The sequence below is a fragment of the Narcine bancroftii genome, chromosome 5 (assembly GCF_036971445.1).
Source record: "Narcine bancroftii isolate sNarBan1 chromosome 5, sNarBan1.hap1, whole genome shotgun sequence".
NCBI classification, from domain to species: Eukaryota; Metazoa; Chordata; class Chondrichthyes; order Torpediniformes; family Narcinidae; genus Narcine; species Narcine bancroftii.
The window spans coordinates 160,629,503-160,699,930 of record NC_091473.1 but is presented as its reverse complement, the minus strand read 5'-3'; the positions used below and the strand labels follow the sequence as shown (position 1 = coordinate 160,699,930).

General features: G+C 43.4%; 1 long non-coding RNA gene across 1 annotated transcript; it reads left to right on the top strand.

The window, feature by feature from the left end:
• Positions 1-12,528: 12,528 nt before the first annotated feature.
• On the top strand, positions 12,529-52,942 carry LOC138764098 (uncharacterized). The gene is made up of 3 exons (XR_011357985.1): positions 12,529-12,612; positions 13,454-13,503; positions 52,857-52,942. It is a non-coding gene; the product is annotated as an uncharacterized lncRNA (long non-coding RNA).
• The last annotated feature ends 17,486 nt before the right edge of the window (positions 52,943-70,428 follow it).

Genomic DNA, 70,428 nt, shown 5'->3' with positions numbered 1-70,428 from the left:
TCTCTCTCACACACCTCCCTCTCTCTCACACACCCTCTCCTCTCTCTCACACACATCTCTTACACACAGCACTCGCACATCCTCTGAGATACACCGTCACATGTACACCCTCACACTATTACACTCTCACCTCTATCTCTCATACATCAACACACACACACATCTCTCACATCGACACACTCAATCTCACACCCTCTCACGATCACACGCACACTCTCTAATACACACAGTATCAGGCACACACTCTATCCAGTGGCTCCGGGAAGGTGATGATGTCCCAGCTCCCCCATTCCCCTTTCCTCCCGACCCTCCTCACTCACCAGGGAGCTGTCGAGACCGAGGAACAGCAGGAGCAGGACTCCGACGCCGCAGCGCGACCTCACCAGCAGCCCCATCCCCGTGCACAGCCGGGCTCGGGCACTGCGCCGTCCGCCAGCCGCGCCCCGTCTCCCCGCGGCCGCTGGTCAACTCCGGCCGCTCCTCCTCTCCCTCCGCCGGCACCTGCCGCCCCCTCTTCGGCTCTGTCCACCGCAGCAGGCAGGGAGCCCGTCCGCAGCAGGATACCTCTCCGGGGAGCCGGGCGGCGGATGTGACTTCAGAAGAGCCCCGTCCCTGAGCTGAAGCCCCGGGCTCTTTATCCCGGGGACGGGGACCGATCATCCGAAATCGGCCCCTCGCCGCCGCCGCCTTCGTCTGATCTCCCCGAACCCCCCGCCCTCACTCCCTCCAGAGTTGTTACCAGGCCATGGACCGGCCAACGTGCCAGGACACCGCGCGTTGGATCACCGCACTTCCATCAACGTGTACAGCGCAGGAGAAGGCCCTTCGGCCCACCCCTTCATCTCCACCGGGCTATCATTGTGGTCAGCTCTGCTTCTCCCTCGACCCCCGACCACCCGATCCAGGCACCCAGCACCGTGCAAACACACTTGCCTCGCCCATCTCCTTTCAGCCTTCAATGCACATTGCTCGAGTGTGCACAGCCTCCGGAGGAGGTTGTCCCTCATCCTTCCCCACTCCCAAAGGAAACCCCTCAAGTTTCTCTAACTTGTTAGAGTTTATCCCCTCCAATCCTGCTCAACCTCTGCCCTTCTTTTTCCAAAGTCCCATATCCTTCGAGAACTGCAATAGGGAAGCCAGAATGGACATAATATTCCAAGTCGTGGGTGCCTGGAACAGACAGCCGGGGGAGTAGAACACAGAACATAGAACTCGACAGCACACGACAGGCCCTTCGGCCCTCGATGTTGTGCTGACCCATATATTCCTTTTAAAAAAGTACTAAACCCTCCCAACCCCGTTACCCTCTATTTTTCTTCCATCCATGTGCCTGTCTAAAGAGTCTCTTAAATGCCCCCATTTTTTCAGCCTCCACCACCATCCCCAGTCAGGCATTCCAGGCCCCCACAAAAATCTTACCCCTGATGTCTCCCCTAAACTTCCCTCCCTTCACTTTGTACACATGTCCTCTCTTGTTGCTATTCCTGCCCTGGGAAACAGGCTCACCGTACACCCTCTCTTTGTCTCTCAGAATCTTGTAGTCCTCTAGCAACTCTCCTCTCATTCTTTTACACTCTGCCATCCTGGCCTCATAAGAGTTATTCTCCAATCCAGGCAACATCCTGGTAAATCTCCTCTGCACCCTCTCCATACTTTCCTGTCATGAGGTCACTGGAACTGAACACAATACTCTGCGGGCGCTCTCACCAGAGATTTGTAGAGTTAGAACCATAGAAAACTACAGCAGTAAAAACAGGCCAATTTCCCCTCATTCTTCTTCGCTCCATGGAATAAAGTCCAAATCTTTTTAATCTTTCCCTGTCACTCAACTCCTGAAGGCCCGGCAACATCCTAGTAAATCTCTGCAATCTTTCAATCATAGATATCTTTCCCGTAGTTCAGTGACCAAAACTACACACGATACTCCAAATTTGGACTCACCAATGTCTTAGACAGCCTCACTGTAACATCCCAACTCCTATACTCAATAGTTTGATTTATGAAGGCCAATACGCCAAAAGCTCTCTTTATAACCCTATCCACCTGTGACCACACTTTCAAGGAATTAAGTACAGGTACACAATCCTTTATCCGGAACCGTTGGGGGACAGTGTGTTCCAAATTTCAGATTTTTCTGGATTTCAGAAAGCCAGAATTGTGCTTCCGTATCCACTCCCCACCCCCTTACAGCCACACTGCCACCTCCCCCCCCCCCCCCCCCACCTTCACTCGCCTGACTCGCACTGCCGTCTCTCTCCCCACTTGCTGGTTTTTGGAGCTTTCCGGATTTTAGATGTGAACCTCTATCTGAATTCCAAGATCCCTCTGTTCTCCCACACTCCTCAGTGTGCAACCATTTACCATGTATGTCCATTCTTGGTTTGTCCTTCCAAAATGCAACACCTCACACTTTTCTCCAATAAATTCCATCTGCCATTTTTCAGCCCATTTTTCCAGCTGGTCCAGATCCCTCTGCAGCTTTGAAAACCTTCGCTGCCCACAACACCCCTAATCTTACTGCAATAAATTCCAATCTGTAATTTATCGTTTCTCATCAAGTTTGGATCACTTCAGGGAGACTGTCCATATATTTGAACTGGGAAGTGTGGAGTAACTCCACCCCATGCACCAGCCGAGGATGGAATAGACCCTGGAATAACTGGAAGGCTGGGGATCAATCAGATTTCTGATTTATTGTCAGAGTACATACACAACATCACATACAACCCTGAGATTCATTTACCTCCGGGCAAGACAGAATCACCACTTATTAGTAGTCCAGAAAACCTGTACACAATGTACACATGTAAGCAAATAAAGAACTGTAAACATATAACAAATGTAAACAAACTGACTGTGCAATACAGAGAGAATTAAAATAAAATCCACAAGTAAGAGTCCTTAAATAAGTCTCTGATTGAGTTTGTTGTTGAGGAGTCTGATGGTGGAGGGGGAGCAGCTGTTCCTGAACCTGGTGGGGTGAGTCTTGTGGCACCGATACCTCTTTCCTGATGGTAGGAGTGAGAACAGAGCGTGTGCTGGGTGAGGTGGATCCTTGATGATTGCTGCAGCTCTCCGACAGCTGCGTTCCCTACGGATGTTCTCGATGGTGGAGAGAGTTTTGCCTGTGATGTCCTGGGCTGTGTCCACTACCTTTGAAGGGCTATCTACTCAGGGGTATTGGTGTCCCCATACCAGACTGTGATGCAGCTGGTCAGCACACTTTTCACCACACATCTGTAAAAGGTTACCAGAGTTTCTGATTTCATATCATACCACCACAAACTCCTGAGGAAGTAGAGGCGCTGATGTGCTTTATTCCATTAGTGTTTTGGGTCCAGGAAAAATCCTTCAAAATAGTGACTCCCAAGAACAAAGTTTCTCACCCTCTCCACCTCTGATCCCCAATGATCACTGGATCGTAAACCTCTGGTTTTCCCTTCCTGAAGTCAACAATCAGCTCCTTGGTTTTGGTGACATTGAGTGCGAGGTTGTTGTTGGAGTACCATTCAGCCAAGTTTTCAGTCTCTCTCCTGTGTGCTGACTCAGCCCCATCCTTTATACAACCCACGACCATGGTATCATCAGTAAATTTGTACATGGTGTTATTGTCATATCAAACCACACAGGCATAGGTGTACAGTGAGTAGAGCAAGCGGCTAAGAACACAGTCCTGTGGTGCTCTGGTACTGATGGAGATTGTGGAGGAGATGTTCTTACCAACCCTCATTGATTGTGGTCTGGAGGTGAGGAAATCCATGATCCAATTACACAATGGATGTTGAGTCCCAGGTCTTGGCATTTGATGAGATGATGGTGTTAAATATCAAACTGTAGTCAATAATGAACATCCTGATGAATGCTTCTTTGCTGCCCAGGTATTCCAGGGCTCAGTAGAGAGCCAGTGGGATGGCATCTGCCATAGAATGTATCCTGTCGTCACTCAGACAGGAGCTGATATGCTTCATCAAAACACTTAATCACTGTTGATATGTGTTACTGGCCGATAGACATGAAGGCTGGTTATTACCCTCTTCTTGGGTACCGGTTTTGATTGACGCCTGTTTGAAACAGGTGGGTACCATGCCAATCTGGAGTGAGATGTTGAAGTATCTGTGAATATATTTATAGGTTTGTCAGCACAGATTTGCCTGTGACCTTTAAATACGCGAACCCTAGTTTGACTGTTGACCCCATTCATCTGTGTGGTTCTGTCGTGTGGTTCTCTATGAATTTTTTAATCCAAAATAATGCTGGAGAGTGGCAACACTTCTGCAATGCCTTGCAAAACTAAGATCTTCGCTGTATCATGGTGCACGTGGCAATAAACTAAACATATCTAAATAAACCAAACTCAACTCACAAATAAGAGAGAAATAATCATAATCACTTTGATGGGATTGTATGACATGGACGGCATGGTTGGAGTAGTGGTTAGTGCAACACCTTTACAGCTCCACCAATCAGGACCAGGGTTCGAATCCCACGGTGTCTGTAAGGAGTTTGTACATTGTCTGCGTTGGTTTTCCCCAGGGGCTCCGGTTTCCTCCCACCATTCAAATTGTACTGGGGGTTGTTGGGTAATAGGGCAATGCTGGAGGGATTGGGGAGCCCTGATTGACAAAGGTTGGTGAGGCTCTGGTCAGGAAATAGAAAAATGCATAGGTCAGGTCTAGGCAGTCGGGATCAATCGAATTCCTTGAGGAGGAGTTCTCAAGGGAAATCAGGAGGGCAAAAGGAGGACATGAGATAGTAAAATAGAAGCTGAATAGAATCTACAAATATATTTAGAGGAAAAGGGTAACGAAGGAAGGAAGAGATTCCTTTAAGGATTAGTGTTTTGGTTATGCATGGAGCCACAGTTGAAGCGCCTTGAATAAATATTCTCATCTGTATTCACCCTGGAGAACACCATGGAAACTAAGGAATTGAAAAATGAAAAGTGGATCTTATCCACATTATGATAGAGGGGTTGTCTGAAAGCACATAAACAGAGATAAAGCCCCTGGGCCTCACCAAGTATATCCTAGGACATTGTGGAAAGCTGGTAGTTTGTAGATTTGGTAGGTTTAACCAAATCCAACACACTGAACTTCAACTGTTACCCTTGCGTGTCATCTCAGCATGGCGTAGACGAGGGACGAAGGAGTAAAGCTTAATTCACTTAGCAAAAACAAGTTACTGGTTGTATCGCTGACTCGGTGCAGTTAAAACATTTGACTGACTGCATCAGTTCTTGTACCAAAGCTCAGTAACTTCCATCTCTCTGTTTGCTTAGGTTGTTATGAGCCCAAAGGACCCCAAAACCCAGCAGCAATAGACATTCACCAAGACAAGTAGTTACTTAAACAAAAGTTGTTTTTAATTATCTTTAAACATGAAAACAGAATCAAACTTTAACTTATCTCTATTAACTTAACTACCCAACTTAACCCCCTTCTAATTCTAAGCGCATGTGTATGTGATGTATGTATAAATTTAAGAAAAGTTATTTGGTTCATACTTCAATCTCACTTCTCCTTCTTCCAAGTTCTCTGGGTACAGGCAATTCTTATACTGTGCACAGAATTTAACATGTATGAAGTTCACTAGGCTTAAAAGGTAAATGTTTACCACTCAGGAAGATCCTTTGTAGGTTTGCAGAGAGAGATTTGTTGTTTCAGGATTTCCACAATTGAGGTACCTCCATTAGTCACCTCAAAGTCTCGCTGATGAAACTTGCCCCATCAGGGTTCTCTCCAGATGATAACCTCTTTCTTTCAGGCCAGCAGAGTTCCTTTCTGTTCTGCTTATTCCAAGAGAAACATCAGACAGATAGCACTTCCAGCCATCCACTGCTCTGGAGCTTTTATTTCAGTTCCAACAAACTTCTCCTGCTTGTTTTCAGCTGTGACTCTCGCTCTATCTTTCTCTCTCTCTCTCTCTCTCTCTCTCTCTCTCTCATTCATTTCATGACCTCATTTCAATTAGCACCTACTTGTGAAATGTGCATAGCATTCTCCATAGTTTCTGTAAAGTCACTGAAAATGAATTCTTCAGTATTTCAAATAAGATCTGTTTATGGATGTAACCTACTCTAATTTTACCAATTTATCTCCCAAATACATCTACAAATATTACATCACATTGTGAATGAGCTCCATGTAAAGTTCTGATGTGTAGTTGACTGGAGGAGTTGATGGAACGGCAACTAAAGGGATCACAATCTGATCTGTAGGAGATTACCTGACAGGAATAGAAAGTTGGATCTTAACCATCTGATACCAGGGGTTTACGCCACGTTTTAAACAGAACCTCATCAGCTGTGTGGGAGCTGAATAGGAAATTAATTCATGCTAAACTGAGACAACATGTTGCTGAGTGGATGCTATTTAGTTCCAGGTACAGAGGATTAATGTGAGCAGGAAGGGAAGGTTTCATCACAGCTTGTATTTTCTTGATCCATTAGACAGTTATCAGTGAATATTGATCTCATGGTGCAGAAATTTCTCCCCAAGTCAGGTCAAGGTGGTTTCAATCCAGGCACAAAGTCCCAGCAAACAGTGTTATTGAAGAAGAGCTCAGCAGAGCTGAAGGGTTGCTCTGTGGAAGAACTGGTACAGATGTGATGATCAGTGGCTTCTTTCTGTGCTGTACCTATTTTTCACTCCTTCAGGCGGTAACTCGATTAGATTGGATTCAACTTTATTGTCATTGTGCTAAGTACAGATACAAAGCCCAATGAAATACAATCAGCATCCAACCAGAAGTTAAAAAATAGTGCTGTTGTAGCAGTAGCTACACGCACAGAGATACACCACAGGACTCGGTGGGGTTTCAGTTGAACTGTTTTATTTTAATTTTGCGCGCACCCCTTTAAGGTTAACAGGAGTTCCGACCCGCGTGGTGGTGATGTCATCACGTTGCATGGGGAGCTACCTGTGGCCTAAGCCACGAGGTAATCAGCAAGTCCCAACGGCTCCATCTTTCTGCAGCTGCCCCACCAGCACGGTGATACAAGCGGGGCCGGTTCGCTACAAGAGATGTGCGCCGCCACACAATTCCCCCCAGAACCTGCTTACGGATCTCGCTGCTTGGGTGGCCAACCCCTTCGATTAGGTTGGGCCGTCCTCACTGGTTGGTCCAAGTCCAAATGAGCCGGTTTCAGTAATAACTCCTCCCTACCCCCAATGTCCAGGGTAAAAGTCTTTCCTGAATGGTGTAGGACCTTGTACGAGCCCTCATACGGGTGCTGCGGGGTGGGGGGGGGGGTGCTGGTGGTAGAGTGCGGGCCTCGCCCGAAATCCGATGAGGCCAGCTCCTTGGAGATGTTCGCCAGGTGTTTGCCGTGGTGGGTTGGTGGTGGGGGTGCCAGTGAGCCAAGTCTGTTACGGAGGTCTGCGAGTAGAGTTGGGTTCTCACCTCCAGATTCTGTGCCTGGACCGAAGATCTCCCCCAGCAGTGACAGCGGTGAACCATAGATGAGTTTTGAAGATGAAACCTGGAGATCCTCCTTCGGGGCCATTTGGATGCCAAGCAGGACCAAAGGCAGTTCATTTGCCCAATTGGGTCCTTTGAGCCTTGCCATGAGAGCCGCCTTGAGGTGCCGATGGAAGCGCTCCACAAGTCCATTAGCCTGGGGATGATAAGCTGTGTTGTGGTGAAGCTTTATTCCCAGGAGGTTTGCCAGTTGCGGCCAGAGGGTGGAAGTGAACTGAGCGCCCCTATCGCTGGTCATGTGAGCTGGAACGTCAAACTGGGCAACCCAGTTAGTGAGTAGGGCTCTGGCACAGGACTCGGTGGAAGTGTCTTTCATGGGGATGGCTTCTGGCCACCTCATCGTTCGGTCGACCACCATCAGGAGGTAGGGGGCTTCCCTGGACACTGGTAGGGGGCCCATTATATCGATGTGGATATGGTCGAACCTTCTGGCTGGCAGGTCAGAATGCTGTACCGGGCTCTGACATGGCACTGCTCTTTAGAGGCTTGGCAATATGTACAATTCCTTGCCATCTGGGCCACTTGTTTCTTTAAGCTGTGCCAGATGAAACGTTCCACCACCATGCACATTGATGCCTTGATGGAGGGGTGGGCCAGGTCATAGACCACCCGGAATGCCTGTTGTCTCCATTGCGGGGGGACTACCGGGCGTGGGGAGCCGGATGAGTCATCACACAGTAGCGTGTTGTGGCTGCCCGGTAGCTTCAGGTCTTTGAGGTTCAGACCGGTGATGGCGGTTCGAAAGGCCTGCATCTTTTCATCCCCTTTCTGGGCCTGAGCTAATTGGGCGTAGTTCAGGCCGGGGGATAAATTGTGGATGGTGGGCCTTGAGAGTGCTTCAGCAATGACGTTGTCCTTACCTGCCCAGTGTCAGATGTCAGTGGTGAACTCCGTGACGTAGGAAAGGTGCCGCTGCTGGGGCGCCGATCAAGGGTCCTTTGGCATGGTGAGAGCCTGTGTAAGTGGCTTATGATCCATGAAAACAGTGAAGGACTTGCCCTCCAGAAAGTAGCGGAAGTGCCTGATGGAAAAGTACAGGGCCAGGAGCTCACTGTCGAAGGCACTGTATTTCAGTTCGAAAGGTGCCAGTTAAAAAACGCTAGCGGGTGCCACTGTCCATCGACCAACTGCTCAAGGACGCCACCAATGGCTGTGGCGGATGCATCCACTGAGAGTGCTGTGTGGGCATCAGGCCGTGGGTGGGCCAGTAGGGTGGCACTAGCGAGGGCGTCTTTGGTTTGGGCAAAAGCTGCTTCGTCCTACTTCATCCACTCGAGAGCCTTTTGTTTTGCCAAGATTAGGGTAAACAATGGGTGCATTATGCAGGAGGCCCCCGGAGTGAAATGGTGGTAAAATTAACCATCCCTGTGAACTCCTGAAAGCCCTGGAGAGCATTTGGCCTGGGGAACTGCTATATAGCCTTGACCTCGTCCGGTGATGGTGCTGCTCCATCCGCAGTGATGGTATGGCCTAGACTCCTTTCCGAACTGGCATTTGGCCATGTTGACTGTGAGGCCAAATTCCACCAGGAGGGCGAACAGAGCGCGGAGATGGGTTTTGTGCCTATTGTGATCTCGACTGGCGATGAGGATATTGTCAAGATAAATGAACACAAAATCCAGATCTCTCCCCACCACGTCCATGAGACAGTGGAACATTTGGGCTGCATTCTTCAGACCAAAACGCATCCGCAGAAATTCGAAAAGGCTGAATGGGTGATGATGGCGATTTTGCCAATATCATCTGGGTGTACGGGGATTTGGTGGTAGCTCCTCATCAAGTCAACTTTCAAAAGGATCTTGGTGCCATGCAAATTGGCCGTGAAGACCTGTATATGGGGGATGGGGTATCGGTCAGGCGTGGTTGCATCTTTGAGCCAGCGGTAGTCCCCACACGGGCGCCAACCCCCAGAGGCTTTAGGGACAATATGAAGGGGAGAAGCCCAAGGGCTGTCTGACCTGTGGACTATACCGAGTTCTTGGAGGCGGGAGAATTTCTCTTTGGTAAGCTGCAGCTTCTCCGGCGGCAGTCGTCTGGCTTTAGCGTGGAGCGGGGGCCCTGTGTGACAATATGATGGTGGATGCCATGTTGAAGCATGGTGGTGGTGAATTGTGCCACAAGATGGCGGGGAACTCATCGAGGATGCGAGAGTACTCACTTCTGGACGTACAAATGGTGGCTACTTCAGGGCCATGCACACTGGAAGACTTGAGACGGAGAGTCTGGAATATGTGGGTCTGTACGAGTCTCTTGCCTTTGAGGTCCACTAGCAAACTGTGCGCCCGAAGGAAGTCAGCTCCTAGGATTGCAGTTCATGCCATAGCCAGTAGAACCTCCATCAGTACTTGTCTCGCTCAAGGTGTACCTGGATGCTTTGCATGCCGAAAGTCTATTTCGGTGCCATTCACTGGCTGTAGGGTCAGGCCTTGTGTTCTCATGCGGGATACGAGGGTGGTCGGGGGAAGCACACTCATCTCTGCTCTGGTGTCCACCAGGAAATGCCATCTACTGGTCTTGTCCGTCACGTGCAGGAGCCAGTTCGCGTGGCCAGCTGTTGCAGCCATCGATGGCGGCTGGCCTGGTCATTTCCCTGGTATGAGCAGGGCTGGCGGCACTTGCGGGCTTGGGCTCCCCAGCGTTGGTGGTAGAAATACCAGGTGGTTTGGTGCTCCTCCAGCCTCTGCTTGGGGGCGGTTTGTGGTCGACTGGGTCCAGGCTGGGTGACCTGACTAATGGTAGCCTTGTTCTCCCGCGGGTCTTATCCATTTGTGGTCCCATATTTTATCTCCTGGTTGCCTTACAAATTAACCCTGTATCCAGGCCTCACTAATGAACTAATCAAGTTAAGATGTAACCTCAGGCAATTCTGTATCCATTTATTCATACAACCTATTATGACTTTAAACCTTATGCCATATATTCACTGACCTGTACACTTTGTCTATCTTAGTTCTTTTCTGGATCTTGGCAGGGAACCAGTTCAAACTCGGATGAGGGACCACAGTGTTCTCATAAACTGGAGTGGGAGTCAGATACAATGGATATGAAAGCGCCTCTTTATCCTTTCTCCTGCATCCCAAATGTTGTTAGCCTCTTATTTGGTCTGAAGTGATTTCTGTCCCACTGAGGTCCTGCCGACTACGCCAATGTTAAAGTCAGCATGGGCTGCAAAAAACAAACAGCGAAAGACACCACAGAACCAATTAAACATGCAACAGCTTCTTTATTAACCCTTTGTTATGCTAGTGAGAGTGAGGGGAATTCAAGAAAGAATTCAGTGACTTCTCTACTCTGAGCCCACACTCAAAATATCAGAGTGTTCGCCAAATATTTATATAGAAGTGGGCAGGGATCCATATGAGACCTTCACAAGTTTCACAACAGCTGAATTTTGAGTTTATCATTACATGTTATCTCACAATAGCAAATTCCAGAGGACTTATGTTTAAGATGTGTGGAGGAAAGTTTAGGGGAGATGACAGAGGTTTTTTTAAATCCAGAGAATGGTGGGTGACTGGACTGGACTGGACTGCATTGCTGGGGGTTTACGTAGCACAGTATGGGATGAAGGGCCCATGTTCTATAAAAGGATACATAAATACTTATTTTCAGTTGCCGTTCTAAAGGTTTGTCTTAACCCAAGGGTGGTCATGGGAACAAATACTCTTCATGGCATGCATTTCAAACAGCCTCTGACAACCCTTCGTGTGTGTGCATAGTTCTTATGCCCGGTGGAGCTGTTTTCACTGACAGGAGAAGGAGCAAAGGTGGGCCATACATAGTTCGTATGCCCGGTGGAGCTGTTTTCACTGACAGGAGAAGGAGCAAAAGTGGGCCACTGACACCTTGAAACCAATTGTTCCAGGCAGATGGGGCTCATTAACCACAGATGGTAACTCATCTAGGCGAATGAAAACTGTGATTTCAGACCTCCACTGCCTTGTGGCTATATTCACTCATGAGAAAGGCTTTGGGAGTAAATCGCGAGGAAAAATCCTGAGTTAGAGTCCCAAAGGCGGCTTTGTCTATCTTAGTTCTTTTCTGGATCTTGGCAGGGAACCAGTTCAAACTCGGATGAGGGACCACAGTGTACCAGCACTGGTACAGCAACTCCTACAATACTGCTGGCACCAAACTATCAATCTTCTTCGTTTCTTTGGACCTGTCATTAGTAATGTAAAGGTGACATTTCAATAGTAATCTTTTGGAAGAGCAAAACAAGTAAATCTGAAGGTGCTTGGTGTCTCCTGGAGTATACAAAAGGGATGGAGAAACTCACCAGGTCACGCAGCAACTAGAGGAAGTAAAAGGCAGTTGATGTGTTGGGCCTGAGTCTTTCTTCAGGAGGGCTGGAAATCAGGCAGATGCCTTAATACAACGGTGGGGAAGAGGGGAAGGGGTAGAAGAGGGATGAACAAGCTAATAGGAAAGTGGTGATAGGTGAATGGATTATGGATTAAAAATGGATTATAAATTTTGTTTGGGCAATACATGAAGCCATGGACAGACATGTCAGTGTAGCGATGGGGTATGGAATTAATATGGTTGGCTGTTGGGAGATCCTTGCTGTTTCAGCGGACAGAATTAAGGTGTTCAACAAAACGATCTCCCATTCTGATTCCAGTCTCCCTAATGTATAGGAGACTACATCCAGAGTACCGATGAGAAGGAGACAGTGGTCCGATGTTTCTTGGTGGGGTTCAAGGGGTAAATAAGAGGAGGAATCTGAGAGCAGTTGTCTGGCCTCAGCAAGGAAGAGGTCAGCGTGTCAGGCCACCTGTGCCTGCAGATTTGATAGAAAAGTTGGAATTGCACAGAGAGAGTCGAGGGCATTCATTCTGAGAAGGTGAGATTGGAATAGGTGAAGTTGAGATGGTTTAAGGCAGCACTTGATAGGTTCATGAATAGATTATGGGGAAAAGGCTGGGCAGTGGGGCTGAGTGGGGAAATGGATCAGCTCATGATTAAATGTTGGGGCAAACTCGATGGGCTGAATGGCCTAGTACTGCTCCTATGTCTTATGATCTTATTATTAATGTCTCAGCGGCAGTTGGAAATGAAATGCTCCAGAGCCGGCAGAAGTCCAGGATGAGGTGACCAAGAGGAGGAAGAAGGCTTGAAGCAGGAGAAGAGGTAATCAGTGAGGGGTGAAAAATCTGTTGAGCATGTAGGCTCTGAGACAGAGATGGCAGAAGAAGAGATCAGCATTGTGTTGGGCGTGGAACTTGTTGAGGTGTGTGTGAGGGAGGACGAAGGTAAAGTGTCTACTGAGGACAAAGTGTTCCATGAAAGGGAGGGGATGGTCGGAGGGGATAGTGCAGATCCAACAGGGGATCTTGTACTGATCCCAGAGTAGATCTGGGTTAGGATTCAGGTAGTGCAAGAAGGTTAAAGAGTTTGGCAGCTGTTGGGGATAAAACTATTCTTGAACCTAAAGGTGCTGGACTTCAGGGTTCCACACCTTCAATGTCACTGGAGGACCACTGGATTCTCTCCCCCCACCCCCCCCCCCCCATTGACGCAATCCACCGGGTGTGCAAAATCATTGAGGACCCCTTCCACCCCACACACAGCATCATTCAGCTGCTCCCATTGGGGAAGAGATACAGGAGGATCAGAACCAGTACCATCAGGCTGAGGAACAGCTTCTTCCCTTGTTGGTTGACTTTCAAAGAGTTTTTCCACTGTAGTCAACAACAGTATATTCCAGTTAAAAGCAAAGACAATCATTGTGGAGACAGCCAGCCTTGGATACCTCAGGAAATAAAGGAAGGCATCAAACTAAAGGCTCATTCATACAGTCACCCAGGGTGGTGGGAAACTGGAAGATTGGGAAAGTTTTAAAAAGCAATGAAGAAGCACTAAGCAATGAAGGAGGGGAAAGTCAACTCGCACAAAATAAGAACAAATAGTCAAAGTTTTTATGTGGAAATGGTTGAGGCTTTGAACAATTTTTTTGTGTTTGTCTTCATAGTGGAGGACACTTGTACCATGCCAAAGAAGATGTTATGGTTGCGATAGGAGGTGAGTACCTGACACAATAGCTCGGAGGGAAGAGGTCATGCTACACAAAGGAGTGAGTCTAATGGTAGTTGGCCCCTGGTCCTGATGGAAAGTATCCAGACTACTGAACGAAGTGACAAAGGTTATCATTGATCATTTATCAAAACTCTCCAGACTCTGGGCAGATTCCAGCAGATTGGATGTCTCCAAATATCATGGCACTGTTTAAAAAAAGGTGTAGACATAAGACAGGTAACTGTAGACAAGTTATCTTAACATCTGTAGTCGGGAACATACTTGAAGCTATAATTGTGAGACATCTGGATAGAAATTGTTCCATCAGGAATATACATGGATTCAGGAAAGGCAGATCATGTTTGACAAATTTATTGGAGTGGCAACAGTGGGTCGAGGGGAATCGGTGAATGTTGAATACTTGGATTTCCAGATGTTTGATCGGGGCTGCATGAAAGACTTAACTATAAGATACGGATGCTTCCAGGAGAGGATGGATTCCCAATAGAATTCTATAAAACATTTAAAGATTTATTAATTCCTCCCCTCCTGGAAGTAATCAACCAGACTGATAAAACACAAAGCTTACCAGATTCATGTAAAACAGCAATAATTACAGTAATACTAAAGCAAGGGAAAGATCCACTCGCACCAGCGTCATATAGACCAATATCATTACTTAACACAGATTATAAGATAATAGCTAAACTATTAGCAAACAGATTAGCAGAGTATGTACCGAAAATGGTAAATCTAGACAAAACTGGATTTATTAAAAAAAGATGCACAACAGACAATATTTGTAAATTTATTAACTTAATTCATGCAGTAGAAGGGAGTAAAGCACCAACAGTAGCAGTTGCTTTAGACGCAGGAATGGCCTTTGACAGAGTAGAATGGAATTATTTATTGCAAAAATTCAGTTTACCAGAGAAGTATATTCATTGGATTAAAGCATTATACAAGGGACCATTGGCAAAAGTGACAGTAAATGGATATGTATCAAAGCAATTTAACTTAAGCAGGTCAACACGGCAGGGATGCCCACTATCACCTTTATTGTTCGCGTTAGCTATAGAACCACTAGCAGAATTGATAAGAACAGAAAATAATATAAAAGGGATAAAAATAAAAGACAAGGAATCAGTTTATTTGCAGATGATGTTATAGTATACTTAACAGAACCAGAACTATCAATAAAAGAATTATATAAGAAATTGAAGGAATATGGTGAAGTGTCGGGTTACAAGATTAACATAAATAAAAGTGAAGCAATGCCAATGAATAATGCGGATTTCTCAAAATTTAAGAAGGAATCACCATTCAGATGGCAAATGCAAGCAATAAGATACCTAGGTATACAAATAAATAAAAATCTCGGCCAACTATATAAACTCAATTATTATCCACTCATGAAAAAATTACAGGACGATTTAGAGCATTGGAAAGATTTACCACTAACACTAATAGGAAGGATAAACTGTATTAAAATGAACATTTTCCCAAGGATATTATACCTATTTCAGGCATTGCCAATACACTTGACAGAGAAATTCTTCAAGGAGTTAAAGAAAACAATAAGGAAATTTTTATGGAAAGGGGGGAAAGCGAGGATAGCACTAGATAAATTAACAGAATGGTATAAACAAGGAGGCTTACAACTGCCAAACTTTAAAAATTGTTATAGGGCCGCACAATTAAGATACCTATCAGATTTTTATCAAACAAGGGAAAAGCCAGATTGGACTAGATTAGAATTAGATAAAATAGGGGAAAAGATACCTGAACACATATTATATAAATGGGATGAAAAATTGGTACAACATAGAAGTTCTCCAGTATTACATCATCTACTCAATATTTGGAAAAAGATTCATGTAGAAAGGAATAAAACAAATTATCAATTACCAAAACTAATATTGACGCAAAATAAGTTACTCCCTTTTACAATAGATAACCTTTCCTTTAGAGAATGGGAGAAAAGGGGGGAGTCACGTGATGGAGTAGTGGCCGGTAGGGGAACTCCAGCCCTCTCCAGAAAAGTTAAAAAAAGATAGAGAAAAAACAAAGGCACAAACTTAAAAACCAAAACAAAGTGAAAGTAAAAGTGTGAAGAAAATGGCAGCGAAGAAAGAAAAACCAAAAACAACGGGAAGAAAAGAAGAAGGAAAGACGTCGGAAGAAGAAGGTGAAGGCCTTACCTGTCCGAAGAGGCCCGCCGCGGAGAGAGAGGCCCGCTCCCTCAGGTCAGTGGAGGTCCCGGACTCGGGAGTCGCGCATGTGCGATGCGCATGAAAAAAAACACACTGACGGGAGGGGGGAGCAGCTGCGGAGTCGATCTCCACAGCTGAGAGAGACACCTGCAGCACAGCAGCAGGTGCAGAGCAGAGACAATAACGAGAACAAGAAAGAAGAGGGTAAAAAGAAAACAAAAAAAGATGGTCAACCCAGAGGAAGAAGAAGAAGAACAACAGAAAGAAGTGGAAGAAGAAGAGAAAGGCAAGACAATGGATGTAGCTTTTTTTAAAGAATATATGGAATCAGTGAAAGAATGGCAATTACAAGAATTTGATGAGATAAAAAGAATTAAGAATGCAGAAGAAAGAATGAATAAAATGGAAGTGGCCATATCAGAATTGGCAAAAAGAGTGGAAAATATGGAAAAATGAGAAACATTTGTAGATATGGAAGTAAAAGACTTAAAAGAGAAATTAGAAGAATCTAATAAAAAAGCTAAAGAAGCACAGGAGCTGTTAGCTCAGAAGATAGATATAATGGAAAACTATAATAGAAGAAATAATATAAAGATAGTGGGCCTTAAGGAAGATGAAGAAGGCAAGAATATGAAATAATTTATAAAAGATTATATCTCCAGGGTCCTGGGAAGACCAGAATTACAGGAAGAAATGGAAATAGAGAGGGCACATAGAACTTTAGCCCCGAAACCACAACCGCAGCAAAAACCAAAATCAATTTTAGTAAAGTTCTTAAGATATACATCAAGAGAAAATATATTGGAGAAAGCAATGAAGAAAGTAAGGGAGGACAAAAAGCCACTGGAATATAAAGGTCAAAAAATTTTTTTCTATCCAGACATAAGTTTTGAACTCCTGAAGAAGAGGAAGGAGTTCAATACAGCGAAAACGATCTTATGGAAAAAAGGATATAAATTTATGTTAAGGTACCCAACGGTACTTAAAATAATTATTCCAGGGCAACAAAACAGACTATTCTCGGATCCAGAGGAAGCAAGGAAATTTGCAGAACAACTACAAAACAAGCAGAGAGATGAAGACATGTAATAAGAGTAAAAATGACCACGATCTATATGTATGTGTGTAAAGGGGTATATGTGTGTAGATATATATAGTGTGCATACATGAATGTATCATATTTAGAGGAAAATATATAGAGTATAGACAAGAATTAATAAGGGAGGGAAATGGAATGGAGGGAATAAGGAGGGAATTAAAAGAGTGACCTTTGTTACATATGAAAATTGAAATCTTTTCTGGGGGGGGCTGGGTGGGGAGGAGTTGCGGTCACTGCAAAATCAGCTGACGTTTGCGAGTGAATTCACAAATCCAAATGGAGAGGGGAAATGTGGTTGTCCGACAAGGGATAAAGGACAACTCAGGAGGGGGAGGGGAGATTGGGGTTAAAGAAGTTTTAAATAGGAGAATAGGGAAAATGTTTGATGTTTTAGAAATGTTGTCTTATAAAGTGTTCAAAACAAGAAAGCAGAAATGGATAAGAAGGAAAGGTAATGATGGAGAAACGGAAAGAGAAGATAAACAAAGTATAAAATGGCTACTCTGAACTATATGACTTTAAATATTAATGGAATACATAACCAAATTAAAAGGAAGAAACTGCTAAATTTACTGAAAAAAGAAAAAATTGATATAGCATTTGTGCAAGAAACACATTTAACTGAATTGGAGCACAAGAAATTAAACAGAGATTGGGTAGGACACGTAACAGCAGCATCGTATAATTCAAAAGCAAGAGGAGTAGCTATATTAATTAGTAAAAATGTGCCAATTAAAATAGAAGAGGAAATAATAGATCCAGCAGGGAGATATGTAATGATAAAATGTCAGATATATTTGGAGTTTTGGAATCTACTCAATGTATATTCACCTAACGAAGAAGATCAAAAATTTATGCAAGATATTTTTTTGAAGATAGCAGATACGCAAGGGAACATATTAATAGGAGGGGATTTCAACCTGAATTTGGATTCAAATATGGACAAAACTGGGAAAAAAATGAACAGAAAGAACAAAGTAACCAAATTTATAATTAAATCGATGGAAGAAATGCAACTTTTGGATATATGGTGGAAACAACACCCAAAGGAAAAGGAATATTCCTATTACTCGGCTAGACATAAAACATACTCAAGAATAGACCTATTTTTGTTATCAGCTCGTATGCAAGATAGAGTAAGAAAAACAGAATATAAAGCTAGAATATTATTGGACCATTCACCCTTAATATTGACAATAAAGTTAGAGGACATCCCTCCAAGAATGTATAGATGGAGATTAAACTCCATGTTACTCAAAAGGCAGGATTTTAGAGAATTCATTGAAAGACAAATTAAAATGTATTTTGAAATAAACACGGAATCAGTGAAAGATAAGTTTATACTATGGGATGCAATGAAAGCGTTCATTAGAGGGCAAATAATAAGTTATGTAACCAAGATGAAGAAGGACTATAATCAGGAAACAGAGCAGTTGGAAAGGGAAATAGTAAATATATAAAAAGAATTAGCAATGATGGAAGATACAACTAAAAGAAGAGAATTGGCAGAAAAAAAAATATGAAACACTACAAACATATAAGCTGGAGAAGAATATAATGAAGACAAAACAGAAATATTATGAACTAGGGGGAAAAAACGCACAAAATTCTAGCATGGCAGCTTAAGTCAGAACAAGCTAAGAAAATGGTATTGGCATCAAGGAAAAAAGACGAACAAATCACATATAATCCAAAGGAGATCAAGGAAAACTTTAGAGAATTCTATGAACAATTATACCAAACTGAAAACGAAGGGAAAGAAGGGAAAATAGAGGAATTTCTGACTAAAATTGAACTACCAAAACTACAAATAGAGGAGCAAAATAAATTAACTGAACCATTTGGAATAGTAGAAATACAAGAGATAATAAAAAAATTACCAAATAATAAAACACCAGGAGAGGATGGATTCCCAATAGAATTCTATAAAACATTTAAAGATTTATTAATTCCTCCCCTCCTGGAAGTAATCAACCAGATTGATAAAACACAAAGCTTACCAGATTCATGTAAAACAGCAATAATTACAGTAATACTAAAGCAAGGGAAAGATCCACTTGCACCAGTATCATATAGACCAATATCTTTACTTAACACAGATTATAAGATAATAGCTAAACTATTAGCAAACAGATTAGCAGAGTATGTACTGAAAATGGTAAATCTAGACCAAACTGGATTTATTAAAAAAAGACGCGCAACAGACAATATTTGTAAATCTATTAACTTAATTCATGCAGAAGAAGGGAGTAAAGCGCCAACAGTAGCAGTTGCTTTAGACGCAGAGAAGGCCTTTGACAGAGTAGAATGGAATTATTTATTGCAAAAATTCAGTTTACCAGAGAAGTATATTAATTGGATTAAAGCATTATACAAGGGACCATTGGCAAAAGTGACAGTAAATGGATATGTATCAAAGCAATTTAACTTAAGCAGGTCAACACGGCAGGGATGCCCACTATCACCTTTATTGTTCGCGTTAGCTATAGAACCACTAGCAGAATTGATAAGAACAGAAAATAATATAAAAGGGATAAAAATAAAAGACAAGGAATATAAAATCAGTTTATTTGCGGATGATGTTATAGTATACTTAACAGAACCAGAACTATCAATAAAAGAATTATATAAGAAATTGAAGGAATATGGAGAGGTGTCGGGTTACAAGATTAACGTAAATAAAAGTGAAGCAATGCCTATGAATAATGCGGATTTCTCAAAATTTAAGAAGGAATCACCATTCAGATGGCAAATGCAAGTAATAAGATACCTTGGTATACAAATAAATAAAAATCTCGACCAACTATATAAACTCAATTATTATCCACTAATGAAAAAATTACAGGATGATTTACAGCATTGGAAAGATTTACCAGTAACACTAATAGGAAGGATAAACTGTATAAAAATGAACATTTTTCCAAGGATATTATACCTATTTCAGGCATTGCCAATACACCTTACAGAGAAATTCTTCAAGGAGTTAAAGAAAATAATAAGGAAATTTTTATGGAAAGGGGGAAAGCGAGGATAGCACTAGATAAATTAACAGAATGGTATCAACAAGGAGGCTTACAACTGCCAAACTTTAAAAATTATTATAGAGCCGCACAATTAAGATACCTATCAGATTTTTATCAAACAAGGGAAAAGCCAGATTGGACTAGATTAGAATTAGATAAAATAGGGGAAAAGATACCTGAACATATATTATATAAATGGGATGAAAAATTGGTACAACATAGAAGTTCTCCAGTATTACATCATCTACTCAATATTTGGAAGAAGATTCATGTAGAAAGGAATAAAACAAATTATCAATTACCAAAACTAATATTGACGCAAAATAAGTTACTCCCTTTTACAATAGATAACCTTTCCTTTAGAGAATGGGAGAAAAAAGGGATCAAAAGAATAGAAAATTGCTGTTCAGGAAATAAATTATTATCCTTTGAACAAATGAAGGATAAATATAATATAACTCACGATACAGAGCTGGCATATTACCAACTGAGATCCTACTTGAAGGACAAATTAGGAAGCAGTCTGAGTTTACCAGAGGGAAGTAATTTTGAATATGTGATTACAGACACAATGATAATCAAAAAATTTATAACAAATATGTATATTAAACTGCAAGAAAAGGAGAACGAGGAAACAAATGGTAAAACTAAACAAAAATCGGAACAAGATCTAAACATAAAGATAAAGAATGAAACATGGGAGAAGTTATGCTCCGGAACTATGAGAAATACAATAAATACGAGGTTACGTATGATACAATATAACTGGATACACAGGCTATATATTACACCTCAAAAGTTAAATAAATGGGACCCAACAGTATATTTCTGGCATAATTTTGACAACACGTGATTCCAACCACCATGACCTGTTTTCTCATGTTTATGCAGAACAATCAATTCAGAAATAGGAAATTCTTTAGCTAATATACTTGGATGTTTCACTTCTGGCATTATTGCTTTTTCCGATCTTCCTTCTTCTCTCAATACATCGTTTACCAGAATAGGTAAAAAACAAGACTTGTTTTTGTAACATTCAGATTCTTCTTCAATTTTGATATCTCATTATCAAACGCCTTTTTTTTTGACAAAAACGAATCATCGCCAATTCAGCATTTGTCAAATCATCAACTGTTAGGTAACAGCTATTTTGAGACTTCAGATTTTCTTTTTTGATACGATGTAAAAACATAGTTTTTAATCTAAGAATCCATGCTACTGCCTTTTTCAAACTAAACCATGAAGAATAATAGCAAATTAATTGAATAATCGGATCATTCTCATTAGATATTTGAGTAGTTTTCACATTAGTGTTTGGTTTCCAGATCCTTCATTGAAAATTCTTTTAACTCTTCTGGATTTTGAGGCCATTCTTCTTGAGATTGCAAAAGAAATTGAGGACCGGACACCCATGTGTTGACTCTTTTCAGAAAGGATTGAACTTTTGATCCTTGTGAAGCCATGTCAGCTGGATTATCCACTGTTTTAACATATCTCCATTGATTAACATGCAAAACCTTCTCGATCTCATTAATTCTGTTAGTCACAAAGGTACGAAACCTCATGGTTTTGTTATTAATGTACTATCAGTCCAAAACATAGAGTCTGCTAACTCCATCTGTAATTCTCTTCTTAACACGGTGTCCATTTTGATCGCCACTTTAGCAGCAGTCAATTCCATTCGAGGGATGATGACTGGCTTTAATGGAGCCACTCTGGTTTTTCCCATTACAAATCCACAATGTACTCACTCTTGGTTATTTTGCAGAATTAAATAACTGACAGGACCAAAACCACCTTTGCTTAAGTCAGCAAAATGTGTAACTGAGCAAATGTGGCAATTCCAAAGTCTGTTGGTTTAAAACATCTATTGACTTCAAAAATTTCTAACATTTTAAGACTCTCAATCCAATTCATCCAATTTGTGCGATGGAATCTGGTATAGTTTCATCCCATCCAAATGTTCTTCTGCACAATTCTTGCAGAATTTTCTTGCCTATTAATACTATTGATGCCAATATTCCTAAAGAACCATATATTGATCTTATGATCGAAAGAATACCTCTTCTTGTCAAAGGTCGTTCTTTCAGGACAATTTTGAATTTGAAAACATCAGATTGAACCCACCAAGGCCCCCCTAGAATTCTTTCAGCAGGTTGAACATCACAATCCAAGTCAAGATCCTTTATCTCCTTTGCTCTTTCTGCCTCAGGAATAACAGCCGACACATCTCGATTGTTGCTAATCCATTTCATAAGGAAGAAACCTCCTTTATTACAGATCTTTTTAACTCTTGATAAAGATTTGTTGCTTCTTTTTCTGAAACCACTGAAGTCAGTCAATCATCAACATAGAAATTATTTCTGAAGATGTTCACATCTTGAGAATGAAATTTCTCTTCATTTTATTCAGCACTTTTCCTGAGAGCAAAATTTGCCCAACTCAGTGATGAAGTTGTCCAAATAAATGAACTGTAATTCTATATTCAATCATATCTTTACTGAAATCACCATTAGGCCACCATAACAATTATAGAAAATCACGATCTTCTGGTAGTACTTTAATTTGATGAAACATCGCTTCAATATCTGCTCTAATTACAATGGGCTCTTCACTAGATCTTATCAAAACACCTATTAAAGTACTGGTTAAGTCTGGACCTTGTGGAAGTTGAGAATTCAATGAAACTCCTTGAAATGATGCTCCACAGTCAAATACTACATTGTAGCAGCTACTACGCTACTAAATAAAGGCAAACACACACAAAGATGGTCAACTCAAGACTTGTTTGTTGAAGATATACACAGACCTTTTATTCACTGCCTGTTAATGAACTTGTTAGTGAACAGGACCAGCAAGTTAAAGCTATGAGCCATTAGTGCCCCGCCTCTTTAGGCAGGGGCTTCATCTGATTCACTCGCTGTACTTTGGCACCCAGCACTGCTAGCTCGCGATGTGTCAGGCAAGTCTGAACTGACGGTGGCGGTTCACAATACCACGCTGTGCGCCCACTACATCACCCCCCAGAATCGTCACCGTAACTTAAGATGCCAGGTATGCTCGACTTAGGCGGACGTCCACGTTGCCTGGGTTGAGGGAACTGAACTGGTGAAGTACATTAGGGTTGGTATGGGCAGTTTTAAGTCTGTCCACGCTGAATAGCTGCAGATGGCCTCCGATGTCTAATGTATATACTACTCCATTTCCCTTAATCACACAAAATGGTCCTTCATATGGTTTTAGTAACAGTGCCCCTGGAGCCTGTCTTCGTACGAATACAAAATCAGTGTTTAATAGTGATTGGGGCATTTGTTGCCGAGGTTTGCCAGGCCAGTTGGTAGAGGATGGTTTACTGTTAGCAATACCCATGCGAAGTTGTTGCAGGACGTCCATGTCTGAATTGCTTGTGAAGTGAATATCTCCTGGAACCAAAAGGGACATACCATACATCAATTCTGCAGACAGATCTTCTTTTGGAGCTGTTCGTACTCCTAGTAGAACCCAAGGTAGTTCATCGACCCAGTTGGGGCTGATGAGTTGGGCCTTCAGTGAAGATTTAAGTTGTCGATGGAAACGTTTCACCAGGCCATTGGACTGCAGATGTTACGCAGTAGTTTGGTGCAACTGTGTACCACAAAAATGAGCCAAGGAAGCCCATAACGCCGCAGTGAACTGTGGTCCGCGGTCCGAAGTTATGTGTGTAGGCACTCCAAATCTAGCAATCCAATTTAAGATGAACGCTCTAGCACATGTCTCAGTATCACTGACTGGCAATGGAATGGCCTCTGGCCAGCATGTGAAGTGGTCTACTACCGTGAGAATATACCTCATGTCCTGTGATACTGGTAATGGTCCAACCAGATCCACGTGCACATGCTCAAATCTTCTGCGTATTGTCGGGAAAGGCGGCAGGGGTGCCTTGATGTGGTGTTGAATTTTCGCAGATTGGCAGGATATATACATTCGTGCCCATTGTGTGACGTCTTTCTTCAGCCCACTGCGCGCCGTCTTTCTTCAGCCCACTGCGCGCCGTCTTTCTTCAGCCCACTGCGCGCCGTCTTTCTTCAGCCCACTGCGCGTCGTCTTTCTTCAGCCCACTGCGCGGTGTCTTTCTTCAGCTCATTGCTGAGGATGTTTTTTTTAAGCCCATGCCACATGTACTTGTGGATGGGTGTGATAGATTGTGAATGTCATCAAAAAGACGCCGTCTCCAAGATAATGGGACCAAGAGTCAAGGATACTCCAACGATACATCACATAGAGTTCTGGACTACCTTGTTGTGGTGCCACCTGTTGAATGTCAAGTCCAGTACTAGCTGTCTTTCTTTGGCTTGGCTTCGCGGACGAAGATTTATGGAGGGGGTAAAAAGTCCACGTCAGCTGCAGGCTCGTTTGTGGCTGACCAGTCCGATGCGGGACAGGCAGACACGATTGCAGCGGTTGCAAGGGAAAATTGGTTGGTTGGGGTTGGGTGTTGGGTTTTTCCTCCTTTGCCTTTTGTCAGTGAGGTGGGCTCTGCGGTCTTCTTCAAAGGAGGCTGCTGCCCGCCAAACTGTGAGGCGCCAAGATGCACGGTTTGAGGCGTTATCAGCCCACTGGCGGTGGTCAATGTGGCAGGCACCAAGAGATTTCTTTAGGCAGTCCTTGTACCTTTTCTTTGGTGCACCTCTGTCACGGTGGCCAGTGGAGAGCTCGCCATATAATACGATCTTGGGAAGGCGATGGTCCTCCATTCTGGAGACGTGACCCATCCAGCGCAGCTGGATCTTCAGCAGCGTGGACTCGATGCTGTCGACCTCTGCCATCTCGAGTACCTCGACGTTAGGGGTGTGAGCGCTCCAATGGATGTTGAGGATGGAGCGGAGACAACGCTGTACTGTATGCCTATATATCCAGATCTGCGGATTGTGCCGCAGCCAGTTCAGTAATGTTGACTCCACCTTGAATATGGCACACACTTGATCTGGAGAGCATATCTGCAACCAAATTGTCCTTTCCCGAAATATGACGCGTCTGTAGTAAACTCCAAAATGTAGGTCAAATGTCATTGTTGTCTTGCCGACCAAGGATCTGTGACTTTGCTTAAGGCAAAAATGAACGGTTTATGGTCTGTGAATATGGTGAAATGTCGACCTTCCAAGATATAACAAAAGTTCCTTATAGCCAGATAAAGTGCTAATAGTTCTCAATCAAAGGCGCTGTACTTCATTTCCGCTGGTCTTAGATGACGACTAAAAAAGGCAAGGGGCTGATAATGGCCATTGACGTATTGTTCCAGAACTGCACTCACAGCTGTTCCCGAGGCCTCTGTGCTCAGCGTCAAAGCAGCTTCAGGATTTGGATGCGCAAGCATTGCTGGTTTGGCTAATGCCTCTTTGGTGGACATAAATGTGGCCTCTGCCTCTGTGGTCCAGGTAATGATTTTGTTTGGAGCAGAGATTATGTCAAACAGGGGTCGCAGAATGTCAGCAATCCCGGGAATAAATCAGTGATAAAAATTTATCATTCTCAAAAACTTCTGTAGCTGGTGACAGGTCTGGAGAATATACAGATGTCGTCGACCTTGCCTGATAATGGAGATATGCCGTCTGCTGTAATTTTATGCCCTAAGAATTCTATGGTTGACTTGCCAAATTGACACTTGTCAAGGTTAATTGTCAGACCAAAGTCTTGGAGCCGTTGGACAGCAAATCCAGGGAGTGATCTTGCTCATTTTGACTTGCGACAAGGATGTCGTCCAAGTAAATATACACAAAGTCTAAATCTCTGCCTAGAGTGTCCATAAGCCACTGAAAAGTTTGCGCGGCATTCTTTAAGCCAAATGGCATTCTGAGGAATTCAAAAAGACCAAACGGCGTAATAATTGCTGTCTTGGGAATATCTTTCTCATGAATCAGTATCTGATGATATCCCTTAACTAAATCAATCTTTGAAAATATGTGGCAATGATGCAGATGGGTGGTGAAATCCAGTATGTGTGGAATTGGGTATGTGTCAGGTATAGTGACATCGTTAAGCCTACGATAGTCACCACAGGGTCTGCATCCACCTGTCTTCTTGGGTACCATATGCAAGAGGTGTTTGAGCGTCGGATGATACCCAATTCTTCCATTGCTTTAAATTCTGCCTTTGCTTGCCGTAATTTATCAGGCACCAGATGACGAGCCCTTGCATGGACCAGTAGGCCTGATGTGTCTATGTAATGAGACACACCATGGGCTGTTCTTGAGGCATTGAAGTTATGGGTAAGAATATGGGGAAATTCATTGAGTAGAGCAGTATATGCATCCTTGTGTAACGTATGCACTCTGAGCTGTGAAACTTTTCCCTTGATGCACGCCAGTGGATATGTCTGAAAGGTGGTGGCATGAACTAATTTTCTGAGTTTTACGTCAACCAATAAGTCATGGGAACATAAAAAATCTGCACCCAAAATAGGTTGAGTGACAGAAGCGAGGACACAATTCCAATGGAACGTGGTTCCACCGATTCAGATTGTGACTCGTCTAGTGCCGAAACTTGGAATGGCGATTCCATTCGCCACTTGCAGGGACAAGTGGTGTTTTTATGCGTCCTATCAAAATAGGTCGGTGGGAGCAAACTAAGTTCAGCACCTGTGTCTACAAGGAATTTGCACTTACCCGCAGCGTCCTGAAGATACAATAGGCCTGTATGTACGCCAGCTGCCGAGGCCACTACTGGCAACTGGCTCTCTCATTTCCCTACTTCTTTTTGTAGTAGGTACATGGCTGGATGCACTTATGCACATTTGATCCCCAGCGGCGATGGTAAAAACACCACTCTCGATGTACATCAGCACGTTCCTCTTTCTTGGATTGGACGGCAGATTCAGGAGGTTGGTTGGATGCGGGAGATGCTTCTGCTGAAAAACTGGATGTATTCGGGCAGACTCTTGTGTAGGAGTACGATAGAGCCTGTCAGCCCCTCGAGCCATGTCATGGGGACGGCGGAAATCCACGTTACCGATGGGTATGGCAACGTGAGCTGGAAGTTTTGACAGAAATAAAGTTTTGAAAAGCAGACAATGGGAATGACCATCTGACAATGCCAGCATCTCATTCATTAGGTCTGATAGATTCTTGCCACCTAGGCCTTCCATGTTTAAAAGATGCATGCCACGCTTATGCCTAGTAAGTTCCAATCTGCCGGAGGAGGAGCAATAAATTCGCTTACTCGTGATGCAGTGGCCGTATCAAACTTACTCACGACATGCCAAAATTTTGTGTCTTCCGTCGTTATACCCCGAAGACAAATTGGGTTTCAACTTGAAGAAACCAAATTCAAGGCTGATGTGTCCAGAAAGGAGGTAAATGAAGCCCAACTCCACGGAGGCTATTTGTGTGGAACTGAGGAGTAGGAAAGGAGAGGTTACACTTGTAGGGGTGTATTATAGACCACCCGGAGGGGACCGAGACCTAGAGGAGCAAATCTGTAGGGATATAGTAGATATTTGTGATAAGCACAGGGTTGTAATTATGGGAGATTTAAATTTTCCACATATAGATTGGGAAACACATTCTGTGAAAGGACTGGATGGGTTAGAGTTTGTGAAATGTGTGCAAGATAGTTTTTTACAACAATATGTAGAGGTGCCGACCAGAGAAGGAGCAGTGTTAGATCTACTGTTGGCAAATGGGATGGGTCAAGTGACGGAGGTTAACGTTGGCGAGCACTTCGGGTCCAGTGATCATTATGCCATCAGCTTCAATGTCATTATGGAAAGAGAGAAATCAGGGCCAAGGATTGAGGTTTTTGATTGGGGAAAAGCTAGATTTGAGGAGATGCGAAAGGACTTGCAGGGTGTGCATTGGGACAATTTGTTTTATGGGCAGGATGTAGTAGAGAGATGGAAGTCTTTTAAAGATCAGATTTTGAGAGTGCAAAAGCTTTATGTTCCTGTTAGGTTAAAAGGAGGGGCAAAAGGTTTGAGAGAGCCGTGGTTTTCAAGGAATATTGGAAACTTGGTTCGAAGAAAAAGGGAGGCGTACATTAGATATAAGAAGCATGGAGTTAAGGAGATGTTTGAAAGATACATTGAATGTAAGAGGAATCTTAAGAGAGGAATTAGGAAAGCTAAAAGAAGGTACGAGAAAACTATGGCAAGCAGGGTGAAAACTAATCCAAAAGAGTTCTACAAATATGTTAATGGTAAGAGGAAAGCTAGAGACAAAATTGGTCCCTTAGAAAATCAGAGCGGAAAACTGTGTGTGGAGCCTAGAGAAATGGGGGAGATATTGAACAGTTTCTTTTCTTCGGTATTCACTAAGGAGAAGGATATTGGGAGATGTGGGATAAAAAAAGCAAATTGGGTAAATATGGGGAATATAGAGATTACAAAAGGTGTAGTTTTAAGGCTTTTGAAGAATATAAAGGTGGATAAGTCTCCGGGGCCAGACGGGATCTTCCCAAGGACATTGAGAGAAGTGAAGGAGGAAAGAACAGAGGCTCTGGCGGTAATTTTCCAAATGTCATTAGATATGGGGATAGTGCCGGAGGATTGGCGCATTGCGCATGTGGTTCCGTTATTTAAAAAGGGTTCAAGGAGGAAGCCTGGCAACTATCGGCCTGTAAGTTTGATGTCTGTGGTAGGTAAATTAATGGAGAAAATTCTTAGAGATAGTACTTATAAACATCTGGATAGACAGGGTCTGATCAGGAGCACTCAACATGGATTTGTGGGAGGAAGGTCATGTTTGACCAATCTGATTGAATTTTTTGAAGAGGTGACTAGGAATGTGGATGAGGGTAGCGCAGTGGATGTTGTCTATATGGACTTCAGTAAGGCCTTCGATAAGGTACCACATGGAAGGTTAGTTAGGAAGGAGCAGTCTTTAGGTATAAATTTTAAGATAGTCAAATGGATTGAACATTGGCTGAAAGGGAGAGGCCAGAGAGTGGTAGTGGATAATTGTCTGTCAGGTTGGAGGCCGGTGACCAGTGGTGTGCCTCAAGAATCTGTATTGGGCCCATTGTTGTTCGTTATATACATTAATGATCTAGATGATGGGGTGGTGAATTGGATTAGTAAATATGCAAACGATACTAAGATAGGTGGAATAGTGGATAATGAAGAAGGTTTTCAAGGATTGCAGAGGGATTTGGGCTGCTTAGAAAAGTGGGCTGAAAAATGGCAGATGGAATTTAATGCTGATAAGTGTGAGGTGCTTCATTTTGGTAAGAAGAATCAGAATAGGACATACGTGGTAAATGGGAGAGCATTGAGGAATACAGAAAAGCAGAAAGATTTAGGAGTAACGGTATATCGTTCCCTGAAGGTAGAAACTCACGTAAATAGGGTGGTGAAGAAGGCTTTTAGTATGCTGGCTTTTATCAATCATTGCATGGAATATAGGAGTTGGGAGGTGATGTTGAGATTGTATAAGACATTGGTGCGGCCTAATTTGGAGTTATGTGTGCAGTTCTGGTCGCCTAATTATAGAAAGGATATAAACAGAGTGGAGAGAGTGCAGAGAAGGTTTACCAGAATGTTACCTGGGTTTAAGCATCTAGAGTATAGGGAGAGATTGGACAGATTAGGTCTTTATTCTTTGGAGCGTAGAAGGTTGAGAGGGGATTTGATAGAAGTATTTAAGATTATGAAAGGGATAGACAGAGTGGATGTGGATAGACTATTTCCGTTAAGAGGAGGAAAGATTAAAACAAGAGGACATGAGTTAAGAATTAAGGGGCAGAGGTTTAGAGGTAACATGAGGGGGAACTTCTTTACTCAGAGAGTGGTAGCCGTGTGGAATGATCTTCCGGGAGAAATAGTGGCGGTGGAGTCAATTGTATTATTTAAGAAAAGGTTGGACAGGTATATGGATGAGAAGAAGATGGAGGGTTATGGGCATTGTGCAGGGAGGTGGGACTAGAAAGGGGTGTTTGGTTCGGTGCAGACTAGAAGGGCCTAATGGCCTGTTTCCGTGCTGTAATTGTTATGTTATGTTAAACTGCATTAACTGCCACGGCGACGGCAGTTATTGCTGCTGTTAAAATTTTCTCCTTTTCCACAAGGATTCAAATTTGTTGAATCTTAACTTCTGGGTCACCAATTTGTAGCAGCTACTACAGTAGATGCTACTAAATAAAAGCAAACACACACAAAGGTAGTCAACTCAAGACTGGCTTATTGCAGACATACACAGACTTTTTGTTCCCTGTCTGTTAATGGGCTCATTAATGAACAGCAGCTGATCCACAGGACCAGTAGGTTAAAGCTATGAGCCATTAACACCCCACCCCTTTAGGGAGGGGCTTCATCTGATCCGCCCACTGTACTTTGGCACCCAGCACTGGTAGCCCACGAAGTGTCAGGTAAGTCTGTGAACTGACGGTGGCAGTTCGCAATACCGTGCTGTGCGCCCACTACATGTATTTTCTCCTTTTGTGGATGTATAACTCCGTGATTAGGTAAATACCATTTTCTACTATCTTTACGTTCCAAGATATCTTCAGATACCTTTTCTACGTGGCCTTTGGTTATCATATCCAACATGACATTGGTATGTTCCAAATGAAAGGAAGGATTTCTTTTGAATTATCTCTTCAAATTCAGCATATGCTGTTCTGCAATTATTTTATTATCTGGTATACAAATTTCTCTTTTCTTCAGAGGTAATGCTATACAGTAATGACCATCAACACCTTTAACAGATTTTGAAACTAAATCCAGAAACTGCTTGTCGTCCTTTGATGGTTCTTGAATATCTGTGAAACATTCAGGGAAATCAATTTTAAACTGTTGTTCCCACAGATCATTAAGTTTGACAACTGAAACTCTGTTGACATTAACATTCAACAACTCCTGATCATTATTCATTTTTCTTCCTAATGGTCCATTAATTATCCATCCGAGCAATGTTCTCATGGCACAAGGTCTGTCATTTTGACCCCTTATTACTTCTAGAGGTTCGAGAGCTTTTGGTACATCTAATCTGATTAACATCTCAATTTTGGCATCAATCTTGGGTAAGCAAATGTCCTTCAATTGATCCCATTGTATGATACCATCCTGATAGGGAATATTCTCCTTATTCACAGGCATAATCTTCTGAGTATATAGACTTGGGAGATCACAAAATTCATTGCTATTCAATGCAGTAATTTGTAGACCTGAAACTATTTTAGTTTCAATGTTCCTTTCATCATTCATTGTCTTCAACAAGATTTGTGATCTTTTACCATGAAGGTTAAGTTGATTCATTAATTCAATAGTACAAAATAATGTGGTACTTCCTAGATCAAGAAATATGTAGGTCTTCAGTATGAAGTTTCCCCTTTTAGCTTCAACCTGTACAGGAACTATTGAGAGAGCTTTGTCACCAGCCCCAGTAAAACTGTTTGTCTGAACCGAAGCTGAGGCATCCTCTCTGACTGTGTCTTTAGTCTTGGATTCAGATTGTTTGTCATCTTTCTCAACTTTACTTTGTTGAGTATGCTGTAACTTGGGATGTTTTAAACTACATATATTACAACTGAGTCGCTTGTTACAAGTTTTGCTGATGTGTCATTTACATAAGCAACCAAAATATATTCTATTCTTCTTTAAAAAGGTTAATTTCTTGTCATATGACCTTTGCTTCAATTGTGCACATTTTTTAAAAGCATGCTTATTTTTGCAATACAAACAGCTTTCCTGAACAGTCTGATTTTCCTTTCCCATTCTTTCCTTGTTCTTTCTTGTGTTTGTATCTGACACAGCAGTAACAAAGGTCCTTCCCTTTGGTTTCTGTTGAGACAATGATTTAGACTTCTTTACATCTTTAAGAACTGTTGAAGTATCCTTAATATTTTCAAATACATGCCATTGCAAGAATTGTACAACATCCTCAAAGGTAGACTCCCTTCAGGGATGAATTTTAAGCTCTGCAATTTTGGTTCTCCATAAATCCTTCAGCTTATAAGGTAATTCAATAACAATAATTGACAAATTAGCAAAAAAAATTCAGCTTTTGCAAATGTACTCTACTTCCTATTGTGTTACAACATCCTCCCAGGAAGAGTGCATATGCTTCGAAAGCCTTTGTGTCCTCTGACTTTATCGCTGACCAAGAAAGAATCTTGTCTACGTGGTCCCTTGCGATTTTATGTTCATCCCCATAATAATGATGCAATAATTCTTTTGCCCTTTTAAAACCTTGGTCTGGATCCATATATTGGCAACTTTTGACTAACTCCTTCAGCTGCCCTCCAGTAAACCGTTCCAGGTAATACAGACCATCTTTTGACTAACTCCTTCACCTGCCCTCCAGTAAACCGTTCCAGGTAATACAGACCATCTTTTGACTAACTCCTTCACCTGCCCTCCAGTAAACCGTTCCAGGTAATACAGACCATCTTTTGACTAACTCCTTCACCTGCCCTCCAGTAAACCGTTCCAGGAAATACAGACCATCTTTTGACTAACTCCTTCACCTGCCCTCCAGTAAACCGTTCCAGGCAATAGAGACCATCTTTTGACTAACTCCTTCACCTATCCTCCAGTAAACCGTTCCAGGTAATACAGACCATCTTTTGACTAACTCTTTCACCTGCCCTCCAGTAAACAGTTCCAGGTAATACAGACCATCTTTGACTAACTCCTTCACCTGCCCTCCAGTAAACCGTTCCAGGTAATACAGACCATCTTTTGACTAACTCCTTCACCTGCCCTCCAGTAAACCGTTCCAGGTAATACAGACCATCTTTTGACTAACTCCTTCACCTGCCCTCCAGTAAACCGTTCCAGGCAATAGAGACCATCTTTTGACTAACTCCTTCACCTGCCCTCCAGTAAACAGTTCCAGGTAATACAGACCATCTTTGACTAACTCCTTCACCTGCCCTCCAGTAAACCGTTCCAGGTAATAAAGACCATCTTTTGACTAACTCCTTCACCTATCCTCCAGTATACCGTTCCAGCGAGAAACAGCCATAGAAATCGAGGTAGATGACTTAAAAAAGAAATTAGAAGAATCTGATAAAAAAGTTAAAGAAACACAGGAGCTGTTAGCTCAGAAGATAGATATAATGGAAAATTATAATAGAAGAAACAATATAAAGATAGTGGACCTTAAGGAAGATGAAGAAGGCAAAAATAGGAACAAATTTATAAAAGAATGGATCCCCAGGGTCCTGGGAAGACCAGAATTACAGGAAGAAATGGAAATAGAAAGGGCACACAGAACATTAGCCCCTAAACCACAACCACAACAAAAATCAAGATCCATTCTAGTAAAATTCCTAAGATATACAACAAGAGAAAATATATTGGAGAAGGCAATGAAAAAAATAAAAGAAGACAAAAAACCACTGGAATACAAGGGTCAAAAATTTTTTTTCTTTCCAGATATAAGTTTTGAACTCCTGAAGAAGAGGAAGAAGTTTAATGCAGCAAAGACGACCCTATGGAAAAAAGGTTATAAATTTATGTTAAATTACCCAGCGGTACTTAAAATAGTTATCCCAGGGCAGCAAAGCAAACTATTCTCGGATCAGGAAAAAGGACGAAAATTTGCAGAACAACTACAAAACAGACAGAGAGATGAAGAGATGGAACAAGAACAAAAATGACAACAAACTATACATATAAAAATAGAGTTTAAGTAAGAACTAAGAAGGGAAAGAAAGGGAAGAAAGGAAGTAAGGAGGGAATTAAGAGAGTGACCTTTGTTATATATGAAGATTAAAATCTTTTCTGGGGGGTGCTGGGTGGGGAAGAATTACAGTCACTGCGAAATCAGTTGACGCTTGCGAGCGGATTCGCAAATCCACATGGAGAGGGGAGATGTGGTTGCCCGACAAGGGATAAAGGGCAACTCAGAAAGGGGAGGGACTATAGGGGTTAAAGGAATTTTAGATATGAGAATAGTGGAAATACTTGATGTTTTAGAAATGTTGTCTTATAATGTGTTCAAAAAAAGAAAGCAGAAATGGATAAGAAGGGAAGGTGGTGATGAGGAAACGGAAAGGAAAGATAAACAAAGTATGATATGACTATGTTGAACTATATGACTTTAAATATTAATGGAATACATAACCAAATCAAAAGGAAGAAATTGTTAAATTTACTGAAAAAAGAAAAAATTGATATAGCATTCGTACAAGAAACACATTTAACTGAAGTGGAACACAAGAAATTAAAGAGAGATTGGGTAGGACATGTAACAGCAGCGTCATATAATTCAAAAGCCAGAGGAGTAGCTATATTAATCAATAAAAATATACCAATCAAAATAGAAGAGGAAATAATAGATCCAGCAGGGAGATATGTAATGATAAAATGTCAGATATATTCAGAATTTTGGAATTTACTCATACTCACCTAATGAAGAAGATCAAAAATTTATGCAAGATATCTTTTTTAAGATAGCAGATACGCAAGGGAACATACTAATAGGAGGGGATTTTAACCTTAATTTGGACTCAAACATGGATAAAACTGGGAAAAAAAACTAACAGAAAGAACAAAGTTACCAAATTTATAATTAAATCGATGCAAGAAATGCAACTTTTGGATATATGGAGGAAACAACACCCAAAGGAAAAGGAATATTCATATTATTCGGGTAGACACAAAACATACTCAAGGATAGACCTATTCCTGTTATCAGCCCACATTCAAGGGAGAGTTAGGAAAATGGAATATAAAGATAGACTATTATCGGATCACTCACCCCTGTTATTGGCGATAGAGCTAGAGGACATCCCACCAAGAATGTATAGATGGAGATTAAACTCCATGCTACTTAAAAGACAGGATTTTAGAGAATTAATTGAATGACAAATTAAAATGTACTTTGAAATAAATAAGGAATCAGTGAAAGATAAGTTTATACTATGGGACACAATGAAAGCGTTCATCAGAGGGCAAATAATAAGTTATGTAACTAAGATGAAGAAGAAGTACAATCGGGAAACAGAACAGTTGGAAAGGGAAATAACAAATACAGAAAAAGAATTAGCAATAAAGGAAGATACAACTAAAAGAAGAGAATTGGCAGACAAAAAAAAATAAAATATGAAACACTACAAACATATAAGGTGGAGAAGAACATAATGAAGAAAAAACAGAAATATTATGAACTAGGAGAAAAAACGCACAAAATTCTAGCGTGGCAGCTTAAGACAGAACAAACTAAAAGAATAGTATTGGCATTAAGGAAAAAGGACAAACAAATTACATATAATCCAAGGGAGATCAATGAAAACTTGAGGGAATTCTACGAACAACTATATCAAACTGAAAACGAAGGGAAAGAAGACAAAATAGATGAATATCTAACTAAAGTTGAACTACCAAAATTACAAACAGAAGACCAAAATAAATTAATAAAACCATTTGAAATAGAAGAATTACAGGAGATATTAAAAAACTACCGAACAATAAAACACCAGGAAAGGATGGATTCCCAATAGAATTCTATAAAACATTTAAAGACTTAGTAATTCCTCCCCTCCTGGAATTAATTATCCAGATTGATAAAACACAAAACATACCAGATTCATGCAAAACAGCAATAATTACAGTAATATCAAAGACAGGGAAAGATCCACTAGCACCAGCTTCATATAGACCAATATCTCTACTTAACACAGATTATAAGATAATAGCTAAACTATTAGCAAACAGATTGGCTGACTATGTACCAAAAATAGTAAATCTAAACCAAACTGGATTTATTAAAAAAAGACGAACAATGGACAATATCTGTAAATTTATTAACTTAATTCATGCAGTAGAAGGAAATAAAACTCCAACAGTAGCTGTGCTTTAGACGCAGAGAAGGCCTTTGACAGAGTAGAATGGAATTATTTATTCAAAGTACTACAAAAATTCAGCTTTCCAGAACAATATATTAATTGGATTAAAGCATTATATAAGGGGCCATTGGCGAAAGTGACTGTAAATGGATATATATCAAAACAATTTAACTTAAGCAGATCAACACGGCAGGGATGCCCACTATCACCTTTATTGTTCGCATTAGCTATAGAACTACTAGCAGAATTGATAAGAACAGAAAATAAAATAAGAGGGATAAAAATAAAAGAGAAGGAATATAAAATCAGTCTATTTGCAGATGATGTTATAATATACTTAACAGAACCAGAAATATCAATAAAAGAATTACATAGGAAATTGAAGGAATATGAAGAAGTATCGGGGTACAAGATCAACGCAAATAAAAGTGAAGCAATGCCAATGAATAATACGGATTTCACAAAGTTTAAGAAAGAATCACCATTTAGATGGCAAACACAAGCAATGCGATACCTCGGTATACAACTAAATAAAAATCTTGGCCATCTATATAAACTAAATTATCATCCATTAATGAAAAAATTACAAGACGACTTAGAGCATTGGAAAGACTTACCACTAACACTGATAGGAAGGATAAACTGTATTAAAGTGAATATTTTCCCAAGGATACAATACCTATTTCAGTCATTACCAATTCACCTAACAGAGAAATTCTTCAAGGAGCTAAAGAAAATAATAAGGAAATTCTTATGGAAAGGGGGGAAACTGAGGATAGCACTAGATAAATTAACAGAATGGTACAAACAAGGAGGCTTACAACTACCAAACTTTAAGAATTATTATAGAGCCGCACAATTAAGATACCTATCAGATTTTTATCAAACAAGGGAAAAACCAGATTGGACCAGGTTAGAACTAGATAAAATAGGGGAGAAGATACCTGAACATATACTATATAAATGGGATGAAAAATTGGTGCAACGTAGGAATTCACCGGTATTGCATCATCTGCTCAACATTTGGAAGAAGATTCACGTAGAAAGGAATAAAACAAATTACCAACTACCAAAACTAATATTGATGCAAAACCAACTAATCCCTTTCACAATAGATAATCTTCCCTTCAGAGAATGGGAGAGAAAAGGGATCAAAAGAATAGAAAATTGTCTTTTGGGAAATAAATTATTATCCTTTGAACAAATGAAGCATAAATATAATATAACTCACGATACAATGTTTGCATACCACCAACTGAAAACCTACTTGAAGGACAAATTGGGAAACAGTCTGAGGTTACCAGAAGGAAGCAATTTTGAATATGTGATTACAGACACAATGATAATTTAAAAATTTGTAACAAACATGTACATCAAACTGCAAGGAAAGGAGAACGAGGAAACAAACGGTAAACCTAAACAAAAATGGGAACAAGATCTAAACATAAAGATAAAGAATGAAACATGGGAAAAGCTATGCTCCGGAACTATGAGAAATACAATAAACACGAGGTTACACATGATACAATTTAACTGGATACACAGACTATACATCACACCTCAAAAGTTAAATAAATCGGACCCAACAGTATCAGACAGATGTTTTCGCTGTAAAAAGGAAACGGGAACAACAATTCATGCAATTTGGATATGTGAGAAAGTGAAAACATTTTGGGAAGATCTAAACCAGATATTAAATAAAATCACAAAAAGCAATATACCAAAAAACCCAGAGATCTTCCTCCGAAGTAATATAAGAAATAAAATATTTGGAATCGATTTGGATGGAGCACAAAAAAGATTTGTTATGATAGCCCTAGCTGTAGCAAAAAAATGTATTATGTCAACCTGGAAATTAGAAGACAACTTGAGAATACAACAATGGTACATAGAAATGAATAAATGTATTCCATTATAAAAAATAACATATCATTTAAGAAATAACATCACAATATTCGAACAAATATGGGAGCCATACATGAAATACAATAGAGAAATCCTACCGTGGACTTCCATCACCTAAAATGACAGAAGGAGAAGACAACGAAAAGAACTGACTCAGTATAGCATTCCAGGTAATACAGACCATCTTTTGACTAACTCCTTCACCTGCCCTCCAGTAAACCATTCCAGGTAATACAGATCATCTTTTGACTAACTCCTTCACCTATTCTCCAGTATACCATTCCAGGTAATACAGACCATCTTTTGATTAACTCCTTCACCTGTCCTCCAGTAAACAGTTCCAGGTAATACAGGCCATCTTTTTGACTAACTCCTTCACCTGCCCTCCAGTAAACCATTCCAGGTAATACAGATCATCTTTTGACTAACTCCTTCACCTATCCTCCAGTATACCATTCCAGGTAATACAGACCATCTTTTGACTAACTCCTTCACCTGCACTCCAGTATACCATTCCAGGTAATACAGACCATCTTTTGACTAACTCCTTCACCTGTCCTCCAGTAAACTGTTCCAGGTAATACATACCATCTTTTGACTAACTCCTTCACCTATCCTCCAGTATACCGTTCGAGGTAATACAGACCATCTTTTGCGCTTTTAGCATAACTTTCTTTGTGATGTTCCAAAGATTTCATGAACATCAGATATTGTAATGGAACTCCATTAAAAATTGGAATTTCCTTTTTTGGGTAAACCGTAGGTACCTTGTTTCTGCAGTAACATAGCAGAAATTTCATTTTGTTTTGCTCTGAGTGATAATATATTGTCTCGTCCACCATGGCTTGTGACTGGTGGTCTTGTGAATGGAGCAGACGGAACTTGAACTGGTGCCATAGGTATAGGACCTTGAGTTGTAAATGATGGCATTGGTGGAGATCCTTGACTTGTCGCTGGTTCTTCAGCAACACGAAGAGAGATCATTTGTTGAGTATGATCAACTCACAGGGTTGAACCTTTTTGAAATATTTTCCTTTTGGGAAAATCATGTATTGTACGCTCGGAAATATTAAATGTTGCTAGGTTTGGTCAATAATGTTCGAGCACTAGCAGGGCCACCCGTAGCTCCTTGCTCGAATGTACTAATTTCTTGTAGCTGCGGTGCCCATTGACTTGCTGGAGTGTTGGGTGCGGGCCCTTTGGGTATTTCACTTTGAGTGATAGATCTTCCAGAAGCCTGAGCTAATGCTTTCACTTTGGTCGTCTTCATAGCATATTGTTCCTCAAGATATTGTCTCTTCTTTTCTCTCTTCAATAATCTTTTTAGTTCTTCACTAGCCATTTGTAACTTCAGTTGCTGAATCTTACTTTCAGCTTCCATATCTTCCGAAGCATGTCTTTTTCTCCAACCACTCACATTGTGCACAGGTAGTAGCCAAGTCTGCTTGCACCTTAGCATGCATAGCTGATATGCTTGAAAAACGTAAAGCTGTACTTGTGGATCTAGATGCCTTTGAAGACTTTGAAGATCTTTCTGCACTCATAACCTTGGAAATACTATCATCAGAATTCACATCTGAACTTTTAGATACCACTGATTGCTTCTCTATCTTCTGCATTTCGCTTGGTACAGCACCAGTGGGGCTTTGTAACATAGATTCATCTGTTTTAGTTCCACTAACCTTTAAATCAGCAAGTGAGGTCTTCAGAGCCTTACTGTAATCCTCTTCTTGCTTGGTCGTTGAATCCACTTCTTCAATTGTGACTGGCTCCAATCTCCCACCAAGCATTCTCAGTTCACCTTGCAGGCTCAACTCAAGATCAAGCAGTTCTCTGAGAGGAGCTGATTGCTCAAGGTCTTTAGCCCAACAAGACTTCTTCACCATCTTGGATTTTTCACACTACAGCTTGTCTTCTCCTGGCTTCCTGATTCCAAGAAACTGTAAACCAATTTGTATCTTGCGTGGTCACTTTAAGAGGCTGAATTGTCTCTGAGCTACTCACACAGGCTTCTTTATCAGTTGTTTGTACAACTTTTCAAAACATTCTTCTGGGCTTCCTGTCAATTCTGTCTGGTAGCAGTGGCTCTTAGCTTCCCAAGGCTGCAGGTGTCTGCAGTCAGACAGACATACTCTAACAGAAAACTCGATTTCTTGTTGAGTTGAGTTCTTTCAGATAAATTATGAGCCTTACAAACAAAGTTCACAATTTTAAACTTTTCTTTGAATAATAATATAGACAACACTTTCCAGGTTCTAGTTTTTCCCAATTTCAAAACATGTCATCTTCAAAGAAATGTGGGGATGATATTCCAAATTTCTATCTTATAAATCCAATAAACCAAACTTTGTAGATGCAGCTTTATATAGCTTTAATTGGTTGATAAAAACAGATAAACATTTTGTATAATTTTGCATTAAGCTTTTCATAACAATGAATAAACAAGGCATTTGGCTATATTTAAAGACCTATCGATATTGAACTTTAAACAGATTTAAAAAGAAATAAAACTAAATAAAACAAAATAAGACAAATTCAAAGAAGAATCTCTTGAGCTTACACCTCTGTCGTGATTCTTCGAAGAATGAGGGGCAAACTCTCGGTCTGCTATGATATTCTGACATATGACTTCAGAGTAACTATGGTAACACGACAAACAACAATTTTCCATAAAGGGATAGGCACAGATTACTAATAAACAAAAACTTTTGCACCATCGACCCCTTCATGGAATCATTGATCCTTCATAGACCCCCAGGCATGTACAAAAATAAATTAATAAATAAATAGGTATATTGTAAGGAAGGTGGATGAGTTGACGGTATTGATTGACACTTGGAAGTATGATGTGGTAGTGATAAGTGAAACATGATTGCAGGAGGAATGTGATTGGCAGCTAACTATTCCTGGATTCCATTTCTTTATGTGTGACAGAATTGGAGGGGCAAGAGGGGTTGGTGTTGCATTGTTTATCAGAGAAAATATACAGCGTTGCTTAGGCAGGATAGATTAGATGCTCATCCAGGGAGGCTGTATGGAAATGAGGAATGGGAAAGGGGTAGTCACACTTATAGACCATGTCATGGAGAATGAGAACTAGAGGAGCAAATTTGTAGAGAGATAGCAGATATTTGTAGTAAGCACAGGGTTGTGATTGTGGGAGATTTTAATTTTTCAAATATAGATTGGGAAACACATTCTGTGATCAGGCTGGATGGTTTCAAATTTGTAAAATGTGTGCAGGATGGTTTTTTACAGCAATTCGTTGAGGTACCAACTGAGAAGGGGCAGTGTTGGATCTACTGTTGGGGAATGAGATAGGTCAGGTGACAGAGGGATGTGTTGGGGAGCACTGAGTCCAGCGATCATAGTGCCATTAAATTCAATATGGAAAGGGATTGGTCAGGGCCTAGGACTGTGGTTTTCACTAAGGGTAAAGGAAGCAAAGAGGGTAATTATGGAGACTATCGTGATTAAGAAAGAGGAAGAACTGGAGCTTTTGAAGCTGATAAAGATGGATAAGTCCCCAGGTCCCAATGGTGTTTTCCCCAGGACCTTGAGAAAATGTAGTGAGGAAATAGCAGAGGCTCTGGCAGTGATTTTTCAAATGTCATTAGAGACGGGTATAGAGGCGGAGGATTGGCGTGTTCCGCATGTGGTTCTTTTGTTTAAAAAGGGTTCGAGGAGCAAGCCTAGCAATTATTGGCCTGTAAGTTTGACGTCTGTGGTAGGTAAATTGATGGAAAGCGTTCTTAGAGATAATATATATATCTGGAGAGACAGGGTCTGATCAGGAACACTCAACATGGGTTTGTGCATGAAAGGTCATGTTTGACTAATCTTGTTGAAGTTTTTTAAGAGGTGACTAGGAATGTTGATGAGGATAGAGCAGTGGATGTGATCTATATGGACTTCAGTAAGGTCTTCGATAAGGTTCTGCATGGAAGGTTAGGAAGGTTCAGCTGTTAGATATTAATTTTGAGGTAGTCAAATGGATTCGACAGTGGCTGAAAGGGAGATGCCAGAGAGTCGTGGTGGATAACTGTTTGTCAGGCTGGAGGCCAGTAACAAGTTGTGTGCCTCAGGGATCAGTATTGGGTCCCTTGCTGTTTGTCATTTACATTAATGATCTGGATGATGGGGCGGTAAACTGGATTAGTAAATATGTGGATGATACTAAAATAGGTGGGTTTGTGGATAACGAAAAAGGTTTTCAGAGACTGCAGAAGGATTTGGACGTGTAGAAGAGTGGGCTGAGAGATGGCGGATGGAGTTTAATGCTGAGAAGTGTGAGGTGCTTCATTCTAGAAGGAATAATCAAAACAGGATGTTCGTAGTGAAGGGGAGGGTATTGGGGAATGCAATGGAGCAGAAAGATCTAGGAATAATGGTTCATCATTCCTTGAAAGTAGAATCTCATGTGGATAGGGTGGTGAAGGAGGCTTTTAGTATGCTGGCCTTTATAAATCTAAGCATAGAATACAGGAGTTGAAAACTGATGATGAGATTGTTCAAGGCATTGGCAAGGCCAAATTTAGAGTACTGTGTGCAGTTCTGGTCACTGAATTATAGGAAGGATATCAACAAGGTGGAGAGAGTGCAGAGAAGATTTACAAAAATGTTACCTGGGTTTCAGAATCTAGATTACAAAGAAGGATTGAGCAGATTAGGTCTTTATTCCTTGGAGCGTAGAAGGTTGAGAGGGGATTTGATGGAGGTATTTAAGATCATGAGGGGGCTAGATAGAGTTGATGTGAATAGGCTTTTTCCATTGAGAGTAGGAGAGATTGAAACAAGAGTTAAGGTGAAAAAGTTTAGAAGTAACATGAGGGGGAACCTCTTCACTCAGAGAGTGGTGGCTATGTGGAATGAGCTTCTGGGAGAAGTAGTGAAGGCAGGGACCATTTTGTCATTTAAGGAAAAATTGGATAAGTATATGGATGAGAGGAAAATGGAGGGTTATGGGCAAGGTGCAGGAAGATGGGACGAGAGGAGAGGACTTAGATTGGTGTGGACTAGAAGGGCCTGTTTCCGTGCTGTAATTGTTGTATGGTTATAAGGATGTGTATTTTCCATGTGCATTATTTTTTTTTTTAATTTTTTATTTTTCACACTATAAACCACATTGATCAAGTTACATACATTTTCCCTCTTGAACATATACAATGTCATTTTCTCCCCCCACTCCTCCCCTCCCTCCCTCCCTACCTCCCCTCCCATTCATTTAAAGTTCAGAATCTAAGATACATTAAACCCGTTAAACAATGTTGTCACTCAATAAAAACAAACAAGAAATTCCACTGAGTCAGTTCTTTTCATTCTCTTCTCCTTCTGTCCTTTTAGGTGGTAGATGTCCCCGGTAGGTTTTCTCTATTATGTTTCATGTATGGCTCCCATATTTATTCAAATATTGTAATATTGTTTCTTAAATTATATGTTATTTTTTCTAATGGAATACATTTATTCATTTCTATATACCATTGTTGTATTCTCAAGTTGTCTTCTAATTTCCAGGCTGACATAATAAATTTTTTTGCTACAGCTAGGGCTATCCTAACAAATCTTTTTTGTGCACCATCCAAATCAAGTCCAAATTCTTTGTTTTTTATGTTACTTAGGAGGAAGATCTCTGGGTTTTTTGGTATATTGCTTTTTGTGATTTTATTTAATATCTGGTTTAGATCTTCCCAAAATTTTTCTACTTTCTCACATGTCCAGATTGCATGAATTGTTGTTCCCATTTCCTTTTTACAGCGAAAACATCTGTCAGATACTGTTGGGTCCCATTTATTTAACTTTTGAGGTGTAATATATAGCCTGTGTATCCAGTTATATTGTATCATACGTAACCTCGTATTTATTGTATTTCTCATAGTTCCGGAGCATAACTTCTCCCATGTTTCATTCTTTATCTTTATGTTTAGATCTTGTTCCGATTTTTGTTTAGTTTTACCATTTGTTTCCTCGTTCTCCTTTTCTTGCAGTTTAATATACATATTTGTTATAAATTTTTTGATTATCATTGTGTCTGTAATCACATATTCAAAATTACTTCCCTCTGGTAAACTCAGACTGCTTCCCAATTTGTCCTTCAAGTAGGATTTCAGTTGGTAATATGCCAACACTGTATCGTGAGTTATATTATATTTATCCTTCATTTGTTCAAAGGATAATAATTTATTTCCTGAACAGCAATTTTCTATTCTTTTGATCCCTTTTTACTCCCATTCTCTGAAGGAAAGGTTATCTATTGTAAAAGGGAGTAACTGATTTTGCGTCATTATTAGTTTTGGTAATTGGTAATTTGTTTTATTCCTTTCTACATGAATCTTCTTCCAAATATTGAGCAGATAATGTAAAACTGGAGAATTCCTACGTTGCACCAATTCTTCATCCCATTTATATATGTTCAGGTATCTTCTCCCCTATTTTATCTAGTTCTAATCTAGTCCAATCTGGCTTTTCCCTTGTTTGATAAAAATCTGATAGGTATCTTAATTGTGCGGCTCTATAATAATTTTTAAAGTTTGGCAGTTGTAAGCCTCCTTAACTTAATTTATCTAGTGCTATCCTCGGTTTCCCCCCTTTCCATAAAAATTTCCTTATTATTTTCTTTAACTCCTTGAAGAATTTCTCTGTCAAGTGTATTGGCAATGCCTGAAATAGGTATTGTATCCTTGGGAAAATGTTCATTTTACTACAGTTTATCCTTCCTATTAGTGTTAGTGGTAAGTCTTTCCAATGCTCTAAGTCGTCCTGTAATTTTTTCATTAGTGGATAATAATTGAGTTTATATAGATGGCCGAGGTTTTTATTTATTTGTATACCTAGGTATCGCATTTCTTGCGTTTGCCATCTGAATGGTGATTCTTTCTTAAATTTTGAGAAATTTGCATTATTTATTGGCATTGCTTCACTTTTATTTGTGTTAATCTTGTATCCCGACACTTCTCCATATTCCTTCAATTTCTTATGTAATTCTTTTATTGATATTTCTGGTTCTTTTAAGTATACTATAACGTCATCTGCAAATAGACTGATTTTATATTCCTTCTCTTTTATTTTTATCCCTCTTATTTTATTTTCTGTTCTTATCAATTCTGCTAGTAGTTCTATAGCTAATGCGAACAATAAAGGTGATAGTGGGCATCCCTGCCGTGTTGATCTGCTTAAGTTAAATTGTTTTGATATATATCCATTTACTGTCACTTTCGCCAATGGCCCCTTATATAATGCTTTAATCCGATTAATATAGTTCTCTGGTAAGCTGAATTTTTGTAGTACTTTGAATAAATAATTCCATTCTACTCTGTCAAAGGCCTTCTCTGCGTCTAAAGCAACCGCTAGTGTTGGAGCTTTATTTCCTTCTACTGCATGAATTAAGTTAATAAATTTACAAATATTGTCTGTTGTTCGTCTTTTTTTAATAAATCCAGTTTGGTCTAGATTTACTATTTTTGGTACATAGTTGGCTAATCTGTTTGCTAATAGTTTAGCTATTATCTTATAATCTGTGCTAAGTAATGATATTGGTCTATATGACACTGGTGCAAGTGGATCTTTCCCTGTCTTTGGTATTACTGTAATTATTGCTGTTTTACATGAATCTGGTAAGCTTTGTGTTTTATCAATCTGGTTGATTACTTCCAGGAGGGGAGGAATTAATAAATCTTTAAATGTTTTATAGAATTCTATTGGGAATCCATCCTCTCCTGGTGTTTTATTATTCGGTAGTTTTTTTTATTATCTCTTGTATTTCTACTATTTAAAATGGTTCAGTTAATTTATTTTGTTCCTCTATTTGTAATTTTGGTAGTTCAATTTTAGTTAAAAATTCATCAATTTTCCCTTCTTTCCCTTCGTTTTCAGTTTGATATAATTGTTTGTAGAATTCTCTGAAGTTTTCATTAATCTCCGTTGGATTATATGTGATTTACTTGTCTTTTTTCCTTGATGCCAATACCATTCTCTTAGTTTGTTCTGTCTTAAGCTGCCACGCTGGAATTTTGTGCGTTTTTTCTCCTAGTTCATAATATTTCTGTTTTGTCTTCATTATGTTCTTCTCCACCTTATAAGTTTGTAGTGTTTCATATTTTATTTTTTTGTCTGCCAATTCTCTTCTTTTAGTTATATCTTCCTTCATTGCTAATTCTTTTTCTATATTTGCTATTTCCCTTTCCATCTGCTCTGTTTCCTGATTGTAGTCCTTCTTCATCTTGGTTACATAACTTATTATTTGCCCTCTGATGAACGCTTTCATTGCGTCCCATAGTATAAACTTATCTTTCACTGATTCCGTATTTATTTCAAAGTACATTTTAATTTGTCATTCAATTAATTCTCTAAAATCCTGCCTTTTAAGTAGCATGGAGTTTAATCGCCGTCTATACATTCTTGGAGGGATGTCCTCCAACTCCATTGTCAATATCAGGGGCGAGTGGTCCGATAATATTCCAGCTTTATATTCTGTTTTCCTAACTCTTTCTTGCATGCGAGCTGATAACAGGAATAGGTCCATTCTTGAGTATGTTTTATGTCTACCCGAACAACATGAATATTCCCTCTCCTTTGGGTGTTGTTTCCTCCATATATCCAAAAGTTGCATTTCTTGCATCGATTTAATTATAAGTTTGGTTAATTTATTCTTTCTGTTAATTTTTCTCCCAGTTTTATCCATGTTTGAATCCAAATTAAGGTTGAAATCCCCTCCTATTAGTATGTTCCCTTCCTTGTCTGCTACTTCAAAAAAAATATCTTGCATAAATTTTTGATCTCCTTCGTTAGGTGAATATACTTTGAGTAAATTCCAAAACTCTGAATATATCTGACATTTTATCATTACATATCTCCCTGCTGGATCTATTATTTCCTCTTCTATTTTAATTGGTACATTTTTATTGATTAATATAGCTACTCCTCTAGCTTTTGAATTATATAATGCTGCTGTTACATGTCCTACCCAATCTCTCTTTAATTTCTTGTGCTCCACTTCAGTTAAGTGTGTTTCTTGCACGAATGCTATATCAAGTTTTTCTTCTTTCAGTAAATTTAGCAGTTTCTTCCTTTTGATTTGGTTATGTATTCCATTAATATTTAAAGTCATATAGTTCAACATAGCCATTTCATATTTTGTTTATCTTTCCTTTCCGTTTCCTCATCATCTTTCCTTCTTATCCATTTCTGCTTTTTTTTTGAACACTTTATAAGACAACATTTCTAAAACATAAAACATTTCCCTTATTCTCCTATTTAAAATTTCTTTAACCCCACTATCCCCTCCCCTTCCTGTGTTGCCCTTTATCCCTTGTCGGGCAACCACATCTCCCCTCTCCATTTGCGAATTCACTCGCAAACGTCAACTGATTTCGCAGTGACCGTAACTCTTCCCCACCCAGCCCCCCCAGAAAAGATTTTAATTTTCATATACAACAAAGGTCACTCACTTAATTCCCCCATACTTCCTTTCTTCCCTTTCTCTCCCTTCTTAGTTCTTACCTATATTCTATTTTTACATATATATATATATATATATATATATATATATATACACACATATATACCTACATCCACACATACATATAGTTTGTGGTCATTTTTGTTCTCGTTACCTATCTTCCTCTCTCTGTCTGTTTTGTAGTAGTTCTGCAAATTTTCTTGCTTCCTCCAGATCCAAGAATAGTCTGTTTTGCTGTTCTGGAATAACTATTTTAAGTACCGCTGGACACTTTAGCATAAATTTATATCCTTTTTTCCATAGGATCGGTTTTGCTGCATTAAACTCCTTCCTCTTCTTCAGGAGTTCAAAACTTATATCTGGGTAGAACAAAAATTTTTGACCTTTGTATTCCAGTGGTTTTTTTTGTCTTCTCTTATTTTCCTCATTGCTTTCTCCAACATGTTTTCTCTTGTTGTATATCTTAGGAATTTTACTAGAATGGATCTTGGTTTTTGTTGTGGTTGTGGTTTCGGGGCTAATGTTCTATGTGCCCTTTCTATTTCCATTTCTTCCTGTAATTCTGGTCTTCCTAGGACCCTGGGGATCCATTCTTTTATAAATTCTCTCATATTCTTGCCTTCTTCATCTTCCTTAAGGCTCACTATCTTTATATTGTTTCTTCTACTATAATTTTCCATTATATCTATCTTCTGAACTAACAGCTCTTGTGTCTCTTTTAACTTTTTTATTAGATTCTTCTAATTTCTTTTTTAAGTCCTCTATTTCCATTTCTATGGCTGTTTCTCGTTCTTCCACCTTGTCCACTCTTTTTCCTATATCTGACATGATCATCTCTAATCTATTCATTTTTTCTTCTGTACTTTTTACTCTTTTTATTTCACTGAATTCTTGTGACTGCCATTCTTTTACTGATTCCATATATTCTTTAAAAAAAAATCCATTGTCTTGCCCTTCCCTTCATCTTCCATTTCTCTGTGTTCTTCCTCTTCTTCTTCTTCTGAGTCCACTCCAGGATCTGTGTCCTTTACCTCTGTCTCTTCTGGTTTTCTTGTCGGGTTGTTTGTTTTATTTTGTTGGGTATTTTTGTTCTTCTTATTTTTATTAGAAGTGTCTTGCTGCTGGTCTTCTTCCTCTGGGTTGGTCATCTGTTGTTTCTTTGATTTCTTTTTACTCTCTTCTTTCTTGCTCTCGTTATTTTCTGTGTTTTCCTCTTGCTGTTGTGTTGTGGCTGTCAATCTCAGCTGTGGAGATCGACTCCTCAGCTGGTCCCCCCTCCCATCAGTATTATTTTTGTCTTACGCATCCGCTCATGCGCGAGGAGTCACGCATACACGGTTGCGCACTTTTGCTTGGCTCCGTGAGCCATTTTTGTAGTCCCGAGTTCGGGACTTCAACTGACCTTAGGGAGCGGGCTTCTCTCTCCGCGGCGGGCCTCCTCAGACAGGTAAGACCTTCACCTTCTTCTTCCGACGTCCTTTCTTCTCTTCTTCCCGTTGCTTTTGACTTCTTTTTTCACTGCCATTTTCTTCACACCTTTATTTTCTCTTTATTTTGGTTTTTGTGTTTGTGCCTTCGTTTTTTCACTGTCTTTATTTTACTTTTCTGGAGAGGGCTGGAGTTCCCCGACTGGCCACTACTCCATCACATGACTCCTTCCATTTGCATTAGTGAGGGAAACTGTATACCATATGCATGGTGTCCGGGCCTCCCAGCAACAACCCAAACTTTTTTAGAACACCCCAATCACCAAGTAACAAATCTGCAAATTAAGCAAGCAATTACAATATCAGTAAAAATAAAACCCTTTGCTTCTGGCTGGGAAGATGCCAAACGGAGCTGTGTCCAAGTCTTCAGCATCGGAGACAGGGACTCCATTCTCAACATTGGGTATGGTGCCATCTACATCGAAGAAGTTGCCTCAGGGTCCTGGGCAGGAATGGAGACCTCCAGCTTCTGGGCAGAAATGGGGACCTCAGGATCCTTGGGATCCAGGCAGGAATGGGACCTCGTGCATCCCCTGGGTTCTGGGCAGAAGCGGGGACCTCGGGATGCTCTACAGGAGCAGGGACCATAGGCTCCGGGCAGGAGCGGGGATGTTGGGTTCCCAGCAGAAGCGGGGAACTTAGGCTCTACAATTTTTTCAACTCCCCACCCCCCGGCATTTTTAAACCCTTTGAATAGTCCCATCAACCCCCAGGGGTTGATATCAAACACTTTAGAGGCCCCTTTTCTGAATGCTGAAAGAATGCAGTTGTGCAGATGAAGTTGGGAGTGCTTGTGTATTAATCACCAAAGGTTAGTTTGCAGGTTGTCGAAAAGGCAAATGGGATGTTGGCCTTCATTTTCAGATGGTTTGAGGACAGGGAGGTTTTGCTGCAACTGAACAGGGCACGAGTGAGGCTGGTCCTGAAATAAAAACACAATGCTGGAGAAACTCAGCAGGTCAAACCGTGTCCTTGAAATAGCAAAGATACATAATCAACGCTTCAGCCTACATTTGCTCATACCTTGATGAAGGGTATCATTATCTTTGCTATTTCAAGGACGCAGTTTGACCTGCTGAGTTTCTCCAGGATTGTGTTTTTACGTCACCCACGGTGTCTGCAGACTTGCGTGTTTTACTTCGGCTGCACCAGGAGTATCGTGCAGTTCTGGCCTCCTTAGTGAGGAAGAATATACTGGCTCTGTGGGCAGAGCAGAGGAGGTTCACTAGGTTGATCCAGCGTCAAAGGGGTTAAGATATAGGTGTTTTCCTGCTGAACCTCCGCTTTGAGGCTGGCTTCAAACGCGGATAAAGATTTGAAATGATCTATTTAAGGGGCTGCTCGAGTCCTGCTTTTATGCCCAGAGCTGCTGTAGATGGGGCAACTGTTGCCGTGGCACCACCTGTCATAAATATCTGGCAGAGCAATGGCTGTCTTCCCTACCCATAATACCCCACATAGCTGGAACTGCTCAGTGTTTCCCTGAACTGTTCCAGCTGCATGGGGGATCATGTAGGGAAGACGGCCATTGCCCTGACGTGCATTGAGCCACTGCTGCCAACAGCAGCACTAAAGGCCCAGTGAGGTTTCAGAGTGGCTGGTGGGGCTGTCACAGTCCACCCTGATCACCCCCTGATGGCTCCGCTGGCCCGGCTGCTCCCTGACGGCCCCTGCTGGGTACCCCTGCCCTGAGGGAATCATGGAGGGAGAGGGTTAAGTGAGTGGGAGAGAGAGAAGTGAGATGGGTCGTGAGCTGATGTCATCATCCCGCCCCTAGCCATCCGCTTGCAGCAACAGTACATTTATGATGCATGGCAGAGCACTCCGCTCCACTGCTGACCCTACCTCCGAGAGGGATTGGAGTCTGCACCTTGGAGCTGGTTCGGGAGCATTCATGAAGGTAAGTTTTCTGATGTGAGGGTGGAGAATCTTTGCCTTTACGTTCGGATTTTTTTGCTTTATGAAAGGGCCTAATGAGAAGCGAACATCAACTATGACTAAACTTGCAGGAATTTAGAAGCATGAGAGGGGATTTTATAGAAACATACAGAATCATAAACGGGACAGAGAGTGCAGAGAAGGTTTACCAGAATGTTACCTGGGTTTAAGCATCTAGAGTACAGGGAGAGATTGGACAGATTAGGTCTTTATTCTTCGGAGCGTAGAAGGTTGAGAGGGGATTTGATAGAGGTATTTAAGATTATGAAAGGGATAGACAGAGTGGTTGTGGATAGACTATTTCCGTTAAGAGGAGGAAAGATTAAAACAAGAGGACATAAGTTAAGAATTAAGGGGCAGAGGTTTAGAGGTAACATGAGGGGGAACTTCTTTACTCAGAGAGTGGTAGCCGTGTGGAATGAGCTTCCGGGAGAAATAGTGGCGGCGGAGTCAATTGTATTATTTAAGAAAAGGTTGGACAGGTATATGGATGAGAAGAAGATGGAGGGTTATGTGCATTGTGCAGGGAGGTGGGACTAGAGAGGGGTGTTTTGTTCGGTGCGGACTAGAAGGGCCTAATGGCCTGTTTCCGTGCTGTAAATTGTTATATGTTATATGTTATAAGATAGAAGCAGGAAAGTTATTTCCACTGGCAGGTGAGACAAAAACTAGGCGGCACGGCTGCAACTTTCTGGGGAGTAAATTTAAGAATGATGAGGAGGAACTGCTTCTCCCAGAGACTAGTGAATCTGTGGAATTCTCTGCCAAGGAAGCGGGAGAGGATGCCTCGTTAAATATATTTACCACAAAGAGAGATTGATTTTTGCATAGTCGGGCCATTAGGGTTATGGGAAAAGGCAGGTGGGCGGAGCTGAGGCCACAGCCAGGTCAGCTGTGAATGGCGGAGCAGGTTTTATGGACCAGAGGCCACAGCCAGATCAGCTGTGAATGGCGGAGCAGGTTTTATGGACCAGGTGGCCGGCTCCTGTTTCTTCTGTCCTTACCTTCTTACAGTTGGATCCTGAGAGTGATATGTATCATGTGCAAGCAGAGGAGTTTTCTCCATCATGTCCATCAGAGGCACATGGGTCGAAGGGCCTGTTCTAACTATGTCTCTACCCTCCCCTGCTGTACATCAGAGCCAGTCATTATTCCACAGACCTGGCTGCTACTGTGCTCTGAAAATCCAGCAGTCTCCCAACAATATACTTGGTCCAGAGGGGAATGGCCACAGTGGAAGCCTGCATTTCCTGCCAACTATAAAACAATTAGAGGATAAGAAAAAGGAGGAGGAGTTGGCCATCTGGTCGTCGAGCCTGTTCGCCATTCAGTAAGAAAATGCCTACTCTGTCTTTCCTGGTGGTTGCAACGACATGAACACCTCTTTGAAGCTTCTGCCCACGCCCTCAGCATTGCTGATGCCCTTGAGTGAGTCCAGCTGCCCAGTGTGGTCAGTTAGAAAGTCCACCTGGACTCACTGCACAGATGTTGTCACTAAGACACGGGAAAGATCCCTGAGCTCCCACATTCTTTTTTTTTTAAACTTTATTTAAAGATTTTATCACAGGAATACAAAGAAAATTACATTTAAAGAAAAGATATAAAATAAAATAATATAATTACAATACAACATTAATAACCTAACTTAATTCAACCACCTCCCCCACTTACACAAGAATGAAAAGAAAATATATTAAAAAAAATACCCTTCCCCTCCCCCAAATAAAGAGTGAAGAATTAGTAAAATTAATAATATTATATATTTTTTTAAAAAAGCACTCACAAAAAAAGAAAAATATGACAAATAAAAATAATAATTTTTTTATCAGATCTAAAATATCACATCTAAAAACATACTTAAATCAAACTTAATTGCATATACTTAACAAATGGAGTCCACTTCAACTTATAAAAAGACATCTTATCTTGAATTGAAAAAGATATCCTTTCCATAATTAAACAAGACTTCATCTCTAAATACCACCTATCCAAAGTTATTATATTTCTATCTTTCCAAGTAGACGCTATACATTTCTTGGCCACTGCTAAAGCTAAATAGATAAAAGAAATCTGATAATCATTTAATCCTAAATCAATTAATGATTGCATATTCCCTAATAAAAATATATCAGGATCTAAAACAACACAAATATATAATCTATTAAATATAGATTGAATACCTTTCCAAAACTATTGCAATCGGTTACAAGACCAAACAGTATGTAAAAAAAGTACTAGCTGTCTGATCACAACGAAAACAACAGTCTGACTTACTAAGACCAAATTTTTTAAATTTTTCTGGTGTTAAATATAATTGATGTATAAAATTATAATTAATCATCGCTAATCTAGCATTAATCAATTTCCGAATACTGTTTTGACAAATTTCCATCCAGGCTTCTTCAGCTATTGTAGAACCTAAATCTTTTTCCCATTTCAGCTTATCTTTATCCCAATCTTTCTTACTTTCATTTTCAGATGATGTTTTATTATACCTGGTGGACCCTGATATTTCTTTACCAGCAATTCAAGAATCTTTAGAAAATTATGGTCAATTATCTGCTTATAAGGTAAATTGGGCTAAAAGTGAAATTTTGTCAATTTGTAAAGATGATTATTCGATTTATAAAAATATTACGAAGTTGAAGTGGACAAAACAAATTAAATATTTGGGAATTAATGTCAATACAGAATATCAAGATTTATATTCAATTAATTATCTTCCTTTAATAAAAAAGATTAGACTAGATTTGATTAGGTGGAAAGACATACCTTTAGGTTTATTGGGGAGGATTAATACTATAAAAATGAATATTTTTCCTCGGATACAATATTTATTTCAATCAATTCCTTATTTTTGAAAAAAAAGTTTTTTTTAAGTATTTATATAAAGCAGTTAGAGAATTTTTATGGAAGGGAAAATTTCCGAGGGTAGCAATGAAAAAATTGATGTGGGACTTTCAGTTTGGAGGTTTGAGATTACCTAATTTTCAATATTATTCAGGCAGCTCAATTTAAATTTCTTAGTGCATTAATGAATATGGAGGATCCGCTCAGTTGGGCAAAGATAGAACTGGCAGTTCTTTTAGAAAAATCTCCACATGAATTTTTGTTTCGATGGAATAAAAATTTGTTACGAACTTATGATGTACCAATATTGAAACATTTATTGAATTTATGGACGAGTAAACTTGATAAAATGGGGCTTAAAAATAAATGGTCTGGGCGATTGCCATTGTATAATAACCAACTTGTTCCTTTTACGGTCTCCAATATCACTTTGAAACAATGGGAAAGGAAAGGAATAAAAAACTTATCTGATTGTTTCTTTGAAGGACATTTTTGTTCTTTTGAGGAATTACGAAAGAAATTTGGTATTAGTGGAAATTCTGTATTTGTGTATTATCAGTTAAGATCATTTGTAAAACAAATATGTGGTCGCCAAATGACTTTATTGCCTGAAACTAATTTTGAGAAATATGTACTTTCAATACCAGAAAAGGTATATATCTGATTTGTATTGTATTTTACAAGCTCCCACATTCTGAAGCAGATGACTGCCCTGCATGCCACCACTCAACAAAGAGGAATAGAACCATCGAACATTATAGCACAGAAACTGGCCTCTTCAGCCCTTCTAGTAGTGCCAAACCAATTTTGTTGCCTAATCCAACTGACCTGCATCCAGTCTGTAGCCCTCCATACCTCTCCCAACCATTTACCTGTCCAAATTATATTTAAATATTAAAATTGAGCCCACATTCACCACTTCAGCTGGCAGCCCATTCCACACTCCCACAACTCTGTGTGAAGAAGTTCCCCTTCTGTTCTCCCTAAACTTTTCCCCTTTCACCCTTAACCCATGTCCACTATTTTGTATCTCACCTACTCTTAGATTAGAGAGAAAAACAAAAGATCTTGCATCACCACTGTGCAGTCTGCTTGTTGAAACCTCGACACTCTCCCCTCAAACACAGCCCTTCAACACTCACCCCTCAAACACAGCCCTTCAACACTCACCCCTCAAACACAGCACTTCAAACTCACAACTCGACACTCACCCCGCAAACACAGCCCTTCCACACTCACCCCTCAAACACAGCCCTTCAACACTCACCCCTCAAACACAGCCCTTCAACACTCACCCCTCAAACACAGCCCTACAACACTCACCCCTCAAACACAGCCCTTCAACACTCACCCCTCAAATACAGCCCTTCAACACTCACCCCTCAAACACAGCCCTTCAAACTCACAACTCGACACTCTCCCCTCAAACACAGCCCTTCAACCTCACAACTCAACACTCACCCTGCAAACACAGCCCTTCAACACTCACCCCTCAAACACAGCCCTTCAACACTCACCCCTCAAACACAGCCCTTCAACACTCACCCATCAAACACAGCCCTTCAACACTCACCCCTCAAACACAGCCCTTCAACACTCACCCCTTAAACACAGCCCTTCAACACTCACCCCTCAAACACAGCCCTTCAACCTCACAACTCAACACTCACCCCTCAAACACAGCCCTTCAACCTCACAACTCGACACTCTCCCCTCAAACACAGCCCTTCAACCTCACAACTCAACACTCACCCTGCAAACACAGCCCTTCAACACTCACCCCTCAAACACAGCCCTTCAACACTCACCCCTCAAACACAGCCCTTCAACACTCACCCCTCAAACACAGCCCTTCAACCTCACAACTCAACGCTCACCCCTCAAACACAGCCCTTCAACCTCACAACTCAACACTCACCCCTCAAACACAGCCCTTCAACCTCACAAATCGACACTCACCCCTCAAACACAGCCCTTCAACACTCACCCCTCAAACACAGCCCTTCAACACTCACCACTCAAACACAGCCCTTCAACCTCACAACTCGACACTCACCCCTCAAACATAGCCCTTCAACAATCACCCCTCAAACACAGCCCTTCAACACTCACCCCTCAAACACAGCCCTTCAACACTCACCCCTCAAACACAGCCCTTCAACACTCATCCCACAAACACAGCCCTTCAACACTCACCCCTCAAACACAGCCCTTCAACACTCACCCCTCAAACACAGCCCTTCAACACTCACCCCTCAAACACAGCCCTTTAACCTCACCCCTCAAACACAGCCCTTCAACACTCACCCCTCAAACACAGCCCTTCAACACTCACCCCTCAAACACAGCCCTTTAACCTCACAACTCGACACTCACCCCTCAAACACAGCCCTTCAACACTCAACCTTCAAACACAGCCCTTCAACACTCACCCCTCAAACACAGCCCTTCAACACTCACCCCTCAAACACAGCCCTTCAACACTCACCCCTCAAACACAGCCCTTTAACCTCACAACACAACACTCACCCCACAAACACAGCCCTTTAACCTCACAACACAACATTCACCCCTCAAACACAGCCCTTCAACCTCACAACTCGTCACTCACCCCTCAAACACAGCCGTTTGACACTCTCCCCTCAAACACAGCCCTTCAACCTCACATCTCAACACTCACCCCTCAAACGCAGTGCTTCAACACTCACCGCTCAAACACAGCCCTTCAACCTCACAACTCGACACTCACCCCTCAAACACAGCGCATCAATACTCACCCCTCAAACACAGCCCTTCAACACTCACCCCTCAAACACAGCCCTTCAACACTCACCCCTCAAACACAGCCCTTCAACACTCACCCCTCAAACACAGCCCTTCAACCTCACAACTCGACACTCACCCCTCAAACACAGCCCTTCAACACTAACCCCTCAAACAGAGAGCATCAATACTCACCCCTCAAACACAGCCCTTCAACACTCACCCCTCAAACACAGCCCTTCAACACTCACCCCTCAAACACAGCCCTTCAACACTCACCCCTCAAACACAGCCCTTCAACACTCACCCCTCAAACACAGCCCTTCAACACTCACCCCTCAAACACAGCCCTTCAACACTCACCCCTCAAACACAGCCCTTCAACACTCACCCCTCAAACACAGCCCTTCAACACTCACCCCTCAAACACAGCCCTTCAACACTCACCCCTCAAACACAGCCCTTTAACCTCACAACACAACACTCACCCCTCAAACACAGCCCTTTAACCTCACAACACAACATTCACCCCTCAAACACAGCCCTTTAACCTCACAACACAACACTCACCCCTCAAACACAGCCCTTTAACCTCACAACACAACATTCACCCCTCAAACACAGCCCTTCAACCTCACAACTCATCACTCACCCCTCAAACACAGCCCATCGACACTCTCCCCTCAAACACAGCCCTTCAACCTCACATCTCAACACTCACCCCTCAAACACAGCCCTTTAACCTCACAACCCGTCACTCACCCCTCAAACACAGCCCTTCAACACTCACCCCTCAAACACAGCCCTTCAACACTCATAACTCGACACTCACCCCTCAAACACAGCCCTTCAACCTCACAACTCGACACTCACCCCTGAAACACTGCCCTTCAACCTCACAACTCAACACTCACCCCTCAAACTCAACCCTTCAACACTCACCCCTCAAACTCAGCCCTTCAACACTCACCCCTCAAACACAGCCCTTCAACCTCACAACTCAACACTCACCCCTCATACAGAGTCTTCAATTGCCACTAATTAGTAGTGCAAAAAATTAAATAAGTAAACAAATGAAAAACAGTAAACGGATAATGAATGTAAACAAACTGACTGTGCAATACAGAGATAATATAAAATCAGTAAAGTCCAAAAGTTAGAGTCCTTAAATGAGTCCCTGATTGAGTTTGTAGTTGAGGAGTGTGATGGTGGAAGGCGAGCAGGTGGTCCTGAACCTGGTGGTGCGAAACTTGTGGCACCGATACCTCTTTCCTGATGGCAGCAGTGAGAACAGAGCGTGTGCTGGGGAGGGGTGGGTTGGGGGGGCATGGATCCTTGATGATTGCTGCTGGTCTCTGTTCCCTGTAGGTGTTCTCAGTAGTGGGGAGGGTTTTGCCTGTGATGTCATGGGCTGGTCCACTACTGATTAGAGGGCTTTATGCTCAGGGGTATTGGTGTTTCCATATCAGACCATGATGCAGCTGGTCAGCACATTTTCCACCACACATCTGTAGAAATTTGACAGGGTTTCTCGTGTCATAATACCAAACCTTGGCAAACTCCTGAAGAAGTAGAGGCACTGACGTGCTTTCTTCATGATGCCATTAGTGTATTGGTCCAGTTAAGATTGTCTGAGATAGTGACTCTCAAGAACTTAAATGTGCTCACCCTCTCCACCTCTGATCCCCCCAGTGACCACTGGATCGTACATCTGTGACTTTTCTTTCCTGAAGTCAACATTCAGCTCCTTAGTTTTGGTGACATTGAGTGTGAGGTTGTTGTTGGTGACACCATTTAGCCAAGTTTTCAATCTCCAACCTGTTTGCTGACTCAGCCCCTTCCTTTATCTTTATACAACCCACTACCGTGGTATCGTTGGTAAATTTGTAGATGGCGTTATTGTGGTACCGAGCTACACAGGCATAGGTGTAAAGTGAGTAGAGCAGGGGGCTAAGAACACAGGCTGTGGTGCTCCGGTACTGATGGAGATTGTGGAGGAGAAATTCTTACCAATCCTCACTGATTGTGGTCTGGAGGTAAGGAAATCCATGATCCAATTACATATTGGGGTGTTAACTCCCAAGTCCTGACATTTGCTTATCAGTTTTGAGGGGATAATGGTGTTAAATGCTGAACTTTAGTTGATACAGAACATCTACTGAATGCATCTTTGCTGTCCAGGTGATCCAGAGCTTTGTGTAGAGCCAGTGAGATGGCATCTGCTGTAGACTTGTTTCTATGTTGCATTTTGTACCAAGATCCTACATCAGGATTGACAGTGTAGAGTTAAGATACACTGTTTGGGGTGAGGGGGGAGAGGTTTATTGGGGATTTGAGAGGGGCTGTTTCCACCCTGTGAGTGGTGAGTACCTGGAATGTATTGCCAGAGAGAGACAAAAATGTTTTTTTAAACTGCAATATTGGGAACAATTTGCATAATTACTGCCTGTGTGGCCGTTCACACTAGGTGCCTTTTTTGACTGCAAGTACCTGAGTGCAACAGTCCCAGTGGTTGGATGTACAGTAGAGTGGATGTCCACCAACAAATTTTTCTGGGATGTTTTAAACTGCACGCTTCCTCCAAAAAATTGTAAGGGTACTGCAGAACAAATCATGGTGCAGGAATTGACTCAAAATTCCTGCACATTCCTTTTTAGACTGCCCGCGTAGCGGCAAAATTCCTTGATTGTGTCGTACATGCCTACAGTCTAAAAACCACTACTGACCAGCATCTCGATGAGCACTGAATCATATCACCCAGGAGGGGGCAGTATGGACACGTCATTGAGTTTTTATGTACAAAAACTGGTTATCCACGCTGACCAAGTTGCCTCTTTAAGCTAGTTCCAGTTGCCCCTCTTTGACCTTTATCCCTCTAAACCAGGGGGTGGCCAACCTTTCAATTTTTAGTTTAGATATAGAGCACAGTAACAAGCTATTTCGGCCCACAAGTCTGTACTTTTGTGCTGAGATGACCTGTTACTTTGTTGCATGTCTAAATTAAAAATTAAAAAGCTGGCCACCACTGCGTAATTGTATATTACCTCCAATAAATTTGCATATAATAGAATTGGTGGTGTAGAGCATAGTGAGGAAGGACTTGGAGCACTGTATGCAGTTCTGGTCACCCTGCTCGAGGAAGCAGAGGTTGATAAGACAGTTAAGAAGGTCTATGGGATGCTGGGCTTCATTAATAGGGGGATTGAGTTCAGGAGTAGAGAGGTCGTGTCGCAACTCTACAAATCTCTGGTCAGACCGCACTTAGAGTATTGCGTTCAGTTCTGGTCACTTCATTACAGGAAGGATGTGGAAGCTACGGAGAGGATGCTGAAGAGATTAACCTGATTGTTACCTGGATTGGAGAATGCCTTATAAGGCAAGTTTAGCAGATTGGGACTTTTCTCTGGAATAAAGAAGGATGAGAGGCCTACAAGATTCTAAGAGGCATAGATAGGGTGGACACCCAGCGCCTGTTTCCTAGGGCAGGATCAGCAAACACCAGAGGACATGTATACACAGTGAAGGGAGGGAAGTTGAGGGGAGACGTCAGGGATAAGTTTTTTTACACAAAGAGCTGTGGGGGTCTGGAACGCTTTGACAGTGGTGGTGGTGGAGGCTGAAACATTATGGACATTTAAGGAACACTTAGACAGACACATGGATGGAAGGAAAATAGAGGGTTATGAGGTAGGGAGGGCTTAGTACTTTTTTAAGGACTATATGGTTTGGCACAACATCAAGGGCTGAAGGGCCTGTACTGTGCTGTTGTGTTCTATGTATGTTCTAAATTGAGAGGAGTGTAGAGAAGATTCACCAAGATGGTGCCAAAGTCTCTCTTTCCAACCCTGTCCGCCTGTGACACCACTTTCAGGGATTTATGTATCCGTATTCCCAGATCCCTCTGTTCTCCCGCACTCCTCAGTGCCCGACCATTCACCGTGTATGTCCTTTCTTGGTTTGTCCTTCCAAAATGCAACACCTCATACTTCCATCTCCCATTTTTCAGCCCATTTTTCCAGCTGGTCCAAATCCCTCTGTGTAGAGCTCGTCGAAAGAACCAAAGACTTGTTGATCCAAACCAAGGCTTTTATTAGCAAAAGACCGGAGCTCTTCACAGGTGGCCGACCAGTCCGGAATGATCCGACCTGGCTAGGGACACAACCCTTTAAGGCCCAAACAATAGGTGTGGCTTAGCTCTCAGCCAATCGCTGTAAGCACAGTCTAGATACAGTAACTATATACACTATGTACATTGGTGATAGATCTGTACTATCACATTCACCCCTTCTTGGAGAATTGACCCGGGAAAAAAAAAAAACAAAAACGAGGGAGAGAATGAAAAGGAAGGGGTAGGTCAAGGACTGTAGCGGTCAGGGGGTCTGACCATCCGGCGTGACCGCCGTGGTGCCGGGATTGGGGTCGCTGGAGTGGTGTCACCAGCGGGCTCATCGGGTGCGACTGCTCCGTCGCTCAATTCCCCAGTCGTTTTGTCGGCAGGGTGGCCCGAGTCATTGGGGTGCTGTTGGTCCTTCTGTTGCGGCACGGGGCCTGGAGCATAAGGAGTTGGGGGGTTTGCTGGGTCTACCGCGTCCTGAGCTAGGTCCCGCACCGAAACAGTGTCCTCCCGCCCGTCTGGGAACTCCACGTATGCGTAATGTGGGTTCGCGTGGAGTAGAGTCACTCGGTCGACCAAGGGGTCGTTCTTTGAGTGCCGGACGTGGCGTCGCAAAAGGACGGGGCCAGGGACGGTGAGCCATGCCGGTACAGTGGTTCCCGATTCGGATTTCCTCGGGAAAAGGAACATCCTTTCGTGGGGGGTGGCATTTGTTGCAGTACATAGGAGGGAGCGGATGGAGTGTAAGGCACTAGTGAGAACCTCCTGCCAGTGAGAGGTGGGGAGACCTTTAGACCGGAGAGCCAGTGTAACCGCTCTCCATATGGTGGCATTCTCCCTCTCGACCTGGCCATTACCGCGTGGGTTATAGCTCGTGGTCCTGCTTGAAGCAATACCACACTCCAGAAGGTACTGTGGCAGCTCTGCACTCATGAATGAGGACCCCCTATCACTGTGGATGGAATTGGGGTACCCGAAGATGGTGAAAATACTGTGAAGGGCCTGTATCACTGAGGTGGCAGTGGTGTCTGGGCAGGCCACAGCGAATGGGAAGCGGGAGTATTCGTCGATGGCCGTAAGGATGTAGGTATTACGGTTGGTCGACGGTAGGGGTCCCTTAAAGTCTACGCTAAGACGCTCGAAGGGGCGGGTGGCTTTGATGACGTGGGAGTTATCCGGACGGAAGAAGTGGGGCTTGCATTCGGCGCACACCGAACAGGCTCGGGTCATGGAGCGGATCTCCTCAACTGTGTAGGGTAAGTTGCGCGCCTTGACAAAGTGAGCAAACCTAGTGACCCCTGGATGACAGAGCGCCTCATGGAGTTTCCGTAGTCTGTCCATCTGTATGCTGGCGCACGTCCCCCTGGAGAGCGCGTCAGGCGGGTCGTTGAGCTTACCAGGCCGGTACAGGATGTCATAGTTAAAGGTGGAGAGTTCGATTCTCCATCTGGCGATTTTGTCGTTTTTTATCTTACCACGCTGGGTGTTGCTGAACATGAAGGAGACCGCGCGTTGATCAGTCAACAGTGTAAAGCGCCTCCCAGCGAGGTAATGTCTCCAACGACGTACCGCTTCAACTATGGCCTGGGCCTCCTTCTCGATCGAGGAGTGTCTACTCTCCGGACCCTGGAGGGTTCTGGAGAAGAAGGCTACAGGCCGACCGGCCTGGTTCAAGGTGGCTGCCAGGGCGAAGTCGGATGCATCGCTCTCGACTTGAAACGGGACAGACTCATCGATCGCGTGCAGCGTCGCAGCAGCGATGTCAGATTTGATTCGATCGAAAGCCGCTGTGGCTTCGGTCGAGAGGGGAAAAGAGGTGGTCTTGATAAGAGGACGTGCCTTGTCGGCGTAGTTTGGAACCCATTGGGCGTAATAAGAGAAAAGGCCCAGGCAGCGTTTGAGCGCTTTCTGGGTATGTGGGGGGGGTAAGTCCATTAAGGGACGCATGCGGTCAGGATCTGGCATGACTATCCCGTTTTCCACCACACAACCTAGAATAGCGAGTCGTGTGGTCCGGAAAACACACTTGTCCAAATTGTAAGTCAGGTTTAGCTGACGGGCAGTTTGAAGAAATTTGTCTAGGTTGGCGTCATGGTCCTGCATGTCGTGGCCACAGATGGTGATATTGTCCAGATACGGGAAGGTAGCGGTTAGCCCGTTCTGGTCCACCATCCTGTCCATTTCCCGCTGGAAGACCGCGACACCATTTGTGACCCCGAATGGTACCCTGAGAAATTGATATAGCCGCCCATTCGCTTCAAAGGCCGTGAATGGTCGGTCCTCGCAGCGGATCGGGAGCTGGTGGTAGGCCGAACGTAGGTCAATAGTGGAGAAAATGCGGTACTGGGCGATCTGGTTCACCACATCCGTGATGCGTGGCAGGGGGTACGCATCCAGGAGTGTGAAGCGGTTAATGGTCTGGCTATAGTCGACCACCATCCGTAGTTTTTCCCCATTCTTGACAACCACCACCTGGGCTCTCCAGGGGCTTGAACTGGGTTCGATGATGCCCTCATCCAGCAATCTACGCACCTCACTCCTAATGAATTGCCTGTTTTCGTAACTATATTGCCGACTTTTGGTGGCCACAGGCTTCCAGCCAGGGGTGAGGTTTGCGAAGAGTGCTGGCGGGGCAATCCGGAGTGTGGAAAGGCCGCAGGATTGGCCCCGGGGCACGGGGGCGGGTTGCTCGGGTGCTTCGGGAGTGGGGCGATGGCAGACCGAGAGGGGGGCGTGGGGTCCCCCAAAGTGTAGGGACACCGTTTGGAACTGACACTGGAAGTCTAATCCCAGCAACACTGGGGCGCACAATTGGGGAAGGACGAATAATTTAAAGTGGGTGACCGTCACGCCCTGTACTTCCAGCGTGGCGATGCAATACCCCTTTATCCCAGTCGAGTGCGACCTCGTCGCTAATGAGATCCTCTGGGTAGTGGGGATAATGTCAAGTCCCCAACGGAGGGCCAGATCTGGCTGGATAAAACTGTCAGTTGACCCAGAGTCAAATAAGCAATTGGTGTAGTGTCCATGCACTTTAATCAGTTCCATTGCTCTGGTGAGGGGATGAGAGCATTGCTGGTTTAATGTTATTGAAGCAGTTGACAGGCGAGTTTTGCGCGATGACGTCACGCAACGGGATGACGTCACACAACGGGATGACGTCACGCAACGGGATGACGTAGTCAACGCTCGAGGAGAAGGTTGGAGAACCTCCCGGAAGTGCTGTTGTGGCAGGTGAATGGTAAGTAGTGGGGTTTGTAGTTGCTCGTGATCGGTGGTCGGGCCCTGGCGGTCGTCAGCGATGGACGCTAGGGTGAGCACCTGGTTGGCCGCGGGGGTGGCTGCGGCGGCGGTAGCGTCGGCCCCGGGGGTGTCTGTGGCGGCAGCAGCAGCGGCGGTAGCGTCGGCCCCGGGGGTGTCCGTGGCGGCGGCAGCAGCGGCTGTAGCGTCGGCCCCGGAGGTGTCCGTGGCGGCGGCAGCAGCGGCGGTAGCGTCGGCCCCGGGGGTGTCTGTGGCGGCGGCGGCAGCAGCGGCGATAGCGTCGGCCCCGGGGGTGGCTGTGGCGGCGGCAGCAGCGGCGGTAGCGTCGGCCCCGGGGGTGTCCGTGGCGGCGGCAGCAGCGGCGGTAGCGTCGGCCCCGGGGGTGGCTGTGGCGGCAGCAGCAGCGGCGGTAGTGTCAAGTGTTCCGCACGGGGGCGAGAGGCAGGCCATCACCATGGTTGCGACGGTGGGTTTCCCCTTCCGGGTTCGGCGTCTCCGTGACGTCAGGCGTTGCCGTGCAGGGGAGCCCTCGCTCTCATTGGACGAGAGCTCTGGGGAAGAAGAGTTTGAATGGGATAGTGGCGGTTGAGCTTCACACGAGGCACTGTGTTTGCTGGCGGCCATTTTAGACCTACAGACTGCAGCAAAGTGGCCCTTTTTAAGGCACTTCTGGCACCTGGCTTTTCTTGCTGGGCACTGGGACCTGCTGTGCTTGTCCCTCCCGCAGAAATAACATTTCGGGTTCGCACGGGGCAGGGTAGCAGCAGCCGACAGGCCGTCAGGGGTAGGGTAGAAGGGCACTTTACTCACATCAGAACGAGGGGTCCAGTCCCTAGAGAGCTCGGTGGACTTTAAGGCTGCATCCTCCATTGTGATTGCAATCCGGGCCACGTCCTCTAGTTTTTCTACCCCTTGTTCGAGCAAACGCAGCCTCACTTCGTTTGATCGGAGCCCGGCCACATAGGCATCCCGGACGAGGTCGCTAGTGATCTCGGCAGCAGTTTTGTCCACACAGTTACAGTCCTTGCCCAATGCCTTTAATACTTGTAAATATGCCCTGCTGGACTCGCCGGGCTGTTGTTTCCTCGACGCAAGCATGAGCCGGGCATGAACTCTGTTCACCGGTTGATCATACAGTTCCTTCAGTACCTTTATGGCTGCGGTGTAAGTGGTCTCATCCTGGATGTTCTCGTAGACTCTCAAGGACACCATAGACAGCAATGCTGTTAGACGCTGGTTATCCTCCTCTACCTGAATGAATCTCAGGAAGTTTTCAAAGTTCAGCAGCCAGAACTTAAAGGCTTTGAAGGCTGTAGCTGACTGTGGGTCGATATCAAGTTTTTCTGGCCGAGTTAAACGCTCCATCCCTTTCAAAAAAAATTCTTTTTGCTAATAAAATTGTAGAGCTCGTCGAAAGAACCAAAGACTTGTTGATCCAAACCAAGGCTTTTATTAGCAAAAGACCGGAGCTCTTCACAGGTGGCCGACCAGTCCGGAATGATCCGACCTGGCTAGGGACACAACCCTTTAAGGCCCAAACAATAGGTGTGGCTTAGCTCTCAGCCAATCGCTGTAAGCACAGTCTAGATACAGTAACTATATACACTATGTACATTGGTGATAGATCTGTACTATCACACTCTGCAAGCTTTGAAAACCTTCTTCGCCGTCCACAACACGTCCAACCTTAGTGTCATCTGCAAACTTGCTGTGTGGCCACTGGAATCACAGTGGGATATGACAAAATAACCACACAAGGCGTTTCTCGACTGAATCAAATGGATTTACTCTTCATCACCCGCGCAACATTTTAAAAGCCAGAATCACGTGCTCGAAATGTGCTGATGTTATCACGCACTGACATTATCACATGCTGACGCCATCACGCACTGATGTCACATAGCCAGTTCGATGCCTCCTGGGAGTTGTAGTGCCACCATAGTGCTGCTACATGCCCCTCCCCCTCCCAGAACCAGCAGAAATGTTTGTCTGTCTTTTAGGTTGTTGACCTCTGCAAAGGACTTATTGGCTGCTGCAGTGGGGAAGACTTGTCCACATGAGATGGTTTAAGCCTGTCAATAGTGAAAGATTGTGATTTCCCTCCAATGTCCAAAATATAGGTCGACCTAGTTTGAGTATCATAAAAGGTCCTTCGTAGGGTATCTGTAAAGGTTTGCCCATTGTTCCCCTTCACACAAAGACATATTTGCAGTTTTTGAGCTCTTCAGACACAAAGGAAGAGTTTTCTTCATGTGACGATGGTGGTATAGGGGCCAATTTTGCTACGGTCTTCTTTAGCCTGCTCAGCAGTTCCTTAGGATCATTGTTGGAGTTGGAAGGGTAGGAGACGCACTCTCCTGGATCCACCAACAGTGTGCCATACATGAGTTCTGCAGATGAAGCTTGGGGTCCTCCTTTGGAGTTGTTCTAATGCCCGGTAATACCCAGGGCAGCCCAACAGCCCAGTTCAGGCCATCTGACCGAGCCATCAAGGCTGACTTGAGATGTCGATGAAATCTTTCCACCATTCCATTGGCCTCGGGATGATAGGCATTCATATGATGAATTGTTGTACTGAGCAAGCGAGACAAGGCCGTCCACAGTGAGGAAGTAAATTGTAATCCTCTAGCCGAAGTAACATGCACCGGTAAACCAAAATGAGATATTCAGGAACTGAGGAATGCCTGAGCATAAGTGTCTGCAGTAGCATCTACCATAGGCATGGCCTCGGGCCTCTGCGTAAACCTGTCTATTACTGTAAAAAGATAACGAGATCCTCTTGAAACAGGAAGTGGACCAACTATATCCACGTGCACATGACGAAAACGCTGAGTAACTGCTGGGAAGGACTGCAGTGGTGCCTTAGTATGGCTGCTGAACTTTTGCTTTCTGACAAGCAATGCAGGACCTCACCATTTATGTATCAGTAGCGGCGGCTCCTCTGCTCCTGCAATAACACATGCAACCAGACGGGTTAAACTCAGTGAGCAGACTAATTTATTGCAGGCTGCTGGGCTGCACTTATACTCCCAGCCCGGACCTGGCTGAGAACCACGCTGGAGGGTGCTGACGTCACCTGGGCGTCATGTGGTCCCCCAGTGCGGGTTTCTGAGCCCCAAGCTGGAAGCAAGAGAAACACCCCCAACGGCGCCATTTTGGCTGGCTGCCCCCCCCCCCCCCCGCATGGCTTACAAGCCACCACACAGCACCCCCCAGAACTGGCACCAATGTCCTTTTTTGCCGGACGGCCTTGCTTCTTGGGCTGGGCAATGACCACAGGTTCGGTGGGATCGAGGTGCGCTGGCTTCAGGCTGTCCATGGTAAACAGCTCCCGCCTGTCGCCCATGTCCAGCGTGAACGTCGAGCCGGAACGCTGTATAACCCCGGACAGTCCCTTGTACGGTCACTGCAGAGGTGCCGTGGTCGGGCCCCACCAAATGAAAACATACTCCGCGGAAAGCAGTCGCCGGGAATGTGAGATGGGTGGGTACCATGCCTGGGCGGCGGTGAGGGTTTGAAGGAGTCCAAGCGTGCCCTGAGGTGAGGAAGTAGTTTGTGCGGCGACCGTTGGGGATTGTGAGGTGCGTTGACGAACTCACCAGGTAGTGCCAGCAGCGGACCGTAGATCAGCTCAGTAGATGACACCTGCAGATCTTCCTTGGGAGTGGAGCAGATGCCCGGGAGCACCAACGACAGTTCATCTGTCCAGTCGGGACCGGTGAGGTGGGCCATGAGCGCCGACTTAAGGTGGCAGTGCAGACATTCGACCAGTCCATTGGTCTGAGGGTGGTAGGCCGTGGTGCGGTGTAGCTGGATCCCCAATCTTTTGGCGAGTTGTGCCCAGAGCGCAGATGTGAACTGGGTGCCCCGATCGCTGGTGAGGTGAGCCGGGATACCGAACTGGGCGACCCAACTATGCAACAGTGCTCGGGAGCAGGAGTCGGTGGAGGCGTCTGGCATCGGGATCGCCTCAGGTCAGCGAGTGGTGTGGTCCACCACCGTAAACAGGTAATGGTTGCCCCGGGAAACGGGTAAGGGCCCAATGATGTCCAGATGAATGTGGCTGAACCGTTCCCGGACGTGCTCGAACTCCTGTACGGGCGCCCTGGTGTGCCTGTGCACCTTGGACGTCTGGCAATGGGTGCATGTTCTGGCCCAGCCCACGATCTGCTTCCACAGCCCATGCTATACGAACCATTCTGCCACCATCCGGACTGTGGACGATGGACGGATGTGAAAGGTCGTGGATGTGACGGAAGACCTGCCTGCGCCACTGCTGCGGAACCACTGGCCACAGGGTGCCCAAGGAGATATCGCACAGGATGGTGCCTTCGCCGCTCGGAGTTGGGAGGTCTTGGAACCGCAGGCCAGTGATGGCGTCTTGAAGGCCCTCGTCTCCTCATCAGCTTCCTGGTCCCGGGCAAACTGGTCGAAGTCGAGGCTGGGCGTCAGCACGCAGATAGCCGGTCTCGAGAATGCATCGGCAACCACATTGTCCTTCCCCACCTTGTGCTGAATGCCGGTGGTAAATTCCGACATGAAGGAGAGGTGACGCTGCTGGCGGGCCAACCAGGGATTCTTTGCCATCGCAAGCGCCTGGGTGAGGGGCTTGTGGTCTGTGAAAATGGTAAAAGTCCTCTCCTCCAAAAAATAGCGGAAATGCCGCACTGCCAGGTACATGCCCAGTAACTCGTGGTCGAAGGTACTATACGTGTTCCGGCAAGTGAAGCAGACGGCTGAAGAATGCCAACAGCTTCCAATGTCCATTCACCTGCTGCTCCAGGAAAGCACCGACGGCTGTGGCAGAGTCATCGACGGAGAGTGCCATATGCAGGTCGGTATGCAGGTGGGTGAGCATGGCGGCTTTCGCCAGGGCATCCTTGGTGGCCTCGAATGTGGTTCAGGCTTCTGGGTTCCAAGCGAGAATCTTGTGCTTAGCTGTGATGATGACGAACAGTGGCTGCATGATGTGCGCAGCTCCCGGGATGAAGCGGTTGTAAAAGTTGACCATACCCACGAACTCCTGCAGCTCCTTGAGGCTGTCCAGGTGTGGAACTCTCTGATAATGGCAACCTTCGCAGCAGCGGGTGTGGCTCCTTCGGCCGTGATGGTATGGCCCAGGAACTGCATGGACTCCTTCCCGAACTGGCACTTGGCCGGGTTGATGGTAAGGCTGAAGTCGGCCAGCTGGGAGAAAAGGGCACATAGGTGGGCCTTGTGTTGCACCCAGTCCTTGCTGGCGACGAGGATGTCATTCAAATAAATAAAGACGAAATCCAAGTCCCTACCCACAGAGTCCATGAGGCACTGGAAGGTCTGAGCGGCATTCTTAAGCCCAAACAGCATGCGCAGGAATTTGAAGAAGCCAAAGGGGGTGATGATGGCCATCTTGGGTATGTCCTCAAGGTGCAACAGAATCTGGTGATATCCACGCAGTAGGTCAACCTTGGAGAAGACCCTCGCGCCATTTAGGTTGGCTGTAAAGTCCTGGATGTGAGGGATGGGGGAACGGTTGCCTCGTTGAGCCGTCGATAGTCTCCACAGGTGCGCCAGCCACCGGAGGCTTTCGGGACCAGGTGGAGCGGCGATGCCCATGGGCTGTCAGACCACCGAATGATCCCCAGCTCCAACAGGTGTGAAAGCTCCTCCTTTGCTACCTGGAGCTTGTCAGATGGGAGCCGGCGTGCATTGGCATGAACCAGCGGGCCCTGGGTGGGGATGTGGTGGAACGCCCCATGGCAAGGCGATGCAGCGGAGAACTTGGCTTGAGAAGTGTCGGGAACTCGTCTCTGGGCTTGCTGATCAAGGCCATCTGTGGGTGCTCTGAGCAGGAGGCGTCGAGGCGAACAGCCTGGAAGGTACAGGCATCCACCAGGCGCCTGTTTCGAATGTCCACCAGAAGCCCGTGTGCGAGGAGGAAGTCTGCACCCAGGATGCCAGCTGGGAGGGACGAGATGGTGAACCTCCACGGGAAATTCCGTTGGCCAATATGGAAATGGACTGCCTTGTCTCCATATGTCCATATTGCCGTTGTGTTGGCCGCACAAGGGGAGGTCCACGAGGTCGATTCCTGGAATCGATGGCTGTGGCCAGGATGATGCTGATCTGGGCTCCAGTGTCAACGAGGAACCGCCAGCTGCTGAATGAGTCCCGCAGGTAGAGAAGGCTGTGTCCTTGGCCAGCCACCGCAGCCATTAACAGTGGCCAGCCTGGTCGTTTCCCTGGAACGATCAGGGCTGACGACACTTCTGAGCCTTGGCTCCCCAGCGCTGGTAGTAGAAGCAGAGGCCTGAAGCGGATGCTGTGGCCTTGGTTATGCTCTTGGGGGCCCCTGCAGGGGCTGGGCGCTATACCGGAGCACTAGGGGTGGCATTGGCATGGTCGTGCCCATGCCTCATGACCTGCTGGACCACTGAGCCTTCTGAGAATTGTGCAAGGTATAGCTCTTGGGCCTTCTGGGCAACCTTCCTCGGGTCAGTGAAGCTCTCCTGAACCAGCAGTGGGCGGATGTCCCCTGGCATATGTTCGAGGAAGATGCGCTGAAAAGTGGGCGGTTGGTGTGCTCACCCAGGAGCGCGATCATCTCGTCCATCGGTTCCATCAGGGACCTGTCCCCCAGCGTGTCGAGGTGCAGCACCCGAGCAGCCCGCTGGTGTCTGGATAGTCCGAGGGACCCGGAAAGCACTTGCTTGATGGTCTCATACTTGTCCTCGGCGGGTGAGTGCTGAACAAGGTGCAGCACATGTTTGGTTTTGGCCTGGTCCAGGGCAGCGACCACATGGTAGAATTTGGTTGTGTCGGATGAAATCTGGCAGAGGTGAAACTGGGCCTCCGCATGTCCGAACCAGGTCTCCGGCCCCTGAACCCAGAATTCTGGCAGTTTCACGGCTATAGTGCTGATCTCAGGCTCGCTCATGATGGGATCAAAGACGTTTGAACCAGTCAGGGTCACCAATTGTAGCGCCAGCTACTCTGCTCCTGCAATAACACACGCAACCGGACGGGTTGAGCTTGGTGAATAGACTAGTTTATTGCAGGCTGCTGGGCTGCACTTGTACTCCC